A 72,089-nucleotide genomic window follows, 5' to 3' on the forward strand; every position below is an offset into this window, starting at 1 on the left:
CCCAGCCAGGCAGTATCCACCACAGGGACTGGCGCCACATGGGACCCTGGCAGGGTTTCGATGGCTCTACTACTCTCACAACAAGCATTCAACCTATGATATTCAACATTGTGGAGAGTGCAGAATGTGAAATAGCTGCTAGGCACAAGTAGAAAATGTTCACATTGTAGGCTATTTTAACAATTGATGTGCACACCATGGCATGAATTTGGAATAAACATGTCAATGTACAGAGAGGTGGGGTGGAGGGGGCCACTATATTTTCATGTTGCCTGAAGAAAATATGACAGAGAATTAATGAAAGTCATAGTCTTAGATGCTATAGCATCTTTTTCTGCGATACAACTTTTGATTAGGATAGGTTGGGAGCAGGACTCAGGCCATTTACTGCTACTAACCCTGAAATTCAATGCTTCCATAGTAGGAGTTGAGTTCGTTCTCAATTAATTTTCTCTGTTTTTTGTAGAACCACCTGCAACTGGACATGAACATTTATAAGAAACACTTTTTATGAATCTAGAATGAAGAAAGTATCACAAAGACCAGGTTAGTTCAAAAATCTTTTACAAATGAAAGATTGATGGAGGCGTTTTCCATTAACCAAGCAGTAACTCAGACTACGGAAGCATCACATATTGGAGTACCTAGTGGTAATCAGAGTCAAGCAGAATCAGGTGCAAAATGATGGTACAGTTGAAGTCGGAAGTTTACATACACCTTAGCCAAATACATTTAAACTCAGTTTTTCACAATTCCTGACATTTAATCCTAGTAAAAAGTCCCTGTCTTAGGTCAGTTAGGATCACCATTTCATTTTAAGAATGTGAAATGTCAGAATAATAGTAGAGAGAATGACTCATTTCAACTTCTATTTTTTTCATCACATTTCCAGTGGGTCAGAAGGTTACATACACTCAATTAGTATTTGGTAGCATTGCCTTTAAATGGTTTAACTTGGGTCAAACGTTTCGGGTAGCCTTCCACAAGCTTCCCACAATAATTTGGGTGAATTTTGGCCCATTCCTCCTGACAGAGCTGGTGTAACTGAGTCAGGTTTGTAGGCCTCCTTGCTCGCACATGCTTTTCAGATCTACCCATACATTTTCTAAAGGATTGAGGTCAGGGCTTTGTGATGGCCACTCCAATACCTTGACTTTGTTGTCCTTAAGCCATTTTACCACAACTTTGTAAGTATGCTTGGGGAAGACCCATTTGCCACCAAGCTTTAACATCCTGACTGATGTCTTGAGATCAATATATCCACATAATTGTCCCCCCTCATGATGCCATATATTTTGTTTAGTGCACCAGTCCCTCCTGCAGCAAAGCGCCCCCACAACATGATGCTGCCAACCCCGTGCTTCACGGTTGGGATGGTGTTCTTCGGCTTGCAAGCCTCCGCCTTTTTCCTCCAAACATAATAATGATCATTATGGCCAAACGGTTCTATTTTTGTTTCATCAGACCAGAGGACATTTTTCCAAAAAGTACAATCTTTGTCCCCATGTGCAGTTGCAAACCGTTGTCTGGCTTTTTTATGGCGGTTTTGGAGCAGTGGCTTCTTCCTTGCTGAGTGGCTTTTCAGGTTATGTCAATATAGGACTTGTTTTACTGTGGATATAGATACTTTTGTACCTGTTTCCTCCAGCATCTTCACAAGGTCCTTTGCTGTTGTTCTGGGATTGATTTGCACTTTTCGCACCAAAGTACGTTCATCTCTAGGAGTCAGAAAGCGTCTCCTTCCTGAGCAGTATGACGGCTACGTGTTCCCATGGTGTTTATACTTGCGTGCTATTGATTGTACAGATGAACTTGGTACCTTCAGGTGTTTTGAAATTGCTCCCAAGGATGAACCATACTGTGGAGGTCTACAATTGGTTTTCTGAGGTCTTGGCTGATTTCTTTAGATTTTCAAGCAAAGAGGCATTGAGTTTGAAGGTCAGCCTTGAAATACATCCACAGGTACACCTCCAATTGACTCAAATTATGTAAATTAGCCTGTCAGAAGCTTTTAAAGCCATTACATAATTTTCTGGAATTTTCCAAGCTGTTTAAAGGCACAGTCAACTTAGTGTATGTAAACGTCCGACCCACTGGAATTGTGATACAGTGAATTATAAGTGAAATAATCTGTAAACATTTGTTGGAAAAATTACTTGTATCATGCATGGAGTAGATGACCTAACCGACTTGCCAAAACTATAGTTTGTTAACAAGAAGTTTGTGGAGTGTTTGAAAAACGAGTTTTAATGACTCCAACCTAAGTGTATGTACACTTTTGACTTCAACTGTACATGAATAGAAGGTGAATAAAGCTGAATCCAAAATGTATAGCCTAGGAGCCTACAAGACATTGACGAACACAGACATAATTAGACTATTTCGGAATAATTTGCTAAACAGATAAACCAAATAGCCTGTTCACTATGTTTGTTTACGTTGGCTAATGCTAGACGAATCCTCTTGTTGATAAAACATTGAATAACCTGGATTGCATTTGCTACAGCCTCTAAAAGATCACACCCGAGTAGAAATGTTAGGCATAACAATGTTATGTTTGTTTCTTACATGCGTATTGTCTTAACATGTTGCCTGGGGTAATCTGTGCACATTTTCAGCATGTCTACATACATTTAACAAATCAAAAACTGAAAAATTGGGCGTGCAAAATTATTCAGCCCCCTTAAGTTAATACTTTGTAGCGCCACCTTTTGCTGCGATTACAGCTGTAAGTCGCTTGGGGTATGTCTCTATCAGTTTTGCACATCGAGAGACTGACATTTTTTCCCATTCCTCCTTGCAAAACAGCTCGAGCTCAGTGAGGTTGGATGGAGAGCGTTTGTGAACAGCAGTTTTCAGTTCTTTCCACAGATTCTCGATTGGATTCAGGTCTGGACTTTGACTTGGCCATTCTAACACTTGGATATGTTTATTTTTGAACCATTCCATTGTAGATTTTGCTTTATGTTTTGGATCATTGTCTTGTTGGAAGACAAATCTCCGTCCCAGTCTCAGGTCTTTTGCAGACTACATCAGGTTTTCTTCCAGAATGGTCCTGTATTTGGCTCCATCCATCTTCCCATCAATTTTAACCATCTTCCCTGTCCCTGCTGAAGAAAAGCAGGCCCAAACCATGATGCTGCCACCACCATGTTTGACAGTGGGGATGGTGTGTTCAGGGTGATGAGCTGTGTTGCTTTTACGCCAAACATAACGTTTTGCATTGTTGCCAAAAAGTTCAATTTTGGTTTCATCTGACCAGAGCACCTTCTTCCACATGTTTGGTGTGTCTCCCAGGTGGCTTGTGGCAAACTTTAAACAACACTTTTTATGGATATCTTTAAGAAATGGCTTTCTTCTTGCCACTCTTCCATAAAGTCCAGATTTGTGCAATATATGACTGATTGTTGTCCTATGGACAGAGTCTCCCACCTCAGCTGTAGATCTCTGCAGTTCATTCAGAGTGATCATGGGCCTCTTGGCTGCATCTCTGATCAGTCTTCTCCTTGTATGAGCTGAAAGTTTAGAGGGACGGCCAGGTCTTGGTAGATTTGCAGTGGTCTGATACTCCTTCCATTTCAATATTATCGCTTGCACAGTGCTCCTTGGGATGTTTAAAGCTTGGGAAATCTTTTTGTATCCAAATCCGGCTTTAAACTTCTTCACAACAGTATCTCGGACCTGCCTGGTGTGTTCCTTGTTCTTCATGATGCTCTCTGCGCTTTTAACGGACCTCTGAGACTATCACAGTGCAGGTGCATTTATTCGGAGACTTGATTACACACAGGTGGATTGTATTTATCATCATTAGTCATTTAGGTCAACATTAGATCATTCAGAGATCCTCACTGAACTTCTTGAGAGAGTTTGCTGCACTGAAAGTAAAGGGGCTGAATAATTTTGCACGCCCAATTTTTCAGTTTTTGATTTGTTAAAAAAGTTTGAAATATCCAATAAATGTCGTTCCACTTCATGATTGTGTCCCACTTGTTGTTGATTCTTCACAAAAAAATACAGTTTTATATCTTTATGTTTGAAGCCTGAAATGGGGCAAAAGGTCGCAAAGTTCAAGGGGGGCGAATACTTTCGCAAGGCACTGTAGTTTATAATTGAGCTTAGTTCAACTGTCGTGTCCCATCAGAACCCAAAATATAATCTTGTTTCACTCAAGTTTGTAAAAAAAATGTAAATGTAAACAAACACCATATAGCATCTAAACATGGTTAAAACTGTAGTGTTGATATCATGGATGGTCAGTCCTTGCATCCATAGCTTTGTCTATGCATTTGAGTGGTTACATTTCTCCAACCCATTCCCTCAACTTTTTTACCAAAACAGGGGTAAATCTATTGATTGCCGCTTTAGTAAATAGATTTTTTTATAAATTATGTGTTACATTCAACTGTCAAAAAGTCTGTTATCGAGATAATTTCTTTAGTAGGTGACGTCAGAGGTCAGCATGTGGGATAAATCGGAGTTCAGGGATGAATGACGAGCTTCCCACTAGTAATTACATGTTGGTAAAACCCACCTTCCCACTCGGTTATGAATGCAGAATTAACCACAGGTCAGCGACCACAGGTTAACTTCTAAATAAAAAATGCATGGTTCTCATTTGGGCAAAATATCTTCCTCTCCTCGACTCCTCCGTCCTCTTACCTCCATGACACGGAAACCAATAAGTGGTCAAGTGGGTAGTGTCAATTCGTTAGTAGGCGAACGAAAGAGTGTACTCCCCTCCTCGATAGCCACCTTTCGATGAGAATAGTCTATGTATCCTACCAGAGTGCTTCACAGAGGAGTTTTTATACAGTATGTGTCATACCCTCTTTGAATCAGCTGTTGTTTTGTCGGAGTAGAAAAGCATGCGCACATTTAAAAACTATATGACACTTATTGTTTTATCTATAAAATGTCTGCCACAACCATCACCATTTATTTTGACCACTTTGTGCATATATTTTGGGATTCTTCCTCTGTAAACGTCATTTGCCTGATGACGCGCTAGTGGACAAGGACCGTCTCATTTCATTCAAGCGCATTTGTTTCCACATTTCTGCATTGTTGGCAATGTTGGCAATGAGCCCCTTTATGAGCCCCTTTATCTACTTCCCTAGAGTCGGATCAACATGTGGATACCATTTGTATGTCTCTGTGTCCAGTTTGAAGGAAGTTAGAGGTAGTTCAACGGGCCAATGGTAACAAGCGTTAGCACAATGACTGGAAGTCTATGGGTATCTGCTGGCATGCTAGCAGATACCATAGACTTCCAGTCATTATGTTAACGCTAGTTAGAAACTCCCTTTAAACTGCACTCAGAGACATACTGCACTCAGAGACACAAATGGTATCCACAAATGAATCTGACTCTGGGGAAGTAGGTAAAGGGCCTCGAAGTATGGCTTTAGTTATCTCTGGGTCTGTCCTTAGGCTACCTTAGGGAAACTTCACCCCGGAGGCTAGGTCCATTTGCAGGAATTTTGATGTGTAGGTCAAATGACAGGAAGCATTAACTACTAATTCCCTTGTTGTCTGTCTGTCAATTTTCAGAATGCGCATAGATTCAAGGCCACTTATAAAGTGGGATAAGAGACTATAAAATTGGGGTGTAGCCATAAAATGCATGCTCATTTGAAACAAGTGGGTTTAAGTGTGGTGTTGTAACACAATATACATTTTGTCCAAAGTTACAGTACAAACCAGGCACTACAGAACATTGATTGAAATGTGATCAGGCTATAGTGCAAGTCAGTGTCATACACTGTATTGTATGTACATGTATATTTATGGTGTAGTCCCGAAGTCAGAGAATCTGCCAATCACAACATTGCAAAGCGCTGCTATTGACACAAATTGGTCAATCATTCACAAGGCTTTTACCTCAATCATTTAACCTGGCTACACCCGTTCATCTGCACAGGGGAGAAGGGAGGTCTTGCCAGTAGGAATACTGAGACAAAGTCTGACTTGCTGGTTTTTTCCTCCTTAATCATGGTTTTGCCTCAGGTTTGGAGATGGATACTATTTGCCTGCTTTCACTGGCTTTGTGTCTGTCAAGAAGCTCCTAGACCGTAAGTAAACCTGCACAGTCATCAGAGTTAGAATTGAATAATAAACATAGCATCTCCCCCCGGTGTAAAATGTTCTCTCTCATAGAGCAGATCAAGAGCTATTTTTCATCTACCCTATCTGCAGATATTTTTTTCTGAAGACTTCACCTACAGTTGAAGTCAGAAGTTTACATACCCCCCAGGCAAATACATTTAAACTCAGTGTTTCACAATTCCAGACATTTAACCCTAGTAAAAATCCCTTGTCTTAGGTCAGTTAGGATCACCATTTTATTTTAAGAATCTGAAATGTCAGAGTAATAGTAGAGAGAATGATTAATTTCAGCTTTCATTTTTTTCATCACATTTCCAGTGGGTCAGAAGGTTACATACACTCAATTAGTATTTGGTAGCATTGCCTTCAAATGGTTTAACTTGGGTCAAACGTTTTGGGTAGCCTTCCACAAGCTTCCACAATAAGTTGGGTGAATTTTGGCCCATTCCTCCTGACAGAGCTGGTGTAACTGAGTCAGCTTTGTATGCCTCCTTGCTGGCACATGTTTTTTCCACTCCAATAACTTGACTTTGTTGTCCTTAAGCCATTTTGCCACAACTTTGTAAGTATACTTGGGGTCATTGTCCATTTGGAAGAGCCATTTGTGACCAAGCTTGAACTTCCTGACTGATGTCTTGAGATGTTGCTTCAATATATCCACATCATTTTCCTTTTGTGAAATGCACCAGTCACTCCTGCAGCAAAGCACCGCCACAACATGCTGCTGCCACCCCTGTGCTTCACGGTTGGGAAGGTAGACCTCCAATTACTCAAATGATGTCAACTAGCCTATCAGAAGCTTCTAAAGCCATGACATAATTTTCTGGATTTTCCCAAGCTGTTTAAAGGCACAGTCAACTTAGTGTATGTACATTTCTGACCCACTGGAATTGTGATGCAGTGAATTATCAGTGACATAATCTGTCTGTAAACAATTGTTGGAAAAATTACTTGCATTCCACCAATCAGCCTGTGGCGAAGGATCACCTTCCAACAGCATAAAGTAGATATCCTAACCGACTTGCCAAAACTATAGTTTGTTAACAATAATTTTGTGGAGTGGTTGAAAAATGAGTTTTAATGACTCCAACCTAAGTGCATGTAAACTTCTGACTTCAACTGTAGGTACCCTCTCATTTTGTACTGATATTCCTGTTTGTTTGTTGGTGTGTGTATGGTCTCTGTAGGGTTTACATGGTAGCCATTCCTGCAGTGATCCAGGCAGGCTCAGAGACCAAGCTTTGTGCCAGTCTTCTGCAGCCCAAAGAGACCCTGGTCATGACCATATCTCTGATTGGTGATGAGCAGAGCAAAATTCTTCTCCAAGAGAGTTCTGACCAAGAGTTTCACCGCTGCTTCCAGTTTCAGGTCAGCCAGCACTGGTCGACATCCAGAACCATTCCAATAAGAGTATACAGTACTTCTTAGCTTTGTGATGCATCTCTTCATTTTGTGCAATGGAATAATATTTGATTGTAAATATCAAGGTGTTGGCCTTGACATTTTTACCTGGTTTTGGTCAGATGCAAGCATGCTTTTAAATACTGCACAATATATATATAGTGCATTCTGAAAGTATTTAGACCCCTTGAATTTTTCCACATTTTGTTATGTTACAGCCTTATTCTCAAGAGGATTCAATTAAAACATTAATCAATCTACACACAATAACCCATAATGACAAAATGAAAACAGGTTTTTAGAAATCCATTATTTCCATAAGTATTCAGACCCTTTGCGATCAGACTCCAAATTGAGCTCAGGTGCATCCTGTTTCCATTGATCATCCTTGAGATGTTTTTACAACTTGATTGGAGTCCACCTGTGGTAAATTCTATTGATTGGACATGATTTGGAAAGGCACACACTGGTCTATGTAAGGTCCCACAGTTGACAGTGCATGTTAGAGCTAAAACCAAGCCATGAGGTTGAAGGAATTGTCTCAGAGATAGCTTCGAGACAGGATTGTGTCGAGGCACAGATCTGGGGAAGGGTACCAAAACATTTCTGCAGCATTGATGATCCCCAAGAACACAGTGGCCTCCATCACTCTTAAATGGAAGTTTGGAACCCCCAATACTATTCCTAGAGCTGAGCAATTGAGGGAAAAGGGCCTTGGTCAGGGAGGTGACCAAGAACCCAATTGACACTCTGACAGAGCTCCAGAGTTCCTCTGTGGAGGTGGGAGAACCTCCCAGAAGGACAACCATCTCTGCAGCACTTCACCAATCAGCCTGTGGCGAAGGATCACCTTCCAACAGGACAATGACCCACACAATGACCTGGATGCTCCCCATCCAACCTGACAGAGCTTGAGAGGATCTGCATAGAAGAATGGGAGAAACTCCCCAAGTACAGGTGTGCTAATCTTGTAACATCATACCCAAGAAGACTCGAGGTTGTAATCGCTGTCAAAAGTGCTTCAACAAAGTATTTCTGTTTTTTATGTTTAATACATTTGCATGAATTTCTAAAAACCTATTTTTGCTTTGTCTTTATGGGGTAATGTGTGTAGACTGATGAGGGAAAAAACTACTTAATCCATTTTAGAATAAGACTGTAATGTATCCAAAGCAACTCACAATAGCATATGTGATCCCCACAGGAATTGAACCCCCAACCTTGCCATTGCCAGCAGCATGCTCTTACCAACAACCACACAGGACCACAGTATAGTATTATATGTTATTGGTACATTAGTTCATCAGTGTGTTGTCCTCTGACTCCCTGACAGGCCCCTCAGGTGGAGAGTTCCAAAGTGCAAAACTTTAAGGTGGAGGTTCGAGGTGAAATGTTTCTATCGACAGAGGAGAGAAAGGTCATGATCAAACCCTACAGTCCGATGACATTCATCCAAACGGATAAACCAATCTACAACCCAGGAGAAACAGGTAATTTTACACAGAGCCAGGGACCTACACAATTAGTCTCCTTGCTAAGAAACAGGACAATTAGGTGGGAGCATATTTCTATGATGGTTTGCTCTGTCATCCCAGAGACACTTGAAACAGCACCATCAGGTGCAGATAAAGAACAAATCCGCTGTGGGTTCACTCAGAATATGTACACTGGAACGGAGTTTGAACTGTCATACCATATGTTATAAGATGTTCCTCTCCTGGACATTATCACTGGATATTGACAGTGTAAATATTTTCAGCGAACTCAGTGCAGTTTTCCTTTATCTGCAATTGATTGAATTGGGGCCTTAGTACCAACGGTTGAAAATGTTATCGAGTACCTATAAATAGTTTGTCTTCTGAAATTCTCATTGAGTGCTTGTCTTCATTTTGTCATTGCCTTCTTACAGTGAAATTTAGGGTTATCACCTTGGATACCAATTTTAGCCCTGTCAATCAGCCGGTGAGTGTTGAAAATGTGCAACATTGAATATTGAAAACAATGACCTGTATTTGGTCATCCTTTAGATCAGTATCTCAACTACTTAAAAAAAAGACAAATACAGAATAATCACAAGTATCCCAACATCACACTACTGTGATAGACATAGCAATCAGGTCTGTATAGCATTGTCCAAACAACCCAGTTCCCTTGTGGTTTACAGTGCCTGCCCTGAGATTGGAAGGTTTTGTGTTCGAGTCATACCAAAGACTCAAGAAATGAGACCCGATGTCTCACTGCTTGGCACTCACCATTCAGGGCATAGATTGAGGGTTAAACCCAATGATTACACCAGGGATGCCAGAAAATAATTAAAGTATTTCAGATTGTTCTGGTAATTCTAATCCTTGTCACATATAAACTTAATTGGAAGAAAGGACGTCTGATTTACATTTCTATCACATTTACCTCTTTTTTTTATCATGATCAAATGGACCATTTTAGGCCCTTAGGCCTATATGTCTCCTGAAAGACCTTATGATCCGTGAACCATACATGATACAGACAACATCTTGATGTCATGATACTCCTTTTAGTGTGCTCTGAAATATGGAGTCTGTCTAGATTTTGAAATACACATTTTCATATTAATTTATTAACATCTCAAAAGCATACTTTAAATCACACCTTTATTCGCCAAATACATTTGTATGGACAGGAATGTGACTTAGTGAAATGGTGCTGCCACAATAAGAATATACAGACAGACGATAAACAGTATACACAGACAACATATGTAGAAGAGATCCACATGCGGTACGCAAATCGTAGTGTATGCACACTATGTACACCGTGAGCTAAGAACTACAAGTTTCACAATAAAAACTTAGCAACGTTAAAAATGATGTATGTAGAGACGTATAAAGAAAAAACTATTTTACAGGATGATCTGAGAGGGGGGGGATTTATGTACAGCGGGGCCCGAAATGAATTTACACCCTTGATAAAGATTAGCAAAAATGACTGCATAAAATACAGAATTCAAATACTATACTTGATAAAGATGAGCAAAAATGACTATGATATAAATCATTGAAATACTATATTGCATTTATGATATACTGACATGAAGATAGAGCTCTTTGGCCACATGCACCAGTGGTGGGTTTGGCATCAAAATGAGAATGCATAAGCAGAAAAGAACCCCATAACTACTGTAAAATATGCTGGTGGATCTTTGATGTTGTGAGGCTATTTTTCCTCCACTGAACCTGGGGCCCTTGTTAAGGTCAACAGCATAGTGAACTTTACCCAGTACCAGGAAATTTCAGCCAAAACATGCAAGTGGAAGTGGATCTTCCAACAAGCCAATAACCCCAAGCACACATCAAAATCCACAAAGAAATGGATCATTGGCCACAAAATCAACATTTTGCAATGGCCATCAGTCTCCGGACTTGAAACCCATTGAAAACATGTGGATTTAATTGTATAGGGAGGACCATATGCGCAGACGAAGGATATCAAGGATCTGGAAGATTCTGTATGGAGGAATGGTCTCAGATTCCTCCCAATAAGTTCTTCAACTCATAAAACAAAACAACAAAAAATGTTCAGTGCCGATATCCTCACAAGGTATGGTGATTTCAGACCTCACTGTATTTGAAAATAATGATCTTTGGACCAGGCAGACGCATTCCCACACCAGACAATGATCAAGGAGGTTGAGTATGGACTTTATGATGGCTGTGTAGAACTGAATCAGTATTATCCATGAGTTTGAATTTCTTCAGCTGACATAAGAAGTACATCTGCTGGTGTGTCTTATTGGTGATCACTGTGAAGTTGTCCTCCCACGAGGTTGTGGGAGATTGTGGTCCCCAGGAATTTGAATATCTCTGCCGTGCTTACAGCTGAGCCATTGATTTCAAGGAGAGATAGTGAGGGACGCTTCCTGAAGTCAATCTCCACCTCCATGATGTTTTTTTTTTTTTTTAATATACTCTACTAGTAATATACATCAAAATCCCAGAGTGGGTGCACAGCTACCTTTGAAGTTATGATACATTTTATGAGCATCACCAACACAGTGAATGGCAAAAGGGATTTGAAGTGAACACTCTCTGCATGTGATTTACTGAATGTAATCAGTTAATGACCTATAATGTACATTTATATGTATAAAATGGGTAATATCTTCAAAAGTATCAGAGAAGCCACTGTAATTTAGACGTGTTTGAAGAGTATTTTGTTCCAAACAATATGTTTTAAAAAATGAGCTAAATCAAAAAGGGTACTTTTGTGCTATTCATATAAATATTTTTAACGAAGAATAAATTAACAAGAAAAGTTGTATTTCAGAATCTAGACATGCTCCATAGAGCATACTATAGGGAGTATAATGTCACTAAGATGATGTCTTCATCATGTGCTGTTCACAGATCATACAGTCAGTCGTACAAGCAGTGATGTAAAGTACTTACAGTTGAAGTCTGAAGTTTACATACACCTTAGCTAAATACGTTTAAACTCAGTTTTTCACAATTCCTGACATTTAATCCTAGTTAGGATCACCACTTTATTTTAAGAATGTAAAATGTCAGAATAATAGTAGAGAATTATTAATTTCAGCTTTCATTTCTTTCACCACATTTCCAGTGGGTCAGAAGTTTACGTACACTCAATTAGTATTTGGTAGCTGTTAGAGGAATTTAATTCCTATATGTTCATTAACCAATTCAATTATAACAAAGTAAAACACTTTGTCCGTTTCTAAGAATTTGTAAGGTTCTTATTTGCATAAAATAGACAAAGATCAGTCTCAAAATGAATCAATAGCGTTTATTCCCGAGAGCTCTGGTCATAATACCATGTACATTGGCTTATATACCTCACATTTTGTCCTAAATGTCCCTCCTCTCAGATACAATGGCAATATAGTTCACAAGCCTTCTCACATTGTTTAACAGGTGGCAGACAATCTACTACAAGCCCAAGGTCTCTCCTCTCCTTGGGTAGGGACAGAATGTCCTGTAAGGAACACAGTATTCCAGCCGGTCTGACGATAGCTCCCTTCGTTTCCAACAAGGAACAGAAAGTCCTTGTTCTAATTCTTGACTAAAACGACACACCTTATATTCAATATTATGATTATAATAATATTCGTACATTCATACAGTGTATACGTTAAATGTATACCTAATTTAGTCATTATTCATAAAAATCCCATAACAGTAGCATTGCCTTTAAATTGTTTCATTTGGGTCAAACGTTTGAGGTAGCCTTCCACAAGTTTCCCACAATAAGTTGGGTGAATTTTGGCCCATTCCTCCTGACAGAGCTGGTGTAACTGAGTCAGATTCGTAGTCCTCCTTGCTCGCACACGCTTTTTCAGTTCTGCCCACAAATGTTCTATAGGATTGAGGTCAGGGCTTTGTGATGGCCACTCCAATACCTTGACTTTGTTGTCCTTAAGCCATTTTGCCACAACTTTGGAAGTATGCTTGGGGTCATTGTCTATTTGGAAGACCCATTTGTGACCAAGCTTTAACTTTAACTGATGTCTTGATGTTGCTTCAATATATTCACATCATTTTCCTGCTTCATGATGCCATCTATTTTGTGAAGTGCACCAGTCCCTCCTGCAGCAAAGCACCCCCACAACATGATGCTGCCACCCTCATGCTTCATGGTTGGGATGGTGTTCTTTTGCTTTCAAGCCTTCCCCTTTTTCCTCCAAACATAACAATGGTCATTATGGCCAGTTCTCTATTTGTTTGCAGTTGCAAAGCGTAGTCTGTTTTTTATGGCAGTTTTGGAGCAGTGGCTTCTTCCTTGCTGAGCAGCCTTCCAGGTTATGTGGATAGAGGACTCATTTTACTGTGGATATAGATACTTTTGTACCTGTTTCCTCCAGCATCTTCACAAGGTCCTTTGCTGTTGTTCTGGGATTGATTTGCACTTTTCGCACCAAAGCACATTCATTTCTAGGAGACAGAACTCGTCTCCTTCCTGAGTGGTATGACGGCTGTGTGGTCCCATGGTGTTTATACTTGCATACTATTGTCTGTACAGATGAATGTGGTACCTTCAGGCGTTTGGAAATTGCTCCCAAAGATGAACCAGACTGTGGAGGTCTAAAATGTTTTTTCTGAGGTCTTGGCTGAGTACTTTATATTTTGCCAAATTGTACTTTTATTTCACTATGTTCCGAAAGAAAATGCTGTACTTTCCCTGTACCTTTCCCTGTCACCCAAAAGTACTCATTACATTTTAACAGGAAATTGGTCCAATTCACACACTTATCAAGAGAACATCCCTGGTCATCCCTACTGCCTCTGATCTGGCGGACTCACTGAACACAAATGCTTTGTTTGTAAATTATGTCTGAGTGTTGGAGCGTGTCCCTGGCTATCTGCCAATAAAATTGTGCCGTCTGGTTTGCTTATTATAAGGAATTTGAAATGGTTTATACTTGTACTTTTGATACTTAAGTACATTTTTAGCAATTCCATTTACTTCTGATACTTAAGTATATTTAAAACCAAATACTTTTAGACTTTTACTCAAATGTTATTTTACTGGGTGACTTTCACTTTTACTTGAGTCATTTTCTATTATGGTATTTTTTACTTTTACTCAAGTATGACAATTGAGCACTTTTTTCCACCACTCCGTACGAAAAGCATGTATAGGTCTAAAAAGGCCCTAAAATGGCCACTTTCAAAATGGTTTGTGATATAAATGTAAAAAGCATATTAAACATCCTTCCTCCCAATTAAGTTTATATGTGAGGATGGCCAGAACATTCTGAGATACCAAAAACATTTTCGGACCTAGCTGGCTTGAAATCGCTCCCGGCTGTCCAGGCTGCCTCACGCAACAGAAACAGGAGATAGGCTCCTGCCCTATTGGCCACCCTGGTTCGGACAAGGATTGTTATGTACAGTATACTGTATATGCTGTAAACTAGCCACCACATATCATACACGTCTCGTCAGTACTCCGTTGACAACAATACTTCTGGGAATGGGAATCTATTGGGCAAAATCCAAATCTCTGAAGGTATGATTTTTAGCGTGTGACGTCTCTTTGATCAGACTACACAAACAATTGAGACACATACTGTAGCACTTAGGGCAAAAGTGCATGTCTGCAGATGTTCTCTAAATAAACCTGCGTGGGCTGATTTTGAAGGTCCTCCAGCATTTACCATAGGACATTGGGTTTTCAATTTCATATAGGTCAGATTGGAATGTATGGGATTTTCTTTCTTGAGATTGAGTTGATCTACTAAATTGATGTTAGAGTCCCAGTCAGATGCAAATGCTACATGTGATGTCTACTTGAAGAGACAAAGCCAATCGCCTGCCTAGTTCCTACAGTTGTATACATCAGCTTTGCTCCTCTGTTGATTTTTTTTGGGGGGGAATGTGAGTTATTCATAAAACATTAACCAATATCTTGTCTTTGCCCTTCACAGTACAATGTTGTGGAACTTGAGGTAAGACCCTTATTAGTCTGTCAAAAATACTACAACACGATAAGACGATGACTCCACCAGCTAGGTAGGTCATCATTCATTTCCACATGGCAGTTACCAGAAGCCTCCATATCAGCTATATGTGAACACATCTGGGCCACCTTCAGTAAGCAAACTTCAGAACATTGCAGATAGAAATGTCATGAATAGAACTGACGTGACTCCTTATTCTACATGTCAGACAGGCATGTTTAACTTACACCTACAAAGGTGCTATCTAGAACCTAAAATGGTTTTACGCTGAACACAAAAGGCTCTCTCCTATGGGGACAGCCGAAGAACCATTTTGGAACCCTCTTTTCTAAGAGTGGACTTCTATCTGAACATTAAACAAGGTTGTGCCCTGCTAAATGTGTCCCTTGTTCTATGAATAAACAGGATATTCGTCAGAACAGGATTGGACAGTGGGTCAATACATCATCTAGCGGCAACATTCTGCAGCTTTCACACCCCCTGAACTCTGAAGCACCCGTAGGATTATATGCTATTGTAGTGAGGATTGGTGATAACAAAATATACCATAACTTCAAGGTAGAAAAATATGGTAAGTTGAGCTTCTTTATTTACCTTTCATGCTCGGTAATATTATGGATCTGGCAGTTGAATCATTAAATCACAATCCAGGAACATTCATGAGTTAACTGCTGTTCTATTATATCTAGTTTTGCCAAAGTTTGAGATCAAAATGAACCTCACCGATGAGCTCAGCATTGTTCAAGAGGAGTATGAAGTAGAAGTGTGTGCAACGTGAGTCTACACTATCGCCGTTTTGCAATGCACTGTTACAAAATAGTCAAATACACAGACAAGTGCATTTTCAAATACAAATATTGAAATACCCTATGCATTTGACCCAGGTCTGCTTAGTCCTAGGGGTATTTAAAATAAGGTATTTGGAAATGAGTCATTTAAAATAGTTTCAAAAAGTAGGCTATTTATAGAAAATTACATGAAAATACTTTCAAATACTTCAAATAGAAGTAGTTGATTTGGCCACAATATTTGAAAATACTCATGCACAGAAAATAAGTATTTGAACCTAGGTCTAGGTAATGACAGCTAATGACTAATTATTGTGCTTACTCAAAGCTCAAAGCTGGCACAGAGCTCCATAGACTAGAATAGTACATTTTGGATTTCAGACTTAGATTGCTTCAATACAGCTTAATTCTACTATTTACCAGTCACTACTAATACCACTAATACTGCAGTCACTACTATTACCACTTCTACTACTACTACTAACACAGTCACAAATTTGACTACTACAATTACTACTGCAGTCACTACCACTATTATAACTTATTTCACAACCATAAATACTCAAGGCAAGCTCGATAACACGCACAATTTCTTTAAGAAATGTACTTTTCTAGTTGAAGATCTACGATTCCACTGCTCAATGTTATAAACTGCTCTTATGAGTCCCTGAGACTTCAAAGGTTTGGGACAGTGGCATGTACATGAAGAGCTGTGCCCGTAGTCACAAAGCATCTCAGAGTAGGATTGCTGACCTAGGATCAGGTCTCCCCCTGTACATAAGATCTTGTTCATTAGATACAGAAGTTAAAATTCTGATAGACTTTATGAATACAGGTCCAGATCCATTGACAATGTTGAAAACACTTGACTTAAAAGCCTGCAGGTTTAAAGCATTATAATGTGTTATAAGTACACATATACAGTGCCTTGCGAAAGTATTCGGCCCCCTTGAACTTTGCGACCTTTTGCCACATTTCAGGCTTCAAACATAAAGATATAAAACTGTATTTTTTTGTGAAGAATCAACAACAAGTGGGACACAATCATGAAGTGGAATGACATTTATTGGATATTTCAAACTTTTTTAACAAATCAAAAACTGAAAAATTGGGCGTGCAAAATTCTTAGTTTTTGATTTGTTAAAAAAGTTTGAAATATCCAATAAATGTCGTTGCAGTTCATGATTGTGTCCCACTTGTTGTTGATTCTTCACAAAAAAATACAGTTTTATATCTTTATGTTTGAAGCCTGAAATGTGGCAAAAGGTCGCAAAGTTCAAGGGGGCCGAATACTTTCGCAAGGCACTGTATAAACCTTTATAATGTATCATTTGAGGCTTATACTATGGTATGTGTCTCTATGTAGGAAATGTATGATACTTGATGTGTTTGATGTATGTTTGTGTGTTATTATGAATTTAAATCAGATACACGTATGGACACCCTGTACCTGGAAAAGCAGAGGGAGAGTTGTGCCGACATGTACTGTACAATGTAATGATACCAATAATAATAGATGAGAAAGATCAACAAGGAGTTCCTGATTATACACACCCCTGTCACAAAGAGTCAATAGTGGTCTGTATGATTTCCTGAAGAAACTATCATCAGCATAATTGTTTTTACCAACATATTACATTTGAATGTGATGTGGTTAAATGTATTTAAATCAGTTCTTAATGTCTGTGGTTTTGCTTGCTTTTCCCAGATGGACCAAACTGGCTGTGCTTCTCATGTCTTCAACATGTCCATTTTCACAAAGAATGCTGGAGAGAACGTGATCATAGACAGGTTTAGTTTTAATGCAAAAGTAGAGGAGGAGGGGACAGGCAAGTCATTTATCACAAAAAATTGGAGATGTGACAACATTCTTTTATTTTACCTTTATTTAACTAGGCAAGATCAGTTAAGAACAAATTCTTATTTACAATGACGGCCTAGGAACAGTTGGTTAACTGCCTGTTCAGGGGCAGAATGACAGGGGTTTGAACTTGCAACCTTCCGGTTACTAGTCCAACGCTCTAACCACTAGGCTACCCTGCCGCCCCAATTTGTCTGAAGTCAAATGAAAGCTGTTTTTTTGTCTTTAGTGTGAATGACATAATATCAATATTGCATGTTTAATTAGATCATGAAGACCTGTGTGTTTGACCTTCTGTGCTACATCATGTGAAATTAAGCTGTTTTTATTAATTTCTTCTGTTTGTAATCATGTTTTTAATATTTTTAATAAACTGCAATGGAATTCAGTTGCTGCATTGTGAACTGTCATTGTGCATCATGGTGGCATGTGTTCTTGTTAAATAAACCATCCTATTCTCATTTGTTTTCCTTTAACAGGTATTACACGGTCAGAGGAAAAACACATAGCGGTCTCCTATGTGATTGGAAAACTCACGTTTGTCGACACACCCAAAATCTATGAGCATGGATCAATTATCGAGGGCAAGGTAAGTCCAGATCCAGTGTTATTGTTCCTTGTACTTTGTTGACTTGTGGATGCCATTTGTTCTTTGACATTCCTGTTTACTTAACTACTAATGGTAGGTAACAGTGACAAACAGATGTAGCATGACATTACTCCTTTTTTCCTCAGATAAACGTTGTTCACTTCAACAACACACCTATCTCTGACATGTTAGTCTACCTGTTGGAGAAGAAAGGCTGGTCCTCACATCGTCTCCAGAACCTAACCACGGACAGCCATGGTGTTGCCAGTTTCTCCCTCAACACAACCACTATGCCCAAAGAGGATATTAACCTCATAGTAAGTATGATTCCTTCTAGGTTTGAAAGACTCTGAGACTCAGAAGATCCCAACTCAGAAGATCCCCCTTGACCCTACACTCTAGGGTCAATAATGCTCTTGTGGAGATCAGAGAAGATTCCATTTGTATAACAAACAATATGGTGACACTTCCACCTATCCTATCATGGGGAAGGTGGCGATGTTGGCATATTGCTTATACCTGTAAAATAAAATATTATAAAAAATAAACTAATCCTCTTAGATCTCCACAAGTGTAATGGCATAGGCTCTAAGGGTCGATTTGGGATTCGTTAGACTTTTTCTTCCCTCTGTTGATTTCCAGGTTAGCAACACACCAGAAGTGGAGAACACTAGATACAGGGTCCCCTATTTCAACAGGGGGCACCACGTACTCTCACTGATCCGGCCCACTTTCCCTCATTGTAAAACATCCAGCTCTCTGGCTATTCAGAAGACGGAGAAACCACTGACATGTGGGGAGGAAGTGTCAATCAACATCCAGTATGCTATCGTAAGGGAGACCGTCCCAAAGGGCTCCGTGGATGTCATCTACCTGGTGAGTAGAACCAGAAACAAGTTGTGACAAACTGCAAACCCAGGGTGCATCCGAAATGGCACCCTAATTCCATAGTACACTATTTTGAACAGGGTCATTTCAGACATAGTCCCAGCCTCTCACCTTTAAAGGAAGGATGTCCCTATACAACACCAATACTCCTCATCATCTCCTTATTCCTGACTTGATGGGAAAACTGTTTTTCCCTCCTCCAGGCCTTATCCAGAGGGGCGATACTTCAGCATGGACATATGTAGGTTACTGTACAGCAGGGGAGTCCTGGTGAGGATGATTTATTAAGTAATTATGGACCTACTGGGAGGTGCTTGATGACAATGACAGTGTGAAATGCTCTTACGTTGCAGTAACTGAGGGTGAAGTCACCTTGAAGTTGGCAGTGGTTCCAGAGATTGCGCCGTTGGTACAGGTCCTGGTGTACAGTATGCTACCCAGCGAGACTGTTATCGCCCACAGCATGAACTTCCCCACTGAGAAATGCTTCAGGCACAAGGTGCTAGTCATATACTCAGTGATTGCACATCAGAAACATATTGTGATCATTTTATGGAAGCCAGAAAAAGTGTCAGGTATTTCCATGCACATAGATATCGTACCTTGTATAAAGGTGTATAATGCCTCCTGAGTGGTGCAGTGGTCTAAGACACTGCATCGCAGTGTTAGCTGTGCCACTAGAGATTCTGGGTTTGAGTCCAAGCTCTGTCGCGACCTGGAGACCCATGGGGCGGTGCACAATTGGCCCAGCGTCTTCCGGGTTAGGGAGGGTTTGACCGGCAGGGATGTCCTTGTCCCATCGCGTACTAGCGACTCCTGTGGCGAGCTGGGCGCAGTGCATGCTGACACGGGTCGCCAGGTGTACAGCGTTTCCTCCGATACGTTGGTGCGGCTGGCTTCCGGGTTAAGTGGGCATTGTGTCAAGAAGCAGTATGGCTTGGTTGGATTGTGTTTCGGAGAATGCACGGCTCTAGACCTTCACCTCTCTGAGTCCGTACGGCAGTTGCAGCCCCCGTACGGACTCGATTCTGTAACTACCAATTGGATGCCACGAAATTGGAGAGAAAAAGGATTTTACATTTTTTTAAAGTAAAGGTGTGTCATGTACACATACAGTGGGGCAAAAAAAGTATTTAGTCAGCCACCAAATGTGCAAGTTCTCCTACTTAAAAAGACGAGAGAGGCCTGTAATTTTCATCATAGGTACACTTCAACTATGACAGACAAAATGAGAAGAAAAAAATCCACATTGTAGGATTTTAATTAATTTATTTGCAAATTATGGTGGAAAATAAGTATTTGGTCAATAACAAAAGTTTATCTCAATACTTTGTTATATACCCTTTGTTGGCAATGACAGAGGTCAAACGTTTTCTGTAAATCTTCACAAGGTTTTCACACACTGTTGCTGGTATTTTGGCCCATTCCTCCATGCAGATCTCCTCTAGAGCAGTGATGTTTTGGGGCTGTTGCTGGGCAACACGGACTTTCAACTCCCTCCAAAGATTTTCTATGGGGTTGAGATCTGGAGACTGGCAAGGCCACTCCAGGACCTTGAAATGCTTCTTACGAAGCCACTCCTTCGTTTCCCGGGCGGTGTGTTTGGGATCATTGTCATGCTGAAAGACCCAGCCACGTTTCATCTTCAATGCCCTTGCTGATGGAAGGAGGTTTTCACTCAAAATCTCATGATACATGGCCCCATTCATTCATTCCTTTACACGGATCAGTTGTCCTGGTCCATTTGCAGAAAAACAGCCCCAAAGCATGATGTTTCCACCCCCATGCTTCACAGTAGGTATGGTGTTCTTTGGATGCAACTCAGCATTCTTTGTCCTCCAAACATGACGAGTTGAGTTTTCACCAAAAAGTTATATTTTGGTTTCATCTGACCATATGACATTCTCCCAATCTTCTTCTGGATCATCCAAATGCTCTCTAGCAAACTTCAGACGGGCCTGGACATGTACTGGCTTAAGCAGGGGGAGACACGTCTGGCACTGCAGGATTTGGGTCCCTGGTGGCGTAGTATGTTACTGATGGTAGGCTTTGTTACTTTGGTCCCAGCTCTCTGCAGGTCATTCACTAGGTCCCCCCGTGTGGTTCTGGGATTTTTTGCTCACCGTTCTTGTGATCATTTTGACCCCCCGGGGTGAGATCTTGCGTGGAGCCCCAGATCGAGGGAGATTATCAGTGGTCTTGTATGTCTTCCATTTCCTAATAATTGCTCCCATAGTTGATTTCTTCAAACCAAGCTGCTTACCTTTTGCAGATTCAGTCTTCCCAGCCTGGTGCAGGTCTACAATTTCGTTTCTGGTGTCCTTTGACAGCTCTTTGGTCTTGGCCATAGTGGAGTTTGGAGTGTGACTGTTTGAGGTTGTGGACAGGTGTCTTTTATACTGATAACAAGTTCAAACAGGTGCCATTAATACAGGTATAGAGTGGAGGACAGAGGAGCCTCTTAAAGAAGAAGTTACCGGTCTATGAGAGCCAGAAATCTTGCTAGTTTGTAGATGACCAAATACTTGTTTTCCACCATAATTTGCAAATAGATTTATAAAAAATCCTACAATGTGATTTTCTGGATTTTTTTTCTTCTCATTTTGTCTGTCATAGTTGAAGTGTACCTTTGATGAAAATTACAGGCCTCTCTTCTTTTTAAGTGGGAGAACTTGCACAATTGGTGGCTGACTAAATACTTTTTTGCCCCACTGTATGTATGTCCTGTGTACCAGGTGTTTGTGGAGTTCTCACCCTCAAAAGCAGTCCCAGGGGAGGAGAACACCCTGCAGCTCTCGGCCCAGCCCGGCTCCCTCTGTGGCCTCAGTGCTGTGGACAAGAGTGTTCACATCATGGAACCAGGGAAGAGGCTGGATGCTGACAAGGTAACAGAGCTCACTGAAGTGAATGTCAACAGTCATACCACCATATAAACAAGCTTTTGTGGTGCTGGCCACAACAACCAGCTTCAGGGGAATTAGAAGTGACTACAACAGACTTGGAGTGGGTCTGTTCGCAGTGGGCCATTTGGTGTACTTTCAAGGTAATTGGCACTCATTCGCTGCAATGAGATCCACTTTTTATAGAATCTCAGTAACTGAAAAGCATCTCCCTATTGGTACTTAATGAGGTAATAGTCTAGGTTGTGTTTATTAGTACAATTTTAACCCTCCTACCAGAACTCAGTAAAAGGCACATGACAGCCCTCTTGGAGTTTGTCAAAACGCACCTAAAGACTCTCAAACCATGAGAAACATGATTTTCATTTCCCCTGAATGCCAAGCGTCAAGTCTGGCACCATCTGGCATCATCCCTACAGTGAAGCATGGTGGTGGCAGCATCATGCTGTGGGGATGTTTTTCAACGAAATTACAGTTAACTAGCATATTCTGTAAAGCGAAAATATAAAATGTTCCCTTAAATAATTTGCTGCTTTTTTCCAATGTGCTAAAAATACAACTTACCATAATTTTATTTCAGCATCATTTCATTTTTAGAATTTTGAAGTAAATAGTACTTTTGTGATAACAACAACTGCCAGTTATAACCCTCTGAGGATATGTATAACTTAACATTATATCTCCAGAGAAACCTAGATTATAATATTTTTTTAGATTTTAATTATTTAATAATCCATCTTTGGGATATGATCAAAAATATGCCTCAGGGGACAAATGGACCCCAGTTAGTACTATGAGGGTTAAAAACGTTTAGCAATGGAAAACGAAATTGAGCATCCAAGTTGTCCTTCCCGATTTCAGTCTGTTGTCTTCTGTTTGATGCCCAGTGAACAAGGTAATTTCACGTCTCCTTAATATCCCATTCCAGATATTTGATTTGTTACCAGTCAAGGAGAGAACATACATTCCCTACGAGCTTCAAGACCCAGTAGCATGTTTACGTGTAAGACCAAGAAGATATGTAATGCCATACACAAATAGTCCATTTGAGGAGGGAAATGCAACCTTATGAAGTTTTTCAGGTAACTTCTTCCTTGTTTTCTATTTACTTGAAACCTAATTTCTGCTCTTGTAAGAATCAGTCAACATACTGCCACCATCTTCTTAAATTATGAATTGCTAAAATACCCTGTTTGAGGCAACAAAAAAAATACATATAGAATAGAAACATAAAACTCAGAGGTATTAATTAATATTGAGCTCTCTTGTTTTTGACTCTGGTAATTCTAGAAACTGGGACTGAAGCTGGCAACTAACCTGGTTTTAAGAGTACCTTTCTGCCTCAGCTACAAGGGGCTGCAGTACCCTTTGCCCCAAGGTGGGATATCCTCCTTACCACCTCTTGCTCTCGTTATTGCCAGACGTATTCGGTGAATCTTGGGAAATTCATGGCTTTTAGTTTGACATGGCTGATGTTAACACCAGAATAATGACTATGTTTTGTTTTATTAATAGGCCACTATTTCTACCATGAAACAATGACCAGATTCAACCCGGGTCCAGCGTTTCTGGGTTTAGGTCAAGCTGGACTTGGTGGAGTACCCGGTGATGGATTTGGTGCCGCTCCAGCTCCACCACCCATACAGACAGTCCGTACGTTCTTCCCCGAGACATGGATATGGGATCTTGTGGAAGTTGGGTAAGAGCACTGCACAGTGAGGCTAACTTCAGGTGAAAGCCCTCTTATCTCTTGCCTAATATCAACACATGCAGTAGTTGTGTAGATTAGGAACCTGTACCTCTTTAATAATTAAGGTGTATTGCAGAGTAGGTGAGATTGGGGTAAATTGAGACATTTTTTACATTCAGTATTACCTCGAAATTATAGTGTTCTTCCTAACAAGGATGTACATATATTTCAGGATGTTGTGTATCCCTGGAAATAATCGGAATTATTGTAAACATTACAGTTTTGAAAACAAAGCTTGTCCATAAAAAGTGGTCTCTTGGCACATAAATTAAGCCACCTACAAATGTCTGTACTGAACAAAATATTACCACTACCTTTTTAAAACCATGTCTATATTTATTACTCAAACACAATTCAATACAATCACAATGGCTTATTTATTAAACATATTTTAACACACGCTTAACACCTGACAAAAACATACTTTTTTAAACACTTCTACCATAGATATTGCCTTGCTTTATGATAACACGTACATTTCCTTAACTGGCTAAACTTACCCCAAGGCAAATGTTGAGTACATTAGCCCACACAGCTAAAAGGAAGCAAGGTCATGGTAGATTTAGGACGTCAAGTTGAAGCTTATAGAGACCCCAACTGATGTTATGAACGATCTTTAGATACAAGCATCATGAAACCTCTAACACAATAAATTAATTTGACTTGGTGAAAATCTGTTTTTTGGAACTAAGTTGCTTACCACTTTTTCCATGTGGTTTCTTCCTTTGCAGACTCCCATCAAATGATGACCTCTTCCTAAATATTTGGTCAAATGAATCATTTTGTGTGTGGTTTCCTAGAAACAATGGTGTCTAAAATTACTCCATTTGGCTCAACTTGCCCCACTCTCCCCTATGCCTGTTTTTCGTAGGGAAGAGGTCCTCAGAGCTGTTTAGATTTAAGCTTAAATACATAAAAATACAAATAAATAGTGTTCAAAGAATTTGTAAAGTCATACTCCATTGTTCTCTATGGGACACTTAGATGCATTATGTTTGAACTCTGACCTCTGTATTACAGGGAGTCTGGATCAGCAGACGTGCCCCTTACAGTCCCAGACACCATCACCACCTGGGAGACAGAGGCATTCTGCCTGGCCCCTGGCGGTTTCGGTCTGGCTCCTCCTGTGGAGATCACTGTCTTCCAGCCTTTCTTCCTAGAGCTCACCCTGCCTTACGCCATCATCCGTGGAGAGCATTTTGAGCTGAAGGCCACTGTGTTCAACTACCTGTCCAAGTGCATCATGGTACGGCACTGCATCATGATCGTTTCTTGAGTTGTTTCATGAGTTTCTCAAGTTGTATAAAATGTTGTGTTTTGTTGCAGTTTGCCTAGTCAGTGTTTATTTATTTTTTATTACACCCAGTGTATCAGTCTTGGGTTTTCCATGTTGTCTTACAAGTGTTCCTCTTGGGCAGGTTTCTGTGACTCCGGCTCCTTCCTTAGACTACACTCTCACACCCCTGAATGATGATGCGGCAGGGTAGCCTAGTGGTTAGAGCGTTGGACTAGTAACCGGAAGGTTGCGAGTTCAAACCCCCGAGCTGACAAGGTACAAATCTGTCGTTCTGCCCCTGAACAGGCAGTTAACCCACTGTTCCCAGGCCGTCATTGAAAATAAGAATTTGTTCTTAACTGACTTGCCTGGTTAAATAAAGGTAAAATAAAAAATAAAAAAAAATGTCCAGTATTCATCATGCTTGTGTGCCAATGGACGAAAGACCTTCAGTTGGACAATGGCACCCTCTGTCCTGGGTAAGTCACCAGTCTCCAGTCAACTGTTCAAACAGCAGAATGGTTGTCAATCTGAGTTGTGTACTCTCAGTCAGCGTATTGGATGTTGTGTAACCTGTGTTGTGCTCTGTCTGTCAATGTGTGTGTAGGGGATTTGAATGTGTCCGTTAGTGCAGAGGCTGTCCGGTCCCACGCTGTGTGTGACAATGAGATTGTGAACGTACCAGAGAGAGGACGCATCGACACAGTTACAAAGAGCCTGCTGGTGAAGGTATGTAGTTTAGTGCTGTTATGGAACGTACTGTTAGGTTGTAGAGATATATGACCAAGATTATGTGGACACCTGCTCATCGAACATCTCATGGGCATTAATATGAAGTTGGTCCCCCCCTTTGCTGCTATAACAGCCTCCACTCGTCCAGGAAGGCTTTTCAGTACTTGTTGGAACACTTGCTTCCATTAAGCCACAAGAGTATTAGTGAGGTCAGGCACTGATGTTGGGCGATTAGGCCTGGTTCCAATTCATCCCAAATGTGTTCAATGGGATTGAGGTTAGGGCTCTGTGCAGGCCAGTCAAGTTCTTCCACACCGATCTCGACAAACCTTTTCTGTATGGTCCTCGCTTTGTGCAAAGGGGCATTTTCCTGAAGAAAAAAAATGTTGACACAAAGTTGGAAGCACAGAATCGTCTAGTACAGAGTTTCTTGAAGTATGGGTCGCCACCCGGACCTGTTAAGGGTGGGTAAATGTATAATTATTTCATGAATTACTGGAATTGATTTAGCCAAGTGCAACTGTGCTCTCGGTTGAGTCCGCTCTCTGCTTACCAGTGGTCTATGCTCAGTTTGGAAGCTGCGCTCGTGGAAGAGGTAGAGGGAGATGCCCGTGTACTTCTCGGTTTACCGGATGTTTTTTCTGCAGTTGTCTGCAGCGCTGTCGTTCAAGCCAATGATGACTTGTTATTCCCACTTGCCATCACTCACCGCTGTCATGAAATGGACTCATGCTAGCCACAAGTTCGGACTGAGCTCAATCGTCATGAAACGCAAATACAGTGATTACTTTTTTGTCTCTTTCATACAAACTTTGATAAATAACGAGGAGCGTCCACAATGTGTTTTGTGTGGGGAAGTGCTTAGTAATGAGTCTCTCAAAACGAACAAATTAATAAAACGACCAACGATGACCAAACATCCAGGCACAACATGACGGTACACCCAGGGAGTTCTTTCAGAACAGAGCAGAATGCTTCAGGAAACAGTGCTTCGAAAGTGGAAGAGTAAGTCAACTAGCAAGGCATTGTTGTCACTTTATAACAGGTATAATAAGCATAAATAAGGGAGTACAGTCTCTCATAGTAGTATATGTGATTTTCTCTTTTGTACCGTGTAACGGTACACAGCTAATATTTCACGTTAGCCAAAGCAAGCTAACTAGCTACTGAGAAACAGTACAGATGAAGATGAAAAAATATCAGGTCTACTGTACATTTTACTGTAGAAAGTATTGTTGAAAACAAGTCTAGGTTGGAACTGTTGCTGTTACAAGTCATCATTTTTATTATGAACTGGAATAAAGTGATTGAAGCAAGATGCTTTTTGAGACAAACACTCACACAGGTCTGGGTTGCTCATCTGCAGCAGGAAGCTGTCTCCTGCCTGTCTGAGAAAGCAGTAGATGTTCTGGTCCAGCTTGACACCACATACAAGTCAGTGTTCTCAAGTACAGAAACAGTGTCAATGCTGAGCATGACCTCAGTGTTGCACTGTGAAAAACTGAGCCCAGAATAGACATGCTTGTGTTTTCTGGTCTACACCTGTGTGATGTGATCAATCAGTTTATTCCAGTTCAGAATTAAAAATATATATTTTAAGAGCAACAGTTCCAACCTAGACTTTCTATCAGCAATAATGTATACTGTAAGATGTACAGTATAAAATATAATTGATCTGTAATGTTACTTAGGGTTGCACGATCAAAAAGCCTGTGTGTGTGTGTGTTCTGTTGTACATCTGTGGGATGTGATCAATCTGTTTATTCCAGTTCAGAATGAAATTATTTATTGTATTTTACAGCAACAGTTCCAACCTAGACAGGTATGTAATAGTGTTTTTAATGGGGGAAAATGGACATTAAAATATATTTATGGGTATTTCATTGTTATTTGTTTTTGTCTACATTACATTTCTTTTTGGCATAAGGGCAATGAAATGTACCGATATTTACGGATAGTTGCATATTTTCCTAAGCTTGGGTCCCAGGAAAACACAGCATTTCTGATTTGGGTCCCAGGCTGAAAAAGTTAAAGAACCCCTGGTCTAGAATGACATTGTATGCTGTTGGGCCTTGCCCAACCATGAAAAACAGCCTCAGACCATTATTCCTCTTCCACCAAACTTTACAGTTGTCACTATGCATTCGGGCAGGTAGCGTTTGTCATCCGCCAAACCCAGATTCGTCCGTCGGACTGGCAGATGGCAAAGCTTGATTCATCACTCCAGAGAACGCGTTTCCACTGCTTCAGAGTCCAATGGCGGCGAGCTTTACACCACTCCAGCCGACGCTTGGCATTAGGCTTGTGTGGGGCTGCTTCGCCATGAAAACCCATTTCATGAAGCTCCCGACGAACAGTTCTAGTGCTGACGTTGCTTCCAGAGGCAGTTTAGAACTCGGTAGTGAGTGTTGCAATTGAGGACAGATGATTTTTACATGCTTCAGCGCTCAACTATCACGTTCTGTGAGATTGTGTGGCCTACCACCTCGCGGCTGAGCCGTTGTTGCTCCTAGACGTTTCCACTTCACAATAACAGCACTTAAAGTTGCCCGGGGCATCTTTAGCAGGGCAGAACTGACAAACTGACATGTTGGAAAGGTAGCATCCTATGACGGTGCCACGTTGAAAGTCACTGAGCTGTTCAGTAAGGCCATTCTATTGTCAATGTTTCTCTATGGAGATTGCATGGCTGTGTGCTCGATTTTATACACCTTTCAGCAACGGGTGTGGATGAAATAGTGTAACTGCCTCTAACTGAACATTCTCTCTTTTTTTTCTCTCTTCTCTCAGGCAGAGGGAACAGAAAAGACCAAAACCTACAACTGGTTGCTGTGTCCAACTGGTCAGTAATGCATGAACGTTGAATGTTCACTTTGGTTGAACTGATCATCTCCATTCAGCTCGTCATCTGTGTCCACAGGAGAAACTCTGACAGAGGAGGTGGAACTGCAACTCCCCAAGAATGTGGTGGATGGATCTGATCGAATTTCTCTCTCAGTCCTGGGTAAAATGTACCATAGTGTTGTTTGGAGACGTAGTGAGTTTAGAGTGTGTTTAGGTTCTTATATTTGTCCTATTTCACATGTGAGAATTGGAAATGTGTTTTCTGCATATCTCACTCTCCCTGAGACACCCTTGGAGAGTGGGGTCATGGCCAGGGTCTGACATTATTAATGCTAATTAGGGTTAATTAGGAACAATTAGGGTTAAGTGTCCTGCTTAGGGCCACATCAACAGATTTTTCAAATTGTCGCTCTGGGATTTCAACTACCCACTGGACACACAACGTCATTTTAAAGTGGACATTTTGGTAATATTTGGCTGAGGCCATAAGACTGCTGAACAATTAATCAAATGGCCACCTGGACTATTTGCATTGACCCCCCCCCCCCTTATTTTTTACACTGCTGCTACTCACTGTTTATTATCAATGCATCCGAGGGGCACAGCGGTCTAAGACGGCACTAGAGATCCTGGTTCGCTCCCAGGCTGTGTCACAACTGGCTGTGATCGGGAGTCCCGTAGGTTGGCGCACAATTGGACCAGCGTCGTCCGGTTTAGGGTAGGGTTTGGCCGGGGGGGTAGGCCGTCATTGTAAATAAGAATTTGTTCTTAACTGACTTGCCTAGTTAAACAATAAAAAATATGCATAGACACTTTACCCCTACCTACATGTTTAAATTACCTCGACTAACCTGTACCCCTCACATTGACTCGGTACCGGTACCCCCTGTATATAGCCTTGTTATTCTATTGTGTTACTTCCCCATTGGATAGAAACACTTTGAAGTTTGTAGAAATGTTATGTATGAGACTATAACATAATTGATATGGTAGGAAAAAATCCAAAGAAAAACCAACCAGAATCTTTTTTTTGTTGAGATCCCATGCTCTTACAATGGAAATCTATGCAAGTCCAGCTCCCAGATTGCAATTCCCATGGCTTCCACTAGATGTCAAGTCTTGTTCAAGGTTTCAGGCTTGTTTCTTCCAAAACGGAGAAGAATTGAGTTTTGGTACTGGGAGTCACAGTTGGAAATCAGTCTGTGGGCGCGCAACGAACAGGACGCGCACTTGCTAATTTTACATTTCTATTGAACATACTTCTTTCTGTATGAAATATTATAGTTTAATTACATTTTAGGGTACCAGGGGATTACATAGACACGTAGTTTGACTTGTTTTAACAAAGTTTAGTGGTAGCTTTTTGGATTCCTTTGCATGTTGAACTCAAATCGATGGCGCCAACTAAAAATACTTTTTGGGATATAAAGAAGGATTTTATCTAACAAAACAACCATGCATGTTGTAGCTGGGACCCTTTGGATTGCAAATCACAAAGTAAGTGATTATTTAATCGCTATTTGTGATTTTATGAAGCCTGTGCTGGTTGAAAACTATGTTGATGTGGGGCGCCTTCCTCAAACAATCGCATGGCATGCTTTCGCTGTAAAGCCTATTGTAAATCGGACAATGCAGTTAGATTAACAAGAATTTAAGCTTTTAACCGATATAAGACACTTGTATGTACCTACATGTTTAATATCCATAATTTCTATGATTATTTATTTGAATTGAGCGCCCTCCAATTTCACCGGAAATTGTCGACAGGTGTCTGGTAGTGGTAATATTTCATTCAGTACCGAAATTTGTAGGTGGCTTAATTTAAGATGTGCCAAGAGACCACTTTCTGTGGGGACAAACAATGTTTTCAAAACTGTAATGTTTACATGAATTCTGGTTATTTCCAGGGATACACAACATCGTGAAATATATGTACATCTTTGTTAGAAAGAATACGATATTTGCCTTGACGGAGTAATGCTGAATGTAAAAAAAGGCTCAACTTACTCCACTCTCTCCTACTTTGTAATACAATTGAAAGAGATCCAGGTTCCTAATCCACACCAATACTGTATGTTTTGTTACATTAGTATTACTTTATTACAAAAGGTTGACAACGCACCCAAATATCAACATTTAAAACATATGTATCTAATGCTTGGATAGTTTCATCTGAGCCACTGGCCACTTGTTAATAGGCTATTTACCTTATTGCAAAAGAGATATATAATGTTTGATTGTCAACGCACCCAAATATCAACATTTGAAAGAAATGTATCTTTTGTGCCACTGTTCTTTAATTTATATTTTTGGTTGCGATAGAGACGTGAATCCAAAGTATTAATTATTCATTTGTAGACAACATTGACTTTTTGGTGGAGATGGAGACGTGAATACAACATTAATAATTAATTATTCACTTAAAGATTACATTTGAAACCATAGGTTTATATGTATTGTCTATTTTTAGTTGAACCCTGAATTGAATTTAAAACAAAATCTGTTGATGACTTCATAAATGCTATAAGGGCTTAAATAGTATCTTTAATGACAAATGGAGTATGGTTACATTTGATTTGCTCTGTTAAACCTACACTTTGATATGACTACGATATCAGCAGTGAATCTATTTAGTTAATAAGAGATTTCTCAATAAGCATTCTGACAATAGGACATTGGTAGCCAATGACAAATATAAAAGCTAAGCAGAACTGCACTTGATTACAACCCTGGATGGGAGACCAAATGGATAGCTGTAGATAGATTAACTCTCCACTAGGATATGCAGCCAGTCTTAGAATTTTTTTCTGATAGTGGATATAACGTTGGAAGATCTGACATGGTTTCAAATATAGAAATTCAACATATTTTATACAAGGTTTGATTATGTTGAAAATTGGTTACCATGATGATATATTAACAGTTTCCCAAGTAGATTCCACATCACAATACATTGACAAATTAAGTTGAACCAATGTTTTTTCAACCAGTTTGTGCCCAATGGGTAGCAACCTTTCGGTAACTGGTCCAACACTCTAATCGCTAGGCTACCTGGTAGAGGCATAGTGGTGGGAAAAACAACCCTTCTCCAGCGATAATGCTGCTGTTTGCTAAAGAGGTCAGTCTTACAGAAGTCCCATGTTTCTCTGTAGGGGACATCCTGGGTCGGGCCCTCAAGAACCTGGATGGACTGCTGCAGATGCCGTATGGGTGTGGAGAGCAGAATATGGCCCTCCTCGCCCCCAATATCTACATACTCGAGTACCTGAGGAACACAGAGCAGCTCACTCCAGCCATCCGAGACAAGGCCACCAAGTTCCTCACTAGTGGTAAGAGAGTCCCTCAAAATGTGGACAGTATTCATTGGGCATAAACTGCAAGAAAACTGTCAAATATCTAGATCTGTCCAGAATGAGCCCTTTTTTTTCATTTTCCATTGAAGAACATTTTAAAATGTTTCACCACGGTATGTTCTAATGACTACGACCCTGCTGTTAATCAAAATCTAATTTTATTGGTCACATACACATGGTTAGCAAATGTTAATGCAAGTGTAGTGAAATGCTTGTGCTTCTAGTTCCGACAGTGCAGTAATATCTAACAAGTGATCTAACAATTCCCCAACAACTACCTAATAAACACAAATCTAAAAGTGGTGAATTAGAATATGTCTAATAGTTGGTATAAAATACAGTATATGCATATGAGATGAGTGATGTAAGATATGTAAACATTATTCAAGTGTCATTATTTAAAGTGGCATTGTTTAAAGTGACTATTGATCCATTTGTTAAAGTGGCCAGTGATTGGGTCTCTATGTAGGCAGCAGCCTCTTTGAGTTAGGGATTGCTGTTTAGCAGTCTGATGGCCTTGAGATAGAAGCTGTTCAGTCTCTCGGTCCCAGCTTTGATGCACCTGTACTGACCTCGCCTTCTGGATGGTAGCGGTGTGAACAGGCAGTGGTGGTTGAACAGGCTCGGGTGGTTGATGTCTTTGATAATCTTTTTGGCCTTCCTGTGACACCGGGTGCTATAGGTGTCATGGAGGGCAGGTAATTTGCCCCCGGTGATGCGTTGTGCAGACCTCACTACCCTCTAGAGAGCCTTGCGGTTGAGGGAGGAGCAGTTGCCGTACCAGGCTGTGATACAGCCCGACAGGATGCTCTCGATTGTGGATCTGTAAAAGTTAGTCAGGGTTTTGGGTGAAAAGCCACATTTCTTCAGCCTCCTGAGTTTGAAGAGGTACTGTTGCACCTTCTTCACCACACTGTCACGTGTGGGTGGACCATTTCAGTTTGTCGATATGTACGCTGAGGAACTTAAAACTTTCCACCTTCTCCACTGCTGTCCCTTCGATGTGGGTAGGGGTGTGTTCCCTTTACTGTTTCCTGAAGTCCACGATCATCTCCTTTGTTTTGTTGACATTGAGTGAGAGGTTGTTTTCCTGACACGGCTAGGGATGCCGTCTGGGCCAGCAGCCCTGCGAGGGTTAACACGTATAAATGTTTTACTCACGTCACCCACGGAGAAGGAGAGGGGGGGGTGCCGTTCTTGGTAGCGGGCCGCGACGGTGGCACTGTATTATCGTCAAAGCGGGCAAAGAAGGTGTTTAGTTTGTTTGGAAGCGTGATATCAGTGTTCGTGACGTGGCTGGTTTTCTTTTTGTAGTCCGTGATTTCCTGTAGACCCTGCCACATACGTCTCGTGTCTGAGCATGACTGACCCAACACACGTAGGAACTTGTTTTCCCACTAAAATCATCCCAAATGGCACCCTAGTGCCTACATAGTGCACAGATTTTTCCTGGCCAAAGTAGTGTACTATACAGGGAATAGGGTGCCATTTGGGGCAGACACTCAGTGACTATAAAAAACATTTGGTCACTTTATTGTTCACTCTAAAAACACACCGACAGGTTACCAAAGGCAGTTGAACTACAAGCATTTTGATGGTGCATACAGCACATTTGGACAAGGCTCGGGGAATACTTGGTGAGTATAGTGTTTTTCAACTACTGGTAAACACATTATAACTGTTTGTTTCAATTAAGTATTGACCAATCAAATGGCATTGTCTCTGACAGACCATGGATATGACATCAGTTCAAATAAGCTGTCATTGCATGTAATGTCAAGCTCTAAGTCATGTTATTGACAACCTTATGTGGGTATTATGACGGGACATTCAAATCAAGTTCTCTTTCCTCAGGCTGACTGCTTTTGTCTTGAGATCCTTTGGCAAAGCACAGTCTTTCATTTATATTGACCCAGTGCAAATGAAAGAGCCCACGAGTTGGTTGGAAAGTCAGCAAGGCAAACATGGGTGTTTTGTCAGATTGGGGAAACTCTTTAATAACAGAATGAAGGTACTTATTGATATCAAATGTATAATTGATAATAAACTGAAGGAAGATGGAAGAAGATGTAGTTGTGTGTCTCATCAGACCAGCCATGAAGTTGTGAATGATGCTTTCAACAGAATTGTAGTTTAATACACATTGTAGTATTTTGACATTGTTTTATAGGGTGGGGTGACTGATGAAGTCACACTGACGGCCTACATCACTGCTTCAATGCTGGAGCTCAACATGTCAGTGTCGGTAAGTAGCATCTCCACAAAATATTTTTTATCTGGAAATAGCCAAAGAAATAAGCATAAGAATAGGTGTTACCGTTAGCAGATCTGAGACCAGGCTAACATGTCTCTTAATGTGCTGCTCTGTTATTTTGTGCTCCAGGATCCTGTTTTGTACGGCAGTTTGTCTTGCCTGAAGAACTCCACCAGTGATTTGTCCAACACCTACACTACTGCTCTGCTGGCCTACACCTTTACCCTGGCAGGGGACATGGAGACCCGGGCCCAGCTTCTGCAGCACCTGGACACGGTCGCAATACGAGAGAGTGAGACATATCCTTTTTTTTAGGGGGGTAGATCAGCTTACAGATAGATTGTAGCTTCCATCAATGTAATTGTCTGCATTATTTCCAATCCCCTATATATTGTTTTGTAAATATATAAAGTACCAGTCAAAAGTTTGGACACACCTACTCATTCAAGGGGTTTTCTTTTTGTTGTTGTTATTTTCTACATTGTACAATAATAGTGAAGACGTCTTCAAAGCTGAGGAGTTAACTTCTAGTGGATCGTGTTGATACTAAGTAGAATGTAGAATAATAGTGAAGACATCAAAACTATGAAATAACACGTATGGAATCATGTAGTAACCAAAAAAGTGTTAAACAAATCTAAATATATTTTATATTTGAGATTCTTCAAAGTAGCCACCCTTTGCCTTCATGACAGCTTTGCACTCTTGGCATTCTCTCAACCAGCTTCATGAGGTAATCAGCTGGAATGCATTTCAATTAACAGGTGTGCCTTGTTAAAGTACATTTGTGGAATTTCTTTCCTTAATGTGTAGTTTTTTTAATCAATTAGTATATTTGAGTTTAACCACAGTGTTTGTTGTATTATATGTTCTGTCTATTCTGGTGGTTTAAACTGAAATTGCAAACAACTTTCTATGGCTTGTTTTAAAAATTGTGATATTTTGGAGATTTATTTCATTTTCAAATAACCGAAAGTGAGAGGTTGTAATCTGAATAAAGGGAATAGAACATTATTGAACATGGGGTGAGACATCCTTACTAATCTGATAGAGAACCAGTTCGGAACTAAGTATAACTTTTGTATGACTGACGCCTTTAGTGAGAGGTTTGATGCTTTGATATTTAATCATTTCTGCCCTCCGAATTCATATTCATTATATACAGTGCCTTCGGGAAGTATTCAGACCCCTCTCTCTTGTTAGGTTACAGCCTTATTCTAAAATTGATTAAATCATTCCCACCCACATCAATCTACACACAATACCCCATAATGAAAAAGCAAAAACAATTTTTTAAATATTTTTGCTGAAATTAGAAATAGAAATTAATTAAATATCACATTTACATAAGTAGTCAAACCCTTTAATCAGTACTTTGTTGAAGCATGTTTGGCAGCGAGTACAGGCAAGAGTATTCTTGGGTATGACGCTACAATCTTGGCACACCTGTATTTGGGGAGTTTCTAACATTCTTCTCTGCAGATCCTCTCAAGCTCTGTCAGGGTGGATGGGGAGCGTCGCTGCACAGCTATTTTCAGGTCTCTCCAGAGATGTTAGATCGGGTTCAAGTCCGGGCTCTGGCTGGGTCACTCAAGGACATTCAGAGACTTGTCCAGATGCCACTCCTGCGTGCTTAGGGTCATTGTCCTGTTGGAAGGGGAAACTTCACCCCAGTCTGAGGTCGTGAGCACTCTGGAGCAGGTTTTCATTAAGGATCTCTCTGTACTTTGCTCCATTCATCTTTGCCTCGATCCTGACTAGTCTCACATTCCCTGCCGCTGAAAAACATCCCCAAAGCATGATGCTGCCACTACCATGCTTCACCGTATGGATGGTGCCAGGTTTCCTCCAGACGTGACACTTGGCATTCAGGCCAAAGAGTTCAATCTTGGTTTCATCAGACCAGAGAATCTTGTTTCTTATGGTCTGAGAGTCTTTACGTGCCTTTTGGCAAACTCCATGCGGGCTGTCATGTGACTTTTACTGAGGAGTAGCTTCCGTCTGGCCACTCTACCATAAAAGCCTGATTGGTGGAGTGCTGCAGAGATGGTTGTCCTTCTGGAAGGTGGCCAGCTCTAGGAAGAGTCTTGGTGGTTCCAAACTTATTCCATTTAATATTGATGGAGACTACTGTGTTCTTGGGGACATTCAATGCTGCACAGATGGTTGTCCTTCTAGAAGGTTCTCCCATCTCCAGAGAGGAACTCTTGCGTTCTTTCAGTGACCATCGGTTTCTTGGTCACCTCCCTGACCAAGGCCCTTCTTCCCCGATTGCTCAGTTTGGCCGGGCAGCTAGCTCTAGGAAGGGTCTTGGTGGTTCCAAGCTTCTTCCATTTAAGAATGATGGAGACCACTGTGTTCTTGGGGACCTTCAATGCTGCAGACCTTTTTTTGGTACGCTTCCCCAGATCGGTGCCTCAACACAATCATGTCTTGGAGCTCTACAGACAATTCCTTCGACATCATGGCTTGGTTTTTGCTCTGACATGCACTGTCAACTGCGGAACCTATTATAGACAAGTGTGTGTGCCTTTCCAAATCATGTTCAATCAATTGAATTTACCACTGGTGGAATACAATCAAGTTGTAGAAACATCTCAAGGATGGTCAAGGACGGTCAAACAGAATGCATCTGAGCTCAATTTCGAGTCTCATAGAAAAGGGTCTGAATACATACATAAGGTATTTCTGTTTATTTTTAATAGATTTGCAAAAATGTCTAAACCTGTTTTCGCTTTGTCATTATGGGGTATTTTGTGTAGATTGCTGTAATGTAACAAAATTTGGAAAAGGTCAAGGGGTCTGAATACTTTCCGAAGCCAAAGTCTGGCTTGCCATTTCAAATAATATTGAATTTATTTAGCTAATAATTTTAAAGACAGGTCACTAGGTATAGGCAAGACCATAAGCAAATAGGTTAACTGGGATAATCAGGGTTATTTTTCCACAAATAGACAGGTATTTTCCTTTCCATGGTAGCAAGATCTTATCTATTTTTGCAAACTTTCTATAAACATTTATTGGAGTGAGAATTTCTTTCTTTCTGGATATGTATACCGAGTATATGTTTTTTAGTGGTTACTGGAGGTTGATCTGAAGAATGAGTTCCACATCATCGTCAGACCATTTTATTGGTAAACTACCCAGTAATGTAAAAGTTGTATTTTTTTAGGGATGAAATATGTAATATAGTACACATAATTTGGTTGTAATCCAGAGAGGTTTGTGCTGTCTTGCCTTGATTGATATTACCTGGGCAATGGAGTAATCACAAAAGTGCAAACCATCCGCAAATCTGGCACATTAGTCTCAATTAAATTAGTATTTCAAAGAACTCAGGTGTCTGTCATATTATGTATAATGATGAATAAGCTAGGCTCTGTGTCTCTCTCTGTGTGTTCCTCATCCCTCAGGGGGTCTCCTGCACTGGACTCAGACCTCCTCAGAGACCTCAGCCTCCCTGGCAGTGGAGATCAGCTCCTACGTTCTGCTGGCTTCCCTCAGTGCCTCCCCTCTGTCTACCACTGACCTGGGCTATGCCTCCCACATCGTCAGGTGGCTGGTGAGGCAGCAGAACGCCTACGGAGGCTTCTCTTCCACACAGGTATACTTCCAAAACACATTTGGTCCGAAATGGCAATCTGTGCTGTGCACTAGTAATGAGGCATTATTACCTTGATTTCACCACAGGCATGTATGTGCTTCTTGTCATGTCAAGCCATGTGAAACTAACTTCTGCTGAAATGGAGGCAATAAATTCTCATGAATGGATATGAGAAATAGCCACTCTTGAACTGAACTAATGTTTAAATGAACATTTCTGTAAAATGGGATAGCTGATTTTGAACACATTTGTCTGTTGTTTGTGTTTAGGACACAGTGGTGGCCCTCCAGGCCCTGGCTCTCTACTCCACCAGGGTGTTCAGTAGAGAGGGCACCAGCACAGTGACAGTACAGTCTCACAGTGGGGGACAGCACCTCTTCAATGTGAACCAAAACAACAAGCTTCTCTACCAGGAGAGTGCGCTGCAGGACACAGAAGGGAAGTACACGGTGGAAGTGAAGGGCAGTGCTTGTGCCTCAGTGCAGGTCAGTGAAGACAATCCGATTTGGCAAGATCTGATTTATATATTACTGTGAAGTCCAAACATTTAAGAAGCTTTGTCTGGCTTGATATCTAATTTATGAAAAGTTTTAAAAAATCAAGCTTGTAAAATGTATATTTTTAGACAACCTTGTTCCCCTAACCACTTCTTCCCTCTTTCCCAGGTGGCGCTCCACTACGACAGCACAACGCTCAGCATCCAGGTGAAGACAGAGGTGGACTGCAACAGCAACTCTTTAAGACCCAGAGTCACGCTGAACCTCGAGTCTCAGTAAGAATGAATGACACATTTGCGTTTACTGAAGCTTTATTTCAATCAGGTCATTGATGACACTCCAAAGTGTTATTATAGAGCATGTCTAAAAATGTTTTTGACCCAATTCTATTGGTGTTTTTATACCTACAGTGCCCTTCGTAATTATTGCGACTAAGAAACATGTTTTTCTTATTTTGGCTCTATAATCCAAAAGTGTGGATTTGAAGTCAGGATATTTACAGGTTAAGTCAGGGTATTTACAGCACTTTTTGTACATAGTCCACCTATTTTAGGACACCAAAAGTATTGGGACAAATTCACTTATGTGTATTAAAGTAGTAAAAAATGAAGTACTTGGTCCCATATTCACTCTACAAATTCGTTGGATGCATTTTCTGTTGGTTTCAGATTATTTTGTGCCCAATAGAAATGAATGGTAAATAATGTATTGTCATTTTGGAGTCACTTTTATTGGAAATAAGAATAGAACATGTTTCTAAAAACGTGCATATTAATGTGGATGCTACCATGATTACAGATAATCCTGAATGAATTGTGAATGATGATGAGTGAGACCGTTACAGACGCACAAATATCATACCCCCAAGACATGCTAACCTCTCACCATTACAATAACAGAAGAAAAAATGGGGGGGGGGGGGGGGGGGGGGGTGATATTTTAGCATCTGTAACTTTTGTGTCTGTAATATAGATGTGTTTAGAAAAAATATTATATTCTTATTTGTAATTAAAGTTACTCTAAAATGACACAATACATTTCTATTGGGCACAAAATAATATGGAACACAACCAAAACAAACAGCAAATGAATCCAACACATTTGTTGTGACAAGGTTGATGTAGTCATTATATGCTCTGAATATGGGACCAAATACTTAACTTTATACTACTTTAATACACATATGTACATTTATCCTAATAGCCTACATTTGGTCCCCTAAAATGGGGGGACTATGTAGAAAAAATGCTGTAATTTCCAAACGGTTCACCCGGTATGGATGCAAATACACTGAAATTAAAGATGACAGTCTGCACTTTAACCTCATAGTCATTGTTTGTTAAAAAAATGCTTCACTGTCCCAATAATTAGAGGGCACTATATGTATAGGTTATTTAATTTCTAGTTTGTACCTAACAGTAAGAAAACATATCAGGAAACCTGGTATTTGTATTGGTAAAATAATCAAAGTATCCATTCATTTGATTTTTACAAGCACTTGTCAAAATCAAACTTTGATCTCAGGGGCCTCTTTTCTTTCACAGATATTCTGGAAAGGAGCTGACCACCAATATGATTATTGTGGATTTGAAAATGCTGTCTGGATTTGCTCCAGACCCAGACTCTTTGGCGAGGGTAAGTTTATTTTTGTCATAACATACTTTTATGGTGTTACCTGTGGCCTTTTTCCATGTATTGTAGCTCTTGCCTCTTTCACATGAAAATGAACTTTGTTGTCAATGCAAGATGAATAACATGTATGGCATGTCTTCACAGCTGAGGAGGTCATTTCTAGTGGATCGTGTTGATACTGAAGATGACCATGTGTTAATGTACTTGACAGAGGTGAGACCAAAACCAAAATATCCATTCTATCAACTTTGCACAACTCTTAGGGCAACATATGTCCATTGTTGTTGTCAAAATTGGTCAAGATCAGTAAATTTGGTTGTGAATTCTTTCACTTTGGAAATATGATTGTTTTCAATTAAAATGGTCAATAAAATAATTGCTTCTTAGAAAATAGCAGATTCTCAAGCAAGAAAATACAGAGCAAGAAAGAGGTTATGTCAGGAGCGTGAATGAGGACCCAAAAGCGAATTAACAAAACAGAGTTTCTTTAATTACGAAACACACGTAGGCTCAGATGGACAGGCAGATTCCGACAGGACAGGACAAGGTTAGATGAACAGGCAGATTCCGACAGGACAGGACAAGGTTGCAGCAAACACGACGATAGTCTGGTTCAGGCATGAGAAACACAAACGAGAATCCGACAAAGACAGAAGCAGGAACAGAGAGAGATATAGAGACCTAATCAGAGGGAAAAAGGGAACAGGTGGGAAAAGGGGTGAACGAGGTAGTTAGAGAAGACAAGGAACAGCTGGGGGAAAGAGGGGAAGAAAAGGTAACCTAATACGACCAGCAGAGGGAGACAGGGTGAAGAGAAAGAACAGGAACAAGACACAACATGACAATACATGACAGGTTAAACCTGCACAAAAAGTTTAATGTATTCGTTTTTGTTTTAGTGTATGTGTTCTCTCTCTCTTGGAAAATTTGGCAAGGATAGGAAAAAATCTAATATAAGGCAGCAAAATGTGCAAGGAGTGTGTAGACTTTCACTAGTGACTGTATATATATTTTGATGTACTTGTGGTGACATACAGTGCATTTGGAAAGTATTGACTTTTTCCACAGTTTATTACAGTCTTTTTTTTCCTACCCTATAATGACAAAGAGAAAACAAGTTTTTAGAAAATGTTGCTAATTTATTAAAAACTGAAATACCTTATTAACATAAGTATTCAGACCCTTTGCTCTGAGACTCAAAATTGGAGCTCAGGTGCATCCTGTTTCTATTGATTATCCTTGAGATGTTTCTACAACTTGATTGGAGTCCACTTGTGGTAAATTCAATTGATTGGACATGATTTGGAAAGGCACACACTTGTCTATAGTAGGTTCCGCAGTTGACAGTGCATGTCAGAGCAAAAACCAAGCCATGAGGTCGAAGGAATTGTCCATAGAGCTCCGAGACAGGATTGTGTTGACGCACCGATCTGGGGAAGGGTACCAAAAAATGTCTGCAGCATTGAAGGTCCCCAAGAACACAGTGACCTCCATCATTCTTAATTGGCCACCTGGCCAAACTGAGCAATCGAGGGAGTAGGGCCTTGGTCAGGGGGGTGACCAAAAAACCGATGGTGACTCTGAAAGAACGCCAGAGTTCCTCTGTGGAGATGGGAGAACCTTCTAGAAGGACAACCATCTCTGCAGCACTCCACCAATCAGGCTTTTATGGTAGTAGCCAGACAGAAGCCACTCCTCAGTAAAAGGCACATTTCAGCCCTCTTGGAGTTTGCCAAAAGGCACCTAAAGACTCTCAGACCATGAGAAACAAGATTCTTTGGTCTGATGAAACCAAGATTGAACTGTTTGGTTAAGACTAAGAAGTCACTACAAAGTGATAATTATAACAATTGAAATGCTAATCCTTTGCACATGAATGCTCACTCATTCGGGAACAATTGCAATCAATATATATATTTACGCTACGTGTGTCGTCTTGATCGCTGGTGAAAAGTTAATTTCTTTTGTAGAATTGTCCATCTCTCTCCCTCTCTCTCTTCTTTGTGGTTAGAGGGTATTGTTTAGAGTGACATTTGTTATAGAATGGATGTTTCGGCGGTTGTCGTTCTTCACGTTCAATGATACCGAATTCCTAGCTGCAGACAAGTAATTCAAATCAAAGACTTGTTCTTATTCTGTCGGTATCGATAGTCTAAGAGTTTAACCACGTGGTATGGTTAAAAGATTCAGCAATGGTCTACAACCTTTGTCCTCCTAATGGAGAAAAACATGGTCTGCAACCTTTAGCCATCTCGTAATTGAGGTAAGGTCGGTCTGCTGATCGAAAACCCGAGTGGGGTTTTTATTGGGAATGGCAGAAAAGGCTGTCCCAGGATGTCTGACCCTAACAGGGCTCAGGGGCAGTCCTCTGATTTAGTTCAAATCAAAAGGGAATTGTATTTTTCTTCATTTAAACAGTCCAAAATCATACAACACAAGTTTACAAACAGTATCATACTCACTCATTCATCTTATACAACAATTAGATGTAAACCTCAAATCTGAGGCTATTATATAAACAGTGTTATGGTAATGTGGCCACACCGTCTCCCATGAGCTTTCCCAAGTTGTGACAAATGGACCAGTTCGTAGCTGGATTCTTCACCGATCTTTTATACTTTCTCCAGAACATGACATTTGTTCGTACCTCAAGTTCTGTGAGGTGGAAGGATTTCCTTTGTCCTCTATGAACGTTTACTCTCTCTCGACTATGTGTCCATGTGGAGATCCTCTCAGGAATTTACAACCTCTGACCACAGCAGCCTAGTTGAAGGAGGCAGGGAGAGGGGGATGGGGTTGCTATACCCAAAGAGGCCAACGTCATGACAAGTGGCTTTGGGACAAGTCTCTGAATGTCCTTGAGTTGCCCAGCCAGAGCCCGGACTTGAAGCCAATCAAACATATCTGGAGAGACTTGGTAATAGCTGTGCAGCCACACTCTCCATCCAACCTGACATAGCTTGAGAGGATCTGCAGAAAGGAACGGGAGAAACTCCCCAAATAGAGGTGCGCCAAGCTTGTAGCGCCATACCCAAGAAGACTCAAGGCAGTAGTTGCTGTCAAAGGTGCTTCAACAAGTAAAGGGTCTGAATACACTTACACATTTATTCACATTAGTGTTTTCCCTGCCAAGATGTTTCCTTTCGTTTTAAGTTTGTTTCTTAAATCCTTTGTTGTTGTAATGAATTTTTTACAGCCACTTTCATCATATTTTACATAACTTGCTCTTGAAACCTACTCCTGCATTCATCCCAGTTATCAGCAACAGAGCAATTACAACTACAATAATACTGTCAATTAAAAAGTATATAACATAAACATGCAGTTGACATGGAGGCTATAGTGTAATGGAATGTTTTGCCATATGTGGTAGGTTTTGTGGGTAATACTATTAACACGCTGGGTGTCAAGTAGAGTGTTACTGAAACAGAAACTTCTGCTCAGAGCATTTCAATAATTGTGACCCAATATGTTTTTTTCGTGTTTAAAAAATAAATAATTTAATCTCTCGACAGTTACCATCACTATTGCCTTTGAAACACACCCTGGACATCATACGGGAGCTCCCAGTACAAAATCTAAAGCCAGCGGTGGTCAAGATCTACGACTACTACCAGCCGAGTAAGTTTAAATCTAACCTTCCCCAATATGTATTTTTCCTTTTTAGTAACATTTGGTTACTTGTATTCATTTACTGAGACTTATCTGTCTTATGGTTTCATTCAGGTGACCAGGCAGAAACAGAATATGTCTTCCCTTGCAAGTAGGGGTTACAAACTGGTGAGCTATTTTAATTGTGAAAATATTGATGTTGAATTATTAGATTTAAAATAACTGATCCATATACTATACATGCATACTCTATACATTATTTAGTTTAACTATGTTGATATTCCTTCTACCAAAAGTTGGTCAGTTTGTTAAAGCATTCATTCCTTACATGTACAGTATATATTCACTCCTCTGCAGATGTAAGAAGAACATGACATTCACAGAAGTCACACCTGCAAACCTTGACATATCTTTCAAGATCAAAAGTAAAATATGTAACTGGAATTAAAGTTTTCCATTATAACCCTATTCTTGAGCATTTTTTCCAGACAGTTTTGTGACACTATGGCAAGCAAGTGCAGGCTCAGGAGACAAGGTGAATAGTGAAAGGCTTTGTGTAAGACAGTGGGTCTCATCCTGGGGTACCTGGCCTATCCACAGGGGGTACTTGGGAAGACTCATGGGCAGTGCAATATGTGATTGGTGATACAGTAAACACAAAAGTTTAGAACCACTGTAGTAGTAACAGAATCTACACACGAACGGTTTATGACCATGATTTACGACCTAAATGTTAAAGGTCACGTACACCAGGGGAGAATATCCAGAGGAGGAAGGGGAATTTCATACAAATAAAAATGGTAAAACATTACAAAGTTATCCTGTTTAGATAGAATGTTACGAAATATATTCACGTCACCAAATAAGGTATTAAAACACACTGTTCTGCAATGAATGTCCACAGTAGCCTCAACAGGACAGCTTGCTTCCGTCCTCCTCTGGGTACACTGACTTCAATACTAAACCTTGGAGGCTCATTGTTCTCACCCCCTTCCATAGACTTACACCGTAATTATGACAACTTCCAGAGGACGTCCTCCAACCTATCAGAGCTCTTGCAGCAGGAACTGACATGTTGTCGACCCAACCAAAGGATCAGAGACTTAAAGAGAGAGAGAGACAATAGTTGAAAAGTTTTGAAGAAATTCACTTAATCAAATGAATGAGAAGCAAGTAGGTTTCACTTACTTAGCAAGCAAATGCAGCTAGCTAGTATAGCCTACTCAAAACACCCTCAGAGGGATGCTATGGTAGCTAGCTGGCTATGACTATCCAACACAACACTGGAACTCTTCCAAGTCGAGGTAAGCTTTTGGTGTTACTAATTTATTGCCACTTGGGCGCACAGGTGTAACTGCTGAACTGATAACTGACTATACACTGTAAAGTTACTTTTGAGTTACTTTTTTATTTGAGGTAGTATGTACATGTAGGTAGAGTTATTAAAGTGACTATGCATAGAAGACAACAGAGAGTAGCAGTGGTGTAAAGAGGGTGTGTGTGAGGGGGGGGGGGCACTGTAAATAGTCTGGATGGCCATTTGACTAGATGTTCAGGAGTCTTATGGCTTGGGGGTAGAAGCTGTTTAGAAGCCTTTTGGACCTAGACTTTGCGCTCCGGTACCGTTTGCCTTGCGGTAGCAGAGAGAACAATCTATGACTAGGGTGGCTGGAGTCTTTGACAATTTTTAGGGCCTTCCTCTGACACCGCCTGCTATAGAGGTCCTGGATGGCAGGAAGCTTGAACCCAGTGATGTACTGGGCCGTACGCACTACCCCCTGTAGTGCCTTATGGTCAGAGGCCGAGCAGTTGCCATACCCGGCAGTGATTCAACCAGTCAGGATGCTCTCGATGGTGCAGCTGAAGAACCTTTTGAGGATCTGAGGACCCATGCCAAATATTTTCAGTCTCCTGAGGCGGAACAGGTTTTGTCGTGCCCTCTTCACGACTGTCTTGGTGTGCTTAGATCATGTTAGTTTGTTGGTGGTGTGGACACAAAGGAACCTGAAGCTCTCAACCTGCTCCACTGCAGCCCCGTCGATGAGAATGGGGGCGTGCTTGGTCCTCTTTTTCCTGTAGTCCACAATCATCTCCTTTGTCGTGATCACGTTGAGGGAAAGGTTGTTGTCCTGGCACCACACGGCCAGGTCTCTGACCTCCTCCCTATAGGCTGTCTCGTCGTTGATCAGGCCTACATCTGTTGTGTCGTCTGCAAACTTAATGATGGTGTTGGAGTCGTGCCTGGCCATGCAGTAGTGGGTGAACAGGGAGTACAGTAGGGGACTGAGCACGCACCCCTGGGGAGCTCCAGTGTTGAGGATCAGCATGGCAGATGTGTTGCTACCTACCCTCACCAGCTGGGGGCGGCCTGTCAGGAAGTCCAGGATCCAGTTGCAGAGGGAGGTGTTTAGTCCCAGGATCCTTAGATTAGTGATGAGCTTTGAGGGTACTATGGTGTTGAACGCTGAGCTGTAGTCAATGAATAGCATTCTCATAAAAGTGTTCCTTTTGTCCAGGTGGGAAAGGGCAGTGAGGAGTGCAATCGAGATTGCATCATCTGTGGATCTGTTTGGGCGGTATGCAATTTGGAGTGGGTCTATGGTTTCTGGGATAATGGTGTTGATGTGAGCCATTACCAGCCTTTCAAAGCACTTCATGGCTACGGACGTGAGTGCTACGGGTCTGTAGTCATTTAGGCAGGTTACCTTTGTGTTCTTGGGCACAGGGACTATGGTGGTCTGCTTGAAACATGTTGGTTTTACAGACTCAATCAGGGACATGTTGAAAATGTCAGTGAAGACGCCTGCCAGTCAGCACATGCCCGGAACACACATCCTGGTAATCCGTCTGGCCCCACAGCCTTGTGTATGTTGACCTGTTTAAAGGTCTTACTCACGTCGGCTACAGAGAGTGTGATCACACAGTCGTCCAGAACAGCTGATGCTCTCATGCATGCCTCAGTGTTGCTTGCCTCGAAGTGAGCATAGAAGTGATTTAGCTGTTCTGTTAGGGTCGTGTCACTGGGCAGCTCATGGCTGTGCTTCCCTTTATAGTCTGTAATAGTTTGCAAGCCCTGCCACATAAAACGAGCGTCGGAGCTGGTGTAGTATGATTCAATCTTAGCCCTGTATTGACGCTTTGCCTGTTTGATGGTTTGTCGCAGGGCATAGCAGGATTTCTTGTAAGCTTCCAGGTTAGAGTCCCGTACCTTGAAAGCGGCAGCTCTACCCTTTAGCTCAGTGTGAATGTTGCCTGTAATCCATGGGTCTGGTCGGGGTATGCACTTACAGTCACTGTGGGGACAACGTCCTCGATGCACTTATTGATAAAGCCAGTGACTGATGTGGTCTACTCCTCAATGCCATCGGAATAATCCCGGAACATGTTCCAGTCTGTGAAAGCAAAACAGTCCTGTAGTTTAGCATCTGCTTCATCTGACCACCTTTTTATTGACCGAGTCACTGGTGCTTCCTGCTTTAAGTTTAGCTTGTAAGCAGGAATCAGGAGGATATATTTGTGGTCGGATTTACCAAATGGAGGGCGAGGGAGAGCTTTGTACGTGTCTTTGTTTGTGGAGTACAGGTGATCTAGAATTGTTTTCCCTCTGATTGCACATTTAACATGTTGATAGAAATTTGGTAGAACCGATTTAAGTTACCCTGCATTAAAGCCTCCGGCTACTAGGAGCGCCTCCTCTGGGTGAGTAGTTTCCTGTTTGCTTATTTCCTTATACAGCTGGCTGAGTGCGGTCTTAGTGCCAGCATCTGTCTGTGGTGGTAAATAAACAGCCACGAAAAGTGTAGCTGAAAACTTTCTAGGCAGGTAGTGTGGCCTGCAATTTATCACAATATACTCTACTTCAGGCAAGCAAAATCTAGAGACTTCCTTAGATTTTGTGCACCAGCTGTTGTTTACAAATATGCACAAACCGCCACCCCTCCCATCTTACGGAGTGTGCTGTTCTATCTTGCCGGTGCAGCGTATATCCCGCTACTTGAATATCCATGTCGTCATTCAGCCACGATTCCGTGAAACATAGGATATTACAGTTTATGATGTCCCGTTGGTAGGACATTCGTGATCGTACCTCGTCTAATTTATTGTCCAATGATTGCACGTTGGCGAGTAATATTGACGGTAACGGCAGCTTTCCCACTCGCCTCCTGCGGGTCCGGACGAGGCATCCCGCTCTGTGTCCTCTATACCTGCGTCTCCTCCTCTGGCAAATAACGGGGATGTTGGCCATGTCAGATGTTTGGAGAATGTCCTGTGCTTCCTGCTTGTTGAAGAAAAAATATTTGTCTAATCCGAGGTGAGTGATCGCTGTCCTGATATCCAGAAGCTCTTTTTTTGCCGTAAGATACGGTTGCAGGCCAGGGGAAGCTCGGGCGGGTAGCAGTGAACCAGGAACTGAGGCTGGGGCAAGGGGAGTAGGTCTGGAGCAGAATTCAAGGAAGCAGTAGAGTGGGGGCAGGGAAGCTGGACTGACGAGACGAGGGACTGGAGACAGGGACCAGAGTCAGAGCAGACGGAACTGTAGTGGAGAGAAAAGCAGCATCAGGCTAGGGAAACAGGCACAAGAGGATAACATGATCTATGCAGGAACAAACGGCTTGAACCGCAGACTGACTGAGCAGAGGCTACGGTCTGGCCGCGTGGAAGTGGCAATCACATACACCCACACAGAGAGAGAAAGGGAGAGAGCACTAGGGGAGACACAGGATGAAAATAGTGCCCCCTACCCTACAGAAGTTAGGGAGACACCGGATGAGAAGTAGAGGGCGTGGCAGGAGCAGATGTAACAAAGTCCAACAGGTCATCAGGTGTACTGTGATTCATATAACAGTTGTTATGTTCATGGGGAAGGAAAACTGGGGGGGCACAAATTCTATCTGGGGGGTCCATGCCCGGCTTTGCCACCTTGTAGAGTCGGCTCTGTGTACAGTGTTGTTCCCTGAGGTAAAAAAAGTCAAAAGGTACACTTCACTGGTACACATATGAACTCACATGGTACAACCTCAAGTGAATCTTCCAGCAAGACAATATCCCCAAGTACAAATCAAAATCCCCCAAAAAGGGTTAATTGACCACAAAATCTACATTTTGCAATGGCCATCTCAGTCTCCAGAAATCAATCTGTGGTTTCAATTGATAAGGAAAGTCCATAAGCACAGATGAAGGATATCAAGAATCTGGAAACATTCTGTATGGAGGAATGGTCTAAGATACCTCCCAATGTGTTCTCCAATCTCATAAGGCGAGGGTGCTGGATTATTGAAAACAGGGAATCCAATCCTTTTCACCCTTATCTTTTTGAGATGATTGGTATTACTTGTTAAACAAAATATATTTCTCTGAACAATTGTATTAGTATAAAATAATATAATTGTTTAAAAAAAATGCTTACCATATACAGTTGCGAGAAAAAGTATGTGAACCCTTTGGAATGACCTGGATTTCTGCATAAATTAGTCATACAATTTGATCTGATCTTCATCTTAGTCACAACAGTAGACAAACACAGTGTGCTTAAACTAATAACACACAAATTATTGTATTTTTCTTGTCTATATTGAGTACATCATTTAAACGTTCACAGTGTAGGTTGGAAAAAGTATGTGAGTCCTGTCAATGAGAAGAGATTGGAGATGTTGGTTAGAGCTGCCCTGTGCTATAAAAAAATACTCACAAAATGTGAGTTTTCTATTCACAAGAAGCATTGCCTGATGTGAACCATGCCTCGAACAAAAGAGATCCCAGAAGAATTGTTGACTTGCATAAAGCTGGAAAGGGTTACAAAATGATCTCTAAAAGCCTTGATGTTCATCAGTCCACGGTAAGACAAATTGTCTATAAATGGAGAAAGTTCAGCACTGTTGCTACTCTCCCTAGGAGTGGCTGTTCTGCAAAGATGACTGCAAGAGCAAAGGGTAGAATGCTCAATGAGGTTAAGAAGAATCCTAGAGTGTCAGCTAAAAACGTACAGAAATCTTTGGAACATGCTAACATCTCAGTTGACGAGTCTACGATACGTAAAACACTATACAAGAATGGTGTTCATGGGAGGACACCAAGTAAGAAGCCACTGCTTTCCAAAAAAAACCATTGCTGCACGTCTGAATTTTGCAAAAGAGCACCTGGATGTTCAACTGTGCTTCTGGCAAAATATTCTGTGGACAGATGAAACTACAGTGGTGTTGCTTGGAAGGAACACACAACACTATGTGTGGAGAAAAAAGACACTGCGCTCCAACATCAAAACCTCATCCCAACTGTAAAGTATGGTGGAGGGAGCATCATGGTTTGGGGCTGCTTTGCTGCCTCAGAGTCTGGACAGCTTGCTATCATCGACGGAAAAATGAATTCCCAAGTTTATCAAGACATTTTGCAGGAGAATTTAAGGCTATCTGTCCGCCAATTGAAGCTAAACAGAAGTTGGGTGATGCAACAGGACAACGACCCAAAACACAGAAGTAAATCATCAACAGAATGGTTTCAACAGAAGAAAATATACCTTCAGGAGTGGCCCAGTCAGAGTCCTGACCTCAACCCGATTTAAAATGCTGTGGCATGACCTCGAGAGCAGTTCACACCAGACATCCTAAGAATATTGCTGAACTGAAACAGTTTTGTAAAGATGGATCGTCCAACATTTCTCCTGACCGTTGTGCAGGTCTGATCCGCAACTACAGAAAACGTCTGGTTGAGTTTATTGCTGCCAAAGGAGGGTCAACCAGTTTTTAAATCCAAGGATTCACATACTTTTCCCACCCTAAACTGTGAATGTTTACACGGTGTGTTCAATAAAGACATGAAAACGTATAGTTGTTTGTGTGTTGTTAGTTTAAAAAGACTGTCTGTCAGTGTTGTGACTTAGATGAAGATCAGATCAAATTTTATGACCAATTTATGCAGAAATCCAGGTAATTCCAAAGGGTTCACATACTTTTTCTTGCCACTGTAGCTCAATGTTTGTAATATTTATTTATATTATTTTTATTTATAGTCTTTTTTGCTCATCTTTATCAAGGGATCCAATCATTTTTGAACCCACTGTATATTATAAAGGGGCGGCAGGTAGCCTAGTGGATAGAGCGTTGGGTCAGTAACCGAAAGGTAGCAGGATTGAATCCCCGAGCTGATAAGGTACAAATCTGTCATTCTTCCCCTGAACAAGGCAGTTAAACCACTGTTCCCTGGTAGGCCATCATTGTAAATAAGATGTTCTCGACTGACTTGCCAAGTTAAATATATATATATATTTAATATGGACAAAGTAAGAAACAGGCATTGCATGCAAACTATTGAGATGTAATCAGGTCATAGTGCCAATGTCCTGCACTGTACTGTATGTATATTGATGGTGCATGTGTAGTCTCCATGCCAGAGAATCTGCCAATCACTGAAAATCACTGTTGTTGACACAAATTGGTCAAACATTCACAAGGCTTTAACTTCCATCATTCAACCTGGCTACACCAGTTCCCCTGCTTGTACTCTACACAGTGCAGTAGGGAAGTCTTGCCAGTAGGAATACTGGGACATAGGCTGACTTTTTATTTCTCTCATTGAGTCATGGTTCCTTCTGAGCTTCATGTTTGGAGATGGATATTCTTTGCCTGCTTTCACTGGCTTTGTTTCTGTCAAGAAACTCCAAGACCGTAAGTAAATCTGCACAGTCAGTTAGAATTTAGTAATCAGATGTGGCGTCTCGTCCTGAGCAAATTTAGAACTGTTTTTCATCTACCCTTTCTGCATATATTTGTTCTGTGTATTTCACCTATAAGTATAGGCTTTTTAAAAAGGAATCTTTATTTTTTTTATCTTAATTATTATTATTTATTTATTTTGGCCCACCCCTCCTCTTTGGAGGACAAAATAAACGTGTTTATTTTGTTGTTACATGTACTCTGTTCACACAATTTACTTGCATGGCGCCGCAGGAAATGCAGACGAGCATTGTGTTTGACATAAATTAATTGAAAACCTGCACTAACACATATTATGTGTTAGTGCATTGCACTTTTCATGCAACCTGTCTACTTTTGTCCAGATAATTGCGGAATCACATATCAAGCAACATTATGGACATAACATTCAAATCGTGTTGCTGCAGGATTATTTTGCTATAACAATACTTGTGAAATTAAGATCCTACATCTGTAGTTTCTTGTTTAGAGGTGCACTCTCATTTTGTACTGATTTTCCTGTATGTTTGCTGCTGTGCTGGCATATGTTCTCTCTAGGGTTTACATGGTAGCCATTCCTGCAGTGATCCAGGCAGGCTCAGAGGCCAAGCTTTGTGCCAGTCTTCTGCAGCCCAACGAGACCCTGGTCATGACCATATCTCTGATTGTTGATGAGCAGAGCAAAATTCTTCTCCAAGAGAGTTCTGACCAAGAGTTTCACCGCTGCTTCCAGTTTCAGGTCAGCCAGCACTGGTCGACATCCAGAACCATTCCAATAAGAGTACACAGTACTTCTCAGCTTTGTGATGCATCTCTTCATTTTAGTGCAATGCTATCTTATTTGATGGGAAATATCAATGTGGTGGCTTTTCTGGAATTCTGGCTGAAATTTGACATAAAAAGATGACATTAAGTACTAAAGAAAAATAATTTTAAAAACACACTGATGAAAGGAGAAGTGATTGAATCTTCACAACCTTGACATTGTTGCAGCACGTTCTTACCAACTAAGCCACACTGGATCATATGTCATTGGTTCATTGTCTCACTGACAGGCCCCTCAGGTGGAGAGTGACCAAGTGCAAAACTTTAAGGTGGAGGTTCGAGGTGAAACGTTTCTATCGACAGAGGAGAGAAAGGTCATGATCAAACCCTACAGTCCGATGACATTCATCCAAACGAATAAACCAATCTACAACCCAGGACAAACAGGTAATTTTACACAGAGCCAGGGACCTACACAATTAGTTTCCTTGCTAAGAAACAGGACAATTAGGTGGGAGCATGTTTCTATGATGGTTTGCTCTGTCATCCCAGAGACACTTGAAACAGCACCATCAGGTGCAGATCAAGAACAAATCCGCTGTGGGTTCACTCAGAATATGTACACTGGCATTTGAGGCAACATCACATGTTACAAACTGTTCTTCTCCTGGACATTATCCGTTGATTCCAATTGGCTCATTCATCACTCCTACTCTCCCCTGTAACTATTCCCCAGGTCGTTGCGGTAAATGAGAATGTGTTCTCAGTCAACTTATATTGACAGTGTAAATATTTTCAGCGAACTCAGTGCAGTTTTCCTTTAACTGCAATTGATTGAATTGGGGCCTTAGTACCAACAGTGTAAAATACTATCCAGAGTAGCTGTCAAAAGTTTGTCTTGCAAAATTCTGGTAACTTTCACAAAAATCCCAGGTTTTACAGAAATCCTGGTTGAAAGATTCCTGGAATCTGGGAATCCTTCAACAGGGATTTCTGGAGAATCTGGGAAATTTAGCTAAATTATGCTTCTAAATTTCTCATTGAGTGCTTGTCTTTGTCTTTTCATTGTCTTTTTACAGTGCAGTTTAGAGTGATCACCTTGGATACCAATTTTAGCCCTGTCAATCAGCTGGTGAGTCTTGAAAATGATTGAATATTGAAAACAATGACATCTATTTCATCTTCATTTGGATCAGTATCTCAACTACTTAAAAAAAATGACAAATACAGAAGAATCTCAAGGATTGTTTCACATTACTGTCTGATAGATGTAGCAATCAGGTATCATGTAACACTATGTATGATATTGTCCAACCAACTCAACTCTACGGCCTTGTGGTTAGTGTCCTCCTTGAGAATGGAAGATTTAGGGTGTCAAGCCTTACCAAAGAACGGGATCAGATGCCTCTCTACTTGGCACTGAACATTAAGGAGATGGATTGAGGTTAATGCCCAGCAATAGACTAGCATCCTGTCCAGGCTCCTTCACTCTACAGAAACAGGACATAGGCTCCTGCCTTATGGACAGGGACAAGGCTTATGATGGACAATATACTGTAAATGATTATTTTAATTCAGTAATCAACTAGCCACAACATGTTATACACATCTCGTTAGTACTCCATGAACAATAAGACTTTGGAAATGGGAAATGTTTTGAACAACTATGGGGCAAAATCCAAATCTTTAGGCCATGTTTGTTTGATAAGGCTACACAAACATTTGAGACCCATAGCACTCAGTGCAAAGGTTCTGCAGAGGTTCTCTAAATAAACCTGCGTGTGTGTATTTTAGGGTCCTCAAACATTCACCACAGGACATGGGATTTTCAATTAATTTACTGTAGGTCAGATTGGAATGTATGGGATTTTTTTCCTGAGATTGAATTAATCTACTGAATTCTACTAAAGTCCCAGTGCAAATACTACTTGTGATATTTAGTTGAGGAGACAAACCCAAGCACCTGCCTAATTCCTATAGTTGCATACAGCTTTGTTCCTCAGTTCATTTTGGGGGAATTTTAGTTATTCATAAAACATTAACCAACCTTTTGTCTTTGTCCTTCACAGTACAATGTTGTGGAACTTGAGGTAAGACCCTTATTAGTCTGTCAAAAATACTACAACATGATAAGACGATGACTCCACCAGCTAGGTAGGTCATCATTCATTTCCACATGGCAGTTACCAGAATCCTCCATATCAGCTATATGTGAACACATCTGGGCCACCTTCAGTAAGCAAACTTCAGAACATTAAGAAAGAAATGTCATGAATAGAACTGACGTGACTCCTTATTCTACATGTCAGACAGGCATGTTTGGCTTACATAACATGTTTGTATCTGAACGTTCCACAGTCTTGTGCCCTGCTAAATGTGTCCCTTGTTCTATGAATAAACAGGATATTCGTCAGAACAGGATTGGACAGTGGGTCAATACATCATCTAGCGGCAACATTCTGCAGCTTTCACACCCCCTGAACTCTGAAGCACCCGTAGGATTATATGCTATTGTAGTGTGGATTGGTGATAACAAAATATACCATAACTTCAAGGTAGAAAAATATGGTAAGTTGAGCTTCTTTATTTACCTTTCATGCTCGGTAATATTATGGATCTGGCAGATGAATCATTAAATCACAATCCAGGAACATTCATGAGTTAACTGCTGTTCTATTATATCTAGTTTTGCCAAAGTTTGAGATCAAAATGAACTTCACCGATGAGATCAGCATTGTTCAAGAGGAGTATAAATTAGAAGTGTGTGCAACGTGAGTCTACACTATCGCCGTTTTGCAATGCACTGTTGTTATGTGTAACTCCACTCATGTCACTGTCTAATTAATCGCATTGCGCAAATGCAGACTTTGAGTCAAATACTAATTTAATTATTTGAATTACTTTTGCATACATCTCAAAATAAGTATTTACCGAGTGGCGCAGTGGTCTAAGCCATTGCATGTCAGTGCAAGAGGTGTCACTGCTGTACCTGGTTCAAATCCAGATTGCATCACATCTGCCTGTGATTGGTCCCATAACGTGGAGCACAATTGGTCAGGGTAGGCAGTCATTGTAAATAACAATTTGGTCTTAACTGACTTGCCTAGTTGAATAAAAAGTAATTCAGTATTGGAATGTATTTGGAAATACAAACATTTTAATCCTCCATACATTTGTCTGTTTGGTCCTAGGGGTATTTAAAATAGTGTATTTGGAAACAAATACTTAAATATGCATGTATTTGGGCCTCTCGGGTGGTCTAGAGCACTGCACTGCAGCGCTAGCTGTGCCACCAGAGACTCTGGGTTCGCGCCCAGTCTCTGTCGCAGCCGGCAGCGACTGGAGGTCCGTGGGGCGACGCACAATTGGCCTAGCGTCGTCCGGGTTAGGGAGGGTTTGGCCGTTAAGGATGTCCTTGTCTCATCGCGCACCAGCGACTCCTGTGGCGGGCAGGGCGCAGTGCACGCTAACCAAGGTTGCCTGGCGCACGGTGTTTCCTCCGACACATTGGTGCGGCTGGCTTCCTGGTTGGAGGTGCGCTGTGTTAAGAAGCAGTGCAGCTTGGTTGGGTTGTGTTTCGGAGGACGCATGACTTTCGGCCTTCGTCTCTCCCGAGCCCTTACGGGAGTTGTAGCGATGAGACAAGATAGTAACTACTAACAATTGGATACCACGAAATTCTGGAGAAAAGGGGATCATATTTAAAAAATAAACTATAAATATGCATGTATTTGAACCCAGATCTGTGCTAATGACAAAAACTAAATGAAGACCTACAATGCTACTACTGCTCAAAGTTATAAATTGCTTCTAATAATTTAAAAGTTTGAGACAGTGGCATTTACATGAACAGCTGGGCCTTTAGTAATAAAGCATCTCAGAGTAGGATTGCTGATCTAGGATCAGGTCTCCCCCTATACATGTGACACAAACGATTACACTGATCCTAGATCAACACTCATACACTGAGAGGCTTCATCTTTACAGGTCTAGATGCATTGACAATGTTGAAAGTACTTGACTTAAAGAAAGCCTGCAGGTATAATGCATTTGAACTTGTTGTAAGCAGCATGTATGAGCCTTTGTAATGTCTCATATGAGGTTTATAATATACTATGTCTCTCTAAGTAGGAAATCTGTTGTTTTTGATGCTTTTCATTATGAAATAAAATCAGATACACGTATGGACAGCCTGTACCTGGAAAAGCAGACTTAGAGTTGTGCCGACCTTTAAGGAACGATGTATTCATATCAATGAGAATTGATGAGGAAACTCATCGAGTAGTTCCTGATTATACAGCCCCCTGCCACAAAGAGTCAATAGAGGTCTGTATGCTTTCCTGAAGAAACTATCATCAGTATAATTGTTTTTACCAACATATTACATTTGAATGTGATGTGGTTAAATGTATTTAAATCAGTTCTTAATGTCTGTGGTTTTGCTTGCTTTTCCCAGATGGACCAAACTGGCTGTGCTTCTCATGTCTTCAACATGTCCATTTTCACAAAGAATGGTGGAGAGAAAATGCTCATAGACAGGTTTAGTTTTAATGCAAAAGTAGAGGAGGAGGGGACAGGCAAGTAATTTATCACAAGAATTTGGAGTTGGGAAAAGTGATGACAACATTTGCCTGCAATCACATGAAAACACATTTTTTGAATTGAGAGTGAAAGGCATGATGTCAATATGTTTAATAAGATTGTGGAGACCTGTGTTTGACCTTCGGTGCTACACCATAATGTTATATACAGTGGGGCAAAAAAGTATTTAGTCAGCCACCAATTGTGCAAGTTCTCATACTTAAAAAGATGAGAGAGGCCTGTAATTTTCATTATAGGTACACTTCAACTATGACAGACAAAATGAGAAAAAAAAATCCAGAAATCACATTGTAGGATTTTTTATGAATTTATTTGCAAATTACGGTGGAAAATAAGTATTTGGTCACCTACAAACAAGCAAGATTTCTGGCTCTCACAGACCTGTGTACCTCTTCTTTAAGACCCTCCTCTGTCCTCCACTCGTTACCTGTATTAATGGCACCTGTTTGAACTTGTTATCAGTATAAAAGACACCTGTCCACAACCTCAAACAGTCACACTCCAAACTCCACTATGACCAAGACCAAAGAGCTGTCAAAGGACACCAGAAACAAAATTGTAGACCTGCACCAGGCTGGGAAGACTGAATCTGCAATAGGTAAGCAGCTTGGTTTGAAGAAATCAACTGTGGGAGCAATTATTAGGAAATGGGAGACATACAAGACCACTGATAATCTCCCTTGATCTGGGGCTCGACGCAAGATCTCACCCCGTGGGGTCAAAATGATCACAAGAACGGTGAGCAAAAATCTCAGAAGCACACGGGGGGACCTAGTGAATGACCTGCAGAGAGCTGGGACCAAAGTAACAAAGCCTACCATCAGTAACACACTACGCTGCCAGGTACTCAAATCCTGCAGTGCCAGATGTGTCCCCCTGCTTAAGCCAGTACATGTCCAGGCCCGTCTGAAGTTTGCTAGAGAGCATTTGGATGATCCAGAAGAAGATTGGGAGAATGTCATATGGTCAGATGAAACCAAAATATATATTTTTGGTAAAAACTCAACTCGTCGTGTTTGGAGGACAAAGAATGCTGAGTTGCATCCAAAGAACACCATACCTACTGTGAAGCATGGGGGTGGAAACATTATGCTTTGGGGCTGTTTTTCTGCAAAGGGACCAGGACGACTGATCCGTGTAAAGGAAAGAATGAATGGGGCCATGTATCGTGAGATTTTGAGTGAAAACCTCCTTCCATCAGCAAGGGCATTGAAGATGAAACGTGGCTGGGTCTTTCAGCATGACAATGATCCCAAACACACCGCCCGGGCAATGAAGGAGTGGCTTCGTAAGAAGCATTTCAAGGTCCTGGAGTGGCCTAGCCACCAACCCCATAGAAAATCTTTGGAGAGAGTTGAAAGTCCATGTTGCTCAGCAACAGCCCCAAAACATCACTGCTCTAGAGGAGATCTGCATGGAGGAATGGGCCAAAATACCAGCAACAGTGTGTGAAAACCTTGTGAAGACTTACAGAAAACGTTTGACCTCTGTCATTGCCATAAAAGGATATATAACAAAGTATTGAGAAACGTTTGTTATTGACAATACTTATTTTCCACCATAATTTGCAAATAAATTCATAAAAAATCCTACAATGTGATTTTCTGGATTTTTTTTCTTCTCATTTTGTCTGTCATAGTTGAAGTGTACCTATGATAAATTACAGGCCTCTCATCTTTTTAAGTGGGAGAACTTGCACAATTGGTGGCTGACTAAATAATGTTTTGCCCCACTGTATATATGTTTTTAATCATGTTTTAAAATATTGTGTAAACTGCACTGCAATTGACTTCTGCATTGTGAACAGTCATTGTGCATCATGGTGGCATGTATTCTTGTTAAATAAACCATCCTATTCTCATTTGTTTTTCTTTGACAGGTATTACACGGTCAGAGAAAAAACACATAGCGCTCTCCTATGTGATTGGAAAACTCACGTTTGTCGACACACCCAAAATCTATGAGCATGGATCAATTATCGAGGGCAAGGTAAGTCCAGATCCAGTGTTATTGTTCCTTGAACTTTGTTGAATTGTGGATGCCATTTGTTCTTTGACATTCCTGTTTACTTAACTACTAATGGTAGGTAACAGTGACAAACAGATGTAGCATGACATTACTCCTTTTTTCCTCAGATAAACGTTGTTCACTTCAACAACACACCTATCTCTGACATGTTAGTCTACCTGTTGGAGAAGAAAGGCTGGTCCTCACATCATCTCCAGAACCTAACCACGGACAGTCATGGTATTGCCAGTTTCTCCCTCAACACAACCACTATGCCCAAAGAGGATATTAACCTCATAGTAAGTATGATTCCTTCTAAGGGTTTGAAAGATTCTGAGACTCTTTATGCTCCATCCCAAATCACCCCATTGACCCTACACCCTGAGGTCTATCATGCTCTTGTGAAGATCTGAGAAGATTCCATTGGTATAATAAGCAATATGGTGAAACTTCCACCTATCCTATCAGAGGGTGAGGTGGAGCTCTAAGGGTCGATTTGGGATTGGGCCTTTCGTTATACTCTCTCGTCCCTCTGTTGCTTTCCAGGTTAGCAACACACCAGAAGCAGAGAACACTAGATACAGGGTCCCCTATTTCAACAGGGGGCACCACGTACTCTCACTGATCCAGCCCACTGCCCCTCACAGTAAAACATCCAGCTCTCTGGCTATTCAGAAGACGGAGAAACCACTGGCATGTGGGGAGGAAGTGTCAATCACCATCCAGTATGCTATCGTAGGGGAGACCGTCCCAAAGGGCTCCGTGGATGTCATCTACCTGGTGAGTAGAACCAGAAACAAGTTGTGACAAGCTGCAAACCCAGGGTGCATCCGAAATGGCACCCTATTCCATAGTGCACTATTTTGAACAGGGCCATTTCAGACATAGTCCCAGCCTCTCACCTTTGAAGGAAGGATGTCCCTATACAACACCAATACTCCTCATCATCTCCTTATTCCTGACTTGATGGGAAAACTGTTTTTCCGTCCTCCAGGCCTTATCCAGAGGGGCGATACTTCAGCATGGACATATGAAGGTTACTGTACAGCAGGGGAGTCCTGGTGAGGATGATTTATTAAGTAAGTATGGACCTACTGAGAGGTGCTTGATGACAATGACAGTGTGTAAGGTTACATACGCACAATAATGCGATTATTGTGGCTAGACAGATTAATATAACACTTAGATTAAAACGTTTACATGCTTTGCAAGAAGAACACTTTCCCTAATAATCCTGTTAACATGGAAGTCTGAAATCAGGCTACTGATAAATAAACGTTCAGCCAAGTTTAAAATAAACTTTTTACCACAGCCACCATGCTATTTTTGGGAAGCATATTTGATTCTGAGTTCGGACATTTATAGTGTGTATGTGAAAACGACTTAGAAAACACATACATTCAAACTCACTTCCCTTGCGCTAAAGAAGGCAGATCGCTCGGCTGGTGCTAGCAAATGAGCAGATCAAATACACTGCTGGAACACCATTAAGGTGTTTACATGTTTGCATCACCGAATAAGGTATTTATAAATACTAATAATTTGAATGATTGTACAGAAAACCAGGGGCCTCATTCATAACCGTTGCGTAAATTTAACACTAAATATCTGCGTGCACCATTTCTGAAAAGACTGCACATACACACACAAATATTGAGATACATAAACTTGGTGCATGCCATACATAAGCATGTTTCTGATTATACATCAGACCTGTTATAAAACTGTGCGCATCAACGAGCATTATAACTCCTCTTAGAAAACGCTCATCGTTCATCTTTTAAGGTATTGGAATTAGGCCAAGACAGTAGCTACAGGAAATAGAAATGTTGAACTTGATCAAATGTCTTTGGAGGTGTTGCCAGAATTATTTATTTTGCAGTGACATTTGCTGTAATCTACCAGGCCATTTCTGAAAGACAAAACCAATTGAAAATTGTTGTGGACCTCTAGACAGATCACAGGTCGCAGTTGTAAATGAGAACTTGTTCTCAACTGGCATACCTAGTTAAATAAAGGTTAAATTAAAAAAATATCGTTTGAATGCAATAATGTTTTGCATAATTTTTTCCCTAAACATAAATATGCTGCACTGCTCACGAATTCTGAAACATTGTCTAAAATGAAAACAGTAGGCCTACTTAGTGGTAGCCTACACACTTCAATACAAACAATCAACTGCTGTTCACCTGTTAAATACTGTATGGTATAAACTTCGCTCCCTGTCCAATGCGAAAGTTAAAAAACGTGAAATTACAGTATAATAGCCTATCTAATAAGCCCAATTACATGTGCGATGCACATGGTAATTTCTTGTGTGGCTACTTCGGGAATATGAACTCATTATGGCCAGAAAATGTGAGGAATTTATTCTGCATGATTAATGTATTATGTTTGAGAAATTCAAGTAGCCTATCCTAGGCCTATAGGCTATTTCGTGGGTAGCCTATGAAACCATCACAGCCAGAAAAGGTGAGGATTTATACTGCAATGATCATGGTAATGAAATTAATCATTAGAAATAGGCATCTTTCAGAACGCAAAGATAAAATACATCGATTTTCGCTCTTCTCGCTAAGGGAAAATTATTATTATTAGTAGTATTATTATATTTAGCTACCTGTTTTTTGTTATGAATAAGAGTCATATATTCCTGCACGAGGCTACTTTTGCCATCTTGCAATGCAGTACTTCAACCACTAGAAACTGTGCATACGCATGGTCTGAAGTTTACAGGAGGACAGGCACATTCCCACTTCAACTTTTGAGTGAAAACTGGGCATGCATGTTTAGGGGCATATTTTGTGCATACCCAACGTTTTATATGCCCCTGGTGTTTTAATCGGTTATTGAAGGAATTGAATTCCTCGGTTTTAATTCCCAATTAAAATTAAACACTCTGTCAATTCATAAGAATTTGTATGATCCTTATTTTATAGAAATAGACAGAGCCCGGTCTTAAAGTCAAATAGCAGCCTTTATTCACGAGAGTACTGCTCCTTACACATTTTACCACAGGTTATAAACTGAAAATGACGTCAGCGTTTTCTAAATGTTCCGTCTCTTCTTGACACTGGTAGAAAGGCTCTATAGTTCTCAAGCCTTCCCTCCTCGCCTAGAGCCAAGGTCAGCCAGTGTAGATAAGCATTCTAGTCAGTCTGGAGATATAATTAATTCATTTCTACCAAGGAACAGACCGTCATTGTTCTCATTCTTGATTATTTGCACACAATATATTCAGAACTAAGATTAAAAAGAAAATTCATACATATACAGTAACATAATAGTATTCTGATTAGTACATATACAGTAACATAATAGTATTCTGATTAGTACATATGCAGTAACATAATAGTATTCTGATTCGTCAGGCCTGGTTGAAATGTATACATAATTAGTCATCATTGATAAAAATTCCCTTAACATATCCACCCTTTCATTAAATATTATACATCCAATTACACATGTAGCTATATTGTAATATTAAAAAGCCTATTTCTATTTTTATTAGAAATATTTCTTGTCATCAAAACATCACCTAAACATAACCCACTACTTGCATTCGCCATGACTGTTTCTTAGGCCTACATCAGAATGATAACTCTTCTTATCAGGATTTTCGTTACAATCTTCATAAAAAAAACAGTCTAATATTGAAACAAGCTACAACCTAACCTCCCTAAACATCAAATATGGTCTCCTCGCGAGTGAAAGGATCCGGATTCTTCTATTACGTCCAAGCCATGTATTTTGTATTCCACTGGACAGAGCTTAGGATTGGTCCATATATCACCATCTGAAGTGTCATCGATTTCTCCAGAGTCCTGGAAATGATAACTTTCATACACGCAATCAACCACGTCTGTACAAAACTAACACAGTCACACAGGTGAAGGTAGCCCATAACACAGTAATCATAACATTTTTCCATCTTCCAAACACACTGTCAACCCAATTAGTCAGAGAAGTATCCACCCCTGAGTTTATTTCCTTCTCGTGAACTAGGGTGTGTAAACCAGACAAGGCCTTGGTCACTGATCCATCCTAACTGTATATCCCGGAGCCAAATTACCTATACACTCCCACCCTCTTCAGCCAGCAAACATCCAAGACTATTCTATTCATGTCATGGTGTTGAATGAGTGTGAAAGGCATTCTCAAATGTACCAGTACACATACCTCTGTTCAATTAGCCAGTAATACTCGGCTATCATGTCATTCTCCCACACAATCAACAGATGTGAGCCCTGGGCCTCCTTATCTTAGTGAAATCCCCAGATCTCAACCAGCCTGCCAAATCACTCATTGGTCGCATCAGAAGTAACATTAGCTGTCCTATTGCAGTACTGGTTTTACCCCACATATTTCTCAGGAGTGCTATACTGAATCAAACAATAAACAGTCTCCCGTTGCCTCTGTGAAAGGAGGAAGCTCAGATTTCAGAGGAACATGTGGATATAAATAGTGCAAATCCATACAACTTATTATCTGGCTTTCCTGCTTCCATGAATAGCTTTACCTTAGGTGAATAATTCAATTTCTGAACTATCCACACCGGCTCTTGGCTCTGGACCACTCCACAGTCAGTATCTGCTTTGTCAGGGACTCTGCTTGTATTCTGCGGACTATAGAGCAATCAGCTGCTCTAACTTTTTCTACCTGGAATGCACTAGGTTATCAACTGAAACCCTTACTTTCACTACACTCCATCTCCTTCCATGCTGGGTATGTAGATTTATGTAGCCTTCTCACATGATGTGAGCTATAACATGTTTCCATGAACTACACAGAGACTTGCATAGATGTCTTCCATAATAGCTACTCTTAGTCCTGAACTGCCAAGGAGTCAGAGACACCACTTGGTCTACATAGAACTCCACTGAGACATCCCTCCCTATCCTACTCTCACTTCCTGTTTATCCAGATCAAGTGATCTCTTATGCTTGGTTAATACTAATTTCTCCTTGTTTAACTATGTCAATATTACCCTCTGGCCTTCTCGGGTTCATGGTGTAGGAATACGGTCTCCAACCATACAGCTTAGGATGGACAGCTCACCTATAAAGCCCCACCCTCTTCTAGAAAACACATCATTAGCAAGAGTCAGACACATTTTCACTTCTATGAACAAGAACAGTGAGGAAAGGACAGGTAAGGTATTTTTCATTCGAGAGATGGCCCCCAGAATTCTGTTAATTCCAGTTCTCCTCTCGAACTCTGTTATTGTTCGACAGTGTCAGTGTGTCTTACCCTCCCGCAGTGTGATATGAATCCGGGTAGTTCTTTCTGCTAGCTGTCACCAGGAGTCCTCGGTATGGTCCCCCCAACAGGCCTCAGGGACTGGATTGAGTGACTTCACCTGTAGTGCATAAAATCTTGGACATACAGGTTTGGTTAACAAACAGTTTCTCATTTGTTCTATCTGATTATATCTTTAACTTCTATACCTACTTGTTAGCTCATTTTTTAAATTTTTTTATCAGTTAATTATCCCGTAGGTCACATCCTATCCTAGAACACAATTTACCCATCCCCCCTTTGTTACCTGGCTCTGCCCAGGTACCAACCTTGCCTACTCTTAAACAATGACTTAGGTAAGATTAGTAAATTATCCTTATGTCTGACATCATCATGTAGGAGCCCCTTTAATTTTCCACATGTCCAATTCTCCCTTGGGCGTCCATTCATGTCAATCCTGTACCAATTCTCTGTCAAGTTTCTTATCTACTTTAAGAAGTATCTGTGCTACTTATATATTGTCTTAAATATAAATATTTACCAATTTAAACCGTAACCCTTTTCTCTCATATCTCTCAAATACCACTAAGCTTCTAACTGTTTGACTTTATCTAAAATCATTGATTTTAGAAAAACATGTCAATGAGTGGCAATCTCTAAAGTCCTTACATTTCCTTAATCCTAACAATAATCCTAAATCATCACAGATGTCCTATATTCCTGTTAAATTTAATATTATTTAAAAAACCTCCTAATAATCAAACAAAGTCAAAACAAATGCTAACCATATCAAAATCCTTCCTACACTAACAAGCTCTTTCCTTCAGGGACCCTGAGTATTCTATCTGACAATAACATGAATTTAATATATGTTGCATAGTGTGGAATACCTTATCTACAGTAATTTATCACCCCTAAGAACTGAAACGTATTTTTCTATGTAATTCCCTGCCCTATTGGCTTAATATATCTCCTATCCAAACCTCAATGTATATTATCTTCCCCTATTTATTCTCAGTGATAAATAGGATTTGTTTCTCTGTTAAAATACCAAATTAATAATAGCCCATTCAAAAACTTCACAGCTAATGTTGTAAAACAGAATCCTGAACCACTTTCTCATTTGCGGTTCAAACAATAATTCTAACCCCAAACTAAAACTCCATTATAATTAATTTACCTTAACTATTAACCCAAATGACCACATTCATTATACAAATGACTCTCCCCTGAGGCTGATCAGACCTCAAAAGATAGTCATGATAAGGTCAATAGGTCATACCACCTTTTTATAGTCATGTTCCATACTACCTTAGACATATTAAAGAACCCTTTATCCTTAAAATAAAGAAAAATCACTTGTGTAATTAAAACTCATAAAATAAAAAACTCATAAAGTTCCATATGTGAGCGTGCCTCTTTAAAATACCTTTGCACTAAAACAAATAGTCCTAACAAATGTTTTATGTGTGTATATTTGCAAACCTTAATGGATAATCAAAACTTCCAGGCCTTTTTCAATTTGGTCGTTTATGACCGCAATCTCACCCACTCTCCCCAAGATTATAATCCCAGGAAACATCTAAAAGTGAGGCACCTAAACCTCAATTTTCCCAGAAGAACACAACACGCCTAACTAGCATTCACTATGCTACTTCGATTCAGAAACTCAAAAGTGAACTATAAACTAAGCCTAATGATAATTCCCCTTTGACTCAAATCATTAATCATACGTTTTAAACAACGTCTATGTATATGTTTACTTAAATGAACATGCTACCCTTAGATACAATTAACCTGATAACATTATTATCCAATGTATTACTTTTTCCCTCTGCCGCAAATGTCGTACATTCCTCATCCGTAATTTAATCCCAGATATTTAATAAAAATGCAATCGCATTCTCCCATGGCTCCTTCAACTTACATATTTTAGATAACTTCCATCCGTCCCAGAATAAGGAATCCTACTTAAACACACCAGAATACAATGTTTAACTAAGTTAAATCAAACCCTCAAATTGACCATAACCAGTAACCAAATAAACAAACCACTTTTATCAGCAAAAAAACTATACAAAAACTCACTAATTTAATGCTTCAGATGACAAAATTATTCAGAGACTCACGTTTACATCTCAATAAAACAAATCATCATCTGCTTGTTCCTCAACATTGTTCCACATAATGGAAACAGCGCTCAAATTCACTGGTGTTACATAAACAATCAAACCAGGAATCAATAACCATCAGAATCCATTATCACGATGTTTTACGATTCAGACATCCAGTCTCCCTTTCTCATAGCCTAATAGAGTCCAAATAAACGCCACAAATCTATGATGCCCACCTAGCGAATCAGCTGCTAGTTTTTAGCATCTTTCCTGACTATCCTGGCGACTCTCAAATTACTTTTAATAATGTATTTTGACATTTTTATCAACTTCTGAAAAGTGACTCAAAACAATAATGCACACATTTTCCTTCTAAAAGACAAACAATTTTCTCCGTTACCCCCAGTCACAACATAATTTCCGTGGCGACCAAAAGTGCCTTGCGAGTGATGTCATCAACAAGCGCTCAACCTCGGCCCAATCCGTAACGACTTTCAATTAATTGTAAATAATTGTTGGTTGTCTGCAACAACAGTAGTATGGGTTCGATAAACCAAACCTAATTTATCACATCTGTTCAAATCTTGAATTATAATTTACAACACCAACCAATATCTCTAAATTCGCTAATTTTATAAAAACATTTCGATGGGCATAAATCGTAATTGTCTCTTCGTTATTTTTAGAATTCAGTTTGATTTAAGTAACTGTTTCGTCTTTGACTTAGCATTTTAATTACGACTCTATTCCCAATACGTTATTCACTTGTCTAATTAAAACTCCTAATAATCAATACTCGAGTGTACCCCTTTAAGACATCTTGTCTCTGGTAACAGGGACCCAAACTTTTACTACAACAACGAAACCTAATAATTATGATAATCCCTTCGCATCATTTATTTTAAATCTCTCTATGTTTCATGTAACTCATTCAGTCTATCTTCAAAGTGTCGTCCCAAAATATTTTATACACTGCCATACACTCAAACCACTGTGATAAACGTGCACTGTCCCTTTAAGATAAGACATTTACTTGTTCCCCGTAATGAAAACAGATAGTGTTTTTAGAATACGTTAACTTCTTGTTCGAATTCACTGGCGTTACCTAACCAAAAATCAATACTCGGGAAAACAATCACAACTTTTTACGATTCAACTATTCTTACCTATTTTATAGTCCAAAGTGTTGCACTATATAGCCCCATTGAATGCCTAGCAATTCCGTTGCTAGCTGTAGCATCTTTTCAGACTATCCTTAAAAAAGCTATAATGCATGCATTTTCCCTCTAAATGCCACAACCCATTTTCTCTGTTTAAATTTATCGTATATCCGTCGATTCATAAAAATATAACATCCTGGTTATCGTATCTCTCCGTTATTCCCTACATTTAACTTTAGGTGACTTTTCTGTCTGACGATGTGTGTGTCTCTTTAATGGAAACCTTATCAATAGCTTTGACTGTTGAATCAGATATTAGGTCTTACCTTACAACTATAAGCCCAGGGGTTGTAAATCCCTAGTTAATATCTTATTTTCCGGTTGTGTCAGAGGGCTTTTAAAGAACGCTAATAATTGTAATCTCACGCCACTATCTCTTAGGCTTCCCTCTCGCATGGAACCTCTTGTCTATAGATTTGGCTTTTATCCCATTCCTTTAGATTTTGGTTCCCTCTCCTCCTTATTTGGATATTTCAGTAGTATTTGTTGAATCGGAACGATGATCAATACTGCCACAATTCAAATGACCATTCCAGTTATCTTGAGCATTCCCTTCCTGTCTCCCCACGCCTAGTATTTGTACAAGATCACCGTCCTATCCCCCAGCTCCTATTTAATATCCCGTCTTAATCTCGGGCGAATATGCCTCTCATGATTAAGTTTAGTTTATCTACGGTAGTGCACATTACCACAGGTTATTTTTTAACCTGCTCAGTGTATATCGGTTATACAAAACCCTGTGGGAATAGCAAAGCTCCCATTATTGGGGGTGGCAGGGTAGCCTAGTGGTTAGAGCGTTGGACTAGGTTTTGCATACAAATCTGTCGTTCTGCCCCTGAACAGGCAGTTAACCCACTGTTCCTAGGCCGTCATTGAAAATAAGAATTTGTTCTTAACTGACTTGCCTAGTTAAATAAAGGTAAAAAAATGATGAATTCTGAAAATTTTAGAACATTAATCAAAGAACTCAAATCCCCACAGAATCGAGAATATAGGCTACTAACCTTGCCGCCGACTGGGAAAAGCATTGTTCGTTGGATCTAGTCACCGTACCTGCCGTCTGGGGTGTATACCGGCCTGTTTTTAACCTCAATTCAGGGGCCAGGTCTTTAATAACGGGACCAGACCCGCTCGTGCACGATTTCTCCGGCGTACGACCTCCAGATGGCAGAGACGGGTATTTTAGATCCCGGTTCGAGGGACCAATTATTGAAGGAATTTAATTCCTCTGTTTTAATTCCCAATTAAAATGAAACACTCTCAATTCATAAGAATTTGTATGACCCTTATTTTATAGACATAAACAGAGCCCGGTCTTAAAGTCAAATAGCAGCCTTTATTCACGAGAGTACTGCTCCTTACACATTTTACTACAGGTTATAAACTGAAAATGACGTCAGCGTTTTCTAAATGTTCCGTCTCTTCTTGACACTGGTAGAAAGGCTCTATAGTTCTCAAGAGTTCCCTCCTCGCCTAGAGCCAAGGTCAGCCAGTGTAGATAAGCATTCTAGTCAGTCTGGAGATATAGTTAATTCATTTCTGCCAAGGAACAGACTGTCATTGATCTCATTCTTGATTATTTGCACACATTATATTCAGAACTAAGATTAAAGAGAAAGTTCATACATATACAGTAACATAATAGTATTCTGATTAGTACATATACAGTAACATAATATTATTCTGATTAGTACATATGCAGTAACATAATAGTATTCTGATTCATCAGGCCTGGTTGAAATGTATACATAATTAGTCATCATTGATAAAAATTCCCTTAACATCGGTGTATGCTTTCTTTGAGTTTGGCTTCACACCGATTAAGATAAAGTGTAAGGTGACTATTGCATAATCTGTTTTCAGCCATAATCCGTTTAATATCGAATTATTACGGTGCATGTAAACGTACTCAGTGTGATATGCTCTTGCTTTGCAGTAACTGAGGGTGAAGTCACCTTGAAGTTGGCCGTGGTTCCAGAGATGACGCCGTTGGTACAGGTCCTGGTGTACAGTATGCTACCCAGCGAGGCTATAATCGCCCACAGCATGAACTTCCCCTCTGAGAAATGCTTCAGACACAAGGTGTGTGTGTGTGTGTGTGTGTGTATGTATGTGAAAAATATGGGTTGTTTATGAATTCGAAGAACCAATAAAAAAACGTAGGTGCTGGATTTTAGACTGGAAGCAGGTGTCCGTTCAGAACACGAGCAGGAAGCAGTAGTTCTAGTTCTAGGGTTTAATGAAGATCCACACACAGAAATACAACACCACCCTCTCTGATACTAACGTTAATTGTGGTTTTGTAAAAGAAAGTATAGGAGAACTTAGGCTATAGCACAGTATGGGAAAAATATGCCTATTTGCATGTCAACAAACTAAACTGGACCCAAACACATACTAGATGCACAAATAAACAATGGAGCAATGTAGAAAGATCAACACATTATAAAACATAATAAGCATGAGCGACCTACAACCGAAAATTGCCTAGCACCACAGACAAAAGCTAACACATGCTAATCGCTAATAAGCATGCTAAATAGTAATGCATTCCCGACGACAATGCTCATGCTGACGCTAAAGGGAGTACACAAGCTAGCTAGCGACCATTTTAACACAAATGGTACATATTTACAACAGACACTAAAGGTGTATCATGTATCCTGTGTGCCAGGTGTTTGTGGAGTTCTCACCCTCAAAAGCAGTCCCAGGGGAGGAGAACACCCTGCAGCTCTCGGCCCAGCCCGGCTCCCTCTGTGGCCTCAGTGCTGTGGACAAGAGTGTTCACATCATGGAACCAGGGAAGAGGCTGGATGCTAACAAGGTAACAGAGCTTACTGAAGTGAATGTCAACAGTCATACCACCATATAAACAGCTTTTGTGGTGCTGGCCACAACAACCAGCTTCAGGGGAATAAGAAGTGACTACAGCAGATATGGAGTGGGTCTGTTCACAGTGGGCCATTTGGTGTGCTGGAAAGCATATCCATATTGGTACTTAAAGTGGAAATGTGAGTTATAGATCTACGTGAATGCAAGTCTAAGAAGCAGTATATCTGTTCTGTGTGCTATTTCTTTTTTACTTTTGGTTTTGTACATTATCTTCAAACAGCTGAAACACCAATATTTCACAGTGGTTTAGATGGTACAATGATTCTCTACACTATACTCACATGAGTCAGCGGCATACACTACCGTTCAAAAGTTTGGGGTAACTTAGAAATGTCCTTGTTTTTGACAGAATCACTTTTTTGTCCATTAAAATAACATCAAATTGATCCGAAATAGAATGTAGACATTGTTAATGTTGTAAATGACTATTGTAGCTGGAAACGGCAGATTTTTTTTATGGAATATCTACATAGGTGTACAAAGGCCCATTATCAGCAACCATCACTCCTGTGTTCCAATGACACGTTGTGTTAGCTAATCCAAGTTTATCATTTTAAAAGGCTAATTGATCATTAGAAAACCCTTTTGCAATTATATTTGCACAGCTGAAAACTGTTGTGCTGATTTATTTATTTATTTTTATTTCACCTTTATTTAACCAGGTAGGCTAGTTGAGAACAAGTTCTCATTTACAACTGCAACCTGGCCAAGATAAAGCATAGCAGTGTGAACAGACAACAACACAGAGGTACACATGGAGTAAACAATAAACAAGTCAATAACACAGTAGAAAAAAAAGCAATAAAACGTGTCTTCTTTAGACTAGTTGAGATTGAGAATCTGTAGCATCAGCATTTGTGGGTTTGATTACAGGCTCAAAATGGCCAGAAACAAAGGACTTTCTTCTGAAACTCATCAGTCTATTCTTGTTCTGAGTATTGAAGGCTATTCCATGCGAGAAATTGCCAAGGAACTGAAGATCTCGTACAAAGCTGTGTACAACTCCCTTCACAGAACAGCGCAAACTGGCCCTAACCAGAATAGAAAGGAGTGGGAGGCCCCGGTGCACAGCAAGAGGACAAGTACATTAGTGTCTAGTTTGAGAAACAGACGCATCACAAGTCCTCAACTGGCAGCTTCATTAAATATTACCCGCAAAACACCAGTCTCAACGTCAACAGTGAAGAGGCGACTCCGGGATGCTGGTCTTCTAGGCAGAGTTCCCCTGTCCAGTGTCTGGATTCTTTTGCCCATCTTAATATTTTATTTTTATTGGCCAGTCTGAGATATGGCTTTTTCTTTGCAACTCTGCCTAGAAGGCCAGCATCCCGGGGGTTGCCTTTTCACTGTTGACATTGAGCATTTCTTATTAGACAAGTCCAAGTAGTCACTGCCTTCTGTTTGGTGCCCAATGAACAAGGTCATTTCACGTCTCCTTATTATCTCATTCCAGATATTTGATTTGTTACCAGTCAAGGAGACAACACACATTCCCTACGAGCTTGAAGATCCAGTGTCATGTTTACGTGTAAGACCAAGGAGATATGTAATACCATACCCAGATGGACCAACTGACAGACAAAATGAACCTTTTGAAGTTTTTCAGGTAACTTCTGCCTTGTTTTCTCTTAACTTGAAGCCTGTTTTCACCTCTCATAAGAATCAGTTACCATTCCGTTACCATGCATTCATCTTCTTAAATTATACATTTCTAAAATAGCCTTTTTGAGGCAAAAAATACATATAGAATAGAAAAATTAAACGGAGACATTCATTAATATTGAACTCTCTTGTTTGTGATTCTGATATTTCTAGAACCTAGGACTGAAGCTGGCAACTAACTTGGTTATAAAAGTACCTTCCTGCCTAAGTTACAAGGGGAAAGAGTACCATCGCCCCTATGGTGAGATGTCCTCCTTACCACGTCTTTGGTGAATCTTGGGAAATGTATGGTTTTTGTTATTCTAACATAGCTTGTGTTAGGTTCTAAACAACAGAGTAAAAACGGACAACTATGAAAA

The 72,089-nt window shown here is 40.5% G+C and overlaps 2 protein-coding genes across 7 annotated transcripts in view; both read left to right on the plus strand.

Moving 5' to 3' along the window:
- The first annotated feature begins 5,910 nt into the window (after positions 1-5,910).
- LOC110503755 (alpha-2-macroglobulin-like) lies at positions 5,911-44,010 on the plus strand. The gene is given in 38 exon segments (XM_036961597.1): positions 5,911-6,071; positions 7,293-7,473; positions 8,840-8,996; positions 9,416-9,468; positions 14,930-14,950; positions 15,368-15,533; positions 15,652-15,736; positions 17,178-17,328; positions 17,459-17,579; positions 18,091-18,200; positions 18,347-18,517; positions 18,843-19,076; positions 19,292-19,358; positions 19,442-19,587; positions 21,824-21,973; positions 22,917-23,045; positions 23,047-23,070; positions 23,279-23,366; positions 23,504-23,687; positions 24,759-24,984; positions 25,157-25,208; positions 25,419-25,493; positions 25,622-25,743; positions 28,537-28,588; positions 28,667-28,750; positions 31,743-31,919; positions 33,505-33,580; positions 33,798-33,954; positions 34,114-34,188; positions 34,327-34,489; positions 37,611-37,801; positions 38,071-38,286; positions 38,467-38,573; positions 39,843-39,933; positions 40,075-40,143; positions 43,446-43,551; positions 43,657-43,710; positions 43,900-44,010. Coding segments are annotated over 37 exon segments (4,398 nt in total). The 5' UTR covers positions 5,911-5,991; the 3' UTR covers positions 43,698-43,710; positions 43,900-44,010.
- A 6,998-nt stretch (positions 44,011-51,008) lies between these two features.
- Positions 51,009-72,089, plus strand: part of LOC118944024 (alpha-2-macroglobulin-like) — a 39,502-nt gene continuing 18,421 nt past the window's right edge. For 4 of the 6 annotated variants that reach the window (XM_036961398.1, XM_036961399.1, XM_036961400.1 and 1 more), the window contains exons 1-17: positions 51,009-51,203; positions 51,789-51,969; positions 52,286-52,442; positions 53,075-53,127; positions 54,065-54,085; positions 54,398-54,563; positions 54,682-54,766; positions 56,171-56,321; positions 56,452-56,572; positions 58,477-58,586; positions 58,733-58,903; positions 59,151-59,384; positions 59,599-59,683; positions 69,113-69,258; positions 69,851-70,000; positions 71,522-71,674; positions 71,884-71,971. In XM_036961398.1, coding sequence (XP_036817293.1) covers positions 51,118-51,203; positions 51,789-51,969; positions 52,286-52,442; positions 53,075-53,127; positions 54,065-54,085; positions 54,398-54,563; positions 54,682-54,766; positions 56,171-56,321; positions 56,452-56,572; positions 58,477-58,586; positions 58,733-58,903; positions 59,151-59,384; positions 59,599-59,683; positions 69,113-69,258; positions 69,851-70,000; positions 71,522-71,674; positions 71,884-71,971 — 2,158 coding nt within the window. In that variant the 5' untranslated portion in view covers positions 51,009-51,117. The remainder of the gene's footprint in view (positions 51,204-51,788; positions 51,970-52,285; positions 52,443-53,074; positions 53,128-54,064; positions 54,086-54,397; positions 54,564-54,681; positions 54,767-56,170; positions 56,322-56,451; positions 56,573-58,476; positions 58,587-58,732; positions 58,904-59,150; positions 59,385-59,598; positions 59,684-69,112; positions 69,259-69,850; positions 70,001-71,521; positions 71,675-71,883; positions 71,972-72,089) is intronic. The other 2 variants (XM_036961402.1, XM_036961403.1) reach the window with 1 other exon arrangement.

The sequence above is a fragment of the Oncorhynchus mykiss genome, chromosome 24 (genome assembly GCF_013265735.2).
Source record: "Oncorhynchus mykiss isolate Arlee chromosome 24, USDA_OmykA_1.1, whole genome shotgun sequence".
NCBI lineage: Eukaryota > Metazoa > Chordata > Actinopteri > Salmoniformes > Salmonidae > Oncorhynchus > Oncorhynchus mykiss.